Consider the following 72,089-nt stretch of genomic DNA (forward strand, 5'->3'; position numbering starts at 1 on the left):
CGCAAATGCCCAGCGCACTATAGACCAATCTCCCTACTAGACTCGCTGGTTAAGGTGGTTGGCTGTATTCTCTTAGCTAGACTACAAAGCTGGGTGGATTGTAACAATAAGATCTCTGACAATATGTAGTCCGTCAGGGTAATGGGACCAAGGAGCAAGCTGTCAACTTGAATTAGTTACTGGGCAAATATGCGTATATTTAAAGTGGCAACCTGTATATGGTTTTCGTTGATTTATCATCAGCTTTCGATTGTGTATCCCATGACAAGCTTTGGTTTATAATGAGTTTGATAGTTATTGATTGCACTATTATTAACTTTTACTTTGACACTTATACTCAAACAGTTACGCAAGGGTACGTTTTGGTATAAAAGGTGAGTGTACACGCCCCTTCTAATATTGAGAAAGGGCTCCGCCAAGGGTGCGTACTTGCCCCTTTTTTATTCAACTTGTATATTAATAATTTGGGTAACACTCGCAAGTATGTGCACGGACCAGCCATAAGTTGAGCACCGGCCAAAACCTGTTCTGCTATATGTGGATTACGCTGTATTTATGGCACACACTAATCTGGCATTGCAGCAGCTCCTTGACAGTTTTGTCTTTTTTATGGAAAATCTGGGATTACGAATTAACATAAGTAAGACATTTGTTATGAAAATGGGCCATAAGGCAACAAACTGTTGAAATGTTTGTATAGGAAAAGATACTTTACCATTTACCCCGAACTTCTCCTATTTGGGAATTCTATTTGACTGTGAAGGGAATTGGAAAAGTGCCATTAGTTCAAAAAGGTTGCAATTTGTTGGATCTATCATTGCTCTTCGCACTTTTGCAAGGAAATTGGGGAGTAGTCAGCTGAAAGATATGTTAACTATATAATATGCAAAATGCTGAACTATTGCAATGTATGGTTCTGGAAAATGGGGCCACGCCAATGCTGAATCACTTCAGGTGGTGAAAAATGAATTTTTTTAAAAACCTCTTAGAACCATCTTCTAGTTGTTCAAACTTTGTATGTCACTCTGAACTAGGAGCTAACTATTTATTAGATTTGATTAAGATTCAGCCAGTCCTGTTTTGGCACAAAATATGGACCTCGGATTATATGGACTTGAACCGTGCCATAAAAAAGGACTGTTGTGACTCAGAGTTTGCTTTAAAAACCCCCTGGCTAAGGTATATAAAGAATTTCATGACAGATATTGGACGTCCTGAATTTTATGATCAACCTGAATCTTTGACAAACATTTCGAGAAAAGTATTAAAGACAGAATGTTTAAATCTATTGGAGGATCTCAGATTGTGTGTGGAACTGGCCACACCTACTGTTCAACATAACCAAATGGGTTTAACCACCTCTACAATGCAAACATACCGTTTTAATGCTCTTAAAGCCCAGCATAGATTTGTTTTAACGCGTTTCGGGCTAGATATATATTCCACCGCCTGATAAGTTTCCCAAATGTGAACAACTATACAAATAGTGTTCTTTTGTAAATGTTATATAGACCAGATAAGAGCTTTTAATTTTAAACAATGTAAGCCAGCATTTTTACATTTGCAGCTCCTTCCAAATCTTTATACATGTGTGGTACTTGCAAGGTTTCTTATGGCAACTCAAAGGAGAAGAAAGTCTCTACCTGTGGCATACTAAAGTGTAACCTGTATTTTACTGTGTTTGTTTTATTGTACCATATCTGTTTTTAATGAACTGCTGTCTTTTTATGTATTCATTTATGATACACCTTGGGTGATCGAATAAAGATGAAATTGAAATTGAAATTGAAAAAACAAGATGAAATGTCTTTAAATAACAACATGTGTCAATATACATTTGTGGTATAATGCTAGTATTTATCAGTGGATGTATTGTTATGTAATATTTGGCAGCTTAAATAGCTCAAACATGACAGACATCAAAGAATGAGCTGCGTCAATCAGTTAAATAAATATGTTTTACAACTTCATTTATATGCAAAACTCCAAAATAAATATGGATAAACACAGATAAAATGGCTAAAATATAATTATAGATATATACAGATGGATATGTTAAAAAAATAAATACCATAAAACCGGGAGCCCTAATTGTAATTCACCAAATTTATAATTACATAAACTAATTAAGACAGAAATATTTTATGCAATACCTGAGGTAATACTCTTCTCCACCCAATACCTCTAGATCAATTAAATCCCATTCCTTAAAAAATATTTTTCACATTCTAAATTTATATGCATTGTAATCTAAATAATTTTAAATAAATTAAAAAATATATTACACAATAATTTAAAGTATTGATACACTTACCCATTCATTACCCCTAGATTCCTTATATCCCACCCCTAGAAAAATATTTTTTATATTTCATACAAATATGCATTGTAATTAAAAAATTTATATTTTCAAAACTATTAAACTAACTTAAATAGAAATGAATGTGCTCCTAATTTTTACACAATAATACAATGGTATAAACTTACCTGTACTTAGCACTACCCAGGTTTATAAGTGGTAAGGTCATGTGTAGTGAAGGCTTGCATGATAGAGGCATGCATGGTAAAGACCGTGTTAGAAAGACAATTTGTGGTAAAGACTGGGTGGTAAGTCTGTTTCTACACTGTTGCTAAATATGGGAATGTTTCAAAACTTTTCATACTTTCACTTGTAATATCCCTTTATAGGAACTGCTTTTCTTCCTGTCATTGGAGATCATTACCTTACTTTTGCACATTGATCTTAAAGCTTCATTGCATGGCTATACATTCTAATCAAATGTTATTGAAAGTTAATTAGCTACAGGTCAAACAGAATCAGATCATCTGCGCACCTTAAAACATTGATGCTTTGTGATCCAATCGAGGGAAGAAAATAAATAAATTGAATGAAAACCCCTGGTAAGTGGTTAAAGTATATTGAGAAGGGTTGTGAAGCAAATAGGTACCCCTGCTTTGGACTATTTCGGGTTTCTAACCATATAGGCAACCACCTATTTGCTCACTTTAATACTTTTCACAACTTAGACGAGTGGAGTGCAATTATTGGTTTCAAAACTCCATAAGGGCCATAAAGACGATTTTGCCCATTACCTCTATTGTACCTCTGAAGTATAGCCTGTACTATAGCTAAGAGCATTCAACAAGTATGTTTAAATCCCAATTATTCACAGGGAATAATACCTTTCTCCAATAACCATGACTGAAGATGATCTAAAATCTTCTTTGTAAATATCTTCCCTTAGGGTCCAAGAATGATATTTGTAAATCATGCCGTAAGTAATCTGCCTGTCCTCTCTTCATTATGGCCCTGTGTTTGTTTGTTTCTATTTTAAAGTGCGTGTCAACCTAGCCATACTCTCATAAGAAATCAGATACTGTCTGTGAACCAGAGCATTTAATTGAGTTGAAAATAGGCAATTTATTTTATCTTCATGGATTGTTTTTTAGTTTTTGATGTAAAACATTGATACAGGATCTTAGATACCTGTATGTTTTTACGGTATTCAAATGTAAAAATCATAGCCCTTCTACTTTATGTAGCCACTCTAGACAAGATGGTAACAGTTCATATACTGGGCCCCATTGCGATGCCGATCAGACGTAAATTCGACCGGCATCATGTTGGAAATGGGACCACCTGACCAGGAGTTGGTGGTCCTGCTTACCCTATTATAATGTGACCGCCTTAACGGCAGTTGGACTGTATATCTATTCTATTGCAGCTTTTACTGTCAGCTGCAGTACAAGCCGCAATAGGAAAAATACATATTTTAAACATCCATGAACTCTGTGGCAGGCACCTTGCGGTGCCTGTCACATGATGCATGGATGTTATTACCCAAGGCCTCATAGTAGAGGCTACGGGTGTACAGGAGCCATGTTAGAAGCACTCACAGTCCACTTCCAACAGCCTTTCTTTGTCTGGGAAACATGCACCATAATCACCACGGCAGCAGATGAGCAGGCACTGCCTCCATTCTGGCGATCACGATCCATGCTCCACCCTGACTGTCTCCTTGAGCCTGTCAGAGGTGGAGTGGATTCCCCCACAGGCATCGGTGAGACTGCCTGTATCATAATAGGACTGTCGGACCAATGCTCAGATCTCAGGCGGGACACCACCGATGACCTGCCAGATGGCCTTCTACCTGACATCATAATGTGGCCCAAAGAAGTGATATTCTCAGATTTCTAGTAGATGCATCTACATGACATCTTATTACTACCTCATTGCAATTTACAATTGGCAAGCCCCTTTGTTTTAATCATTTCTACATGTAAACTGAGTGACCACTTAACATACTTACCAATATATGACCCTCATATAGTAGCTCAAACATGACAAAATAGCCAATAATTACTATGCCCTCATTGCCTTCAGTTTTGACAAGAGGATAGTGCCATGTTTATCTGTTTTACATTAGTATGCTAAGATTACTTCTGGAATAGACAAGGCTTTCTCCATATCAGAATCTCAGTGCAAGTCTAGTAGATAGCTAGACATTTTAGCATTAAAACTCTGTTAGTTATCAACATTTACAGTATTTTTACAACCAGGAGGACATTACGATGTCGTTCGCAAACTCTTCTGATCGTTTCTGACCGACTCGGGTTCTACGAGTCCTACCGACCGATTACAATGCTTCCGTACATCATTAGGTCGGACTTGCATTGACTTCAAAGGGAGCTTGTGTTCTGAACGAGAACACAGGCTCCCATTGAAAAACGGGGTAGTTGGGGAAAAACCATGCACCCTGTGAAGAGCACCCCATGGGGTCTTCCACACTGTGCATGGTTGGTAAGAGGGACCCCTTGGGTACCCCCACTGGTCCCAACCTGAGGCCTACGGATGAACGGAGGCCTGCATCGGGCCCCCAGAGTCAGATTCTGAGAGCTGTTTCATGTCAGGAAGACCGAATCGCAATGGCTGTCCAAATAGGCCATCGTAATCGCTCATTTGGAAACCGTGTCCATAGAGCTGTACGAAACGGCTCCAAACAACTCAGGCTGTCTGAGTGCCTTTCGGAACTGATTTGGGCAGCCTGAACAGTTTCCTTGCATCGTAATCGGTCATCCGGAAAGGTGTCCGATTAGGTCAGAAGCATAGGTTCCTTATCGGATTCACTAAATCCGAATCCCGTTTGGAGCCTTTCCGGACGGCATCGTAATTGGCCCCTTAATTGGAGGCAGGAGCATTCCTGACTTGAGAACAATTGTGAAAATCAAACCTTATGCCAAAAATTATAAAGATATGGTGCTAAAATAATTCATAGTACAAGAGATAATCCACAGAAAATAAGGTGGCAACCTCCCAACATACATGACCTTAATTGGAGGATGTGGCAGAGCTACTAGTATTTGTTTAAATAGAAATTGCTAATGTTTCCTGAATACAAATTACAGTTGATGTTGGGTTCATTAAAATATCTTACATACAGGCATCTGACAGCAGCCCTGCCAAATTCCAGAACAAGCTGATTGGCAGGGTATTTTAAAATAAACAGTTTAGTCTCACATAGTTTGATACAATAAAGGACTCCCACTAGTCAATTCCTGGAGTTCATTAGAAATATTTAAGAACTAGCTATCCCAATTGCTACAGAAAAAGGCCTCTCTGATTAGTGAAAGAAGAAATGCATAACTAGACTCTTTACATGGTATGACTTCTTTTTGGTTATTCTAGTATAATTATCCTGGTGCTTTTTTGCATGATTCAATATAGGGGTAACATCAGTTCCTCAACTCAGGAAAAATTCACTTTGTGTAAATCTATTAAGAGCTCCAACTTGGAGGCAAATGTCAACCTCAGTTTCAGGTATCTCACATATGAGAAAGATTTTTTTTTAAATCGATTGCTTCAATAATGGTCTAGCTTCACAAAATTTGTTAATGAATTTCATTTTTTTAAGGAGAATGTCTCAGTGGATGAATGTATTTGATTAAACAGATCAATTTTATCCAGGTCATCTTCGGATTGAATGAGTTTTTATAGCCCTGACATCCTGCAGCTACGGTACTTATGTTCCAGGACTTTCCACCCTCTAAATGCAAGTTACAGTAAATGACTAAGGTGGAGTAGGTTGAGAATTGCGGAAGGTAATACAGAGTAAATAAAAATCTTACAAAGTAGTTGACATAGATAATGAGTTATTATCCTCTGATAATGCTGGTGATGTTTGGAGCCAGATAAACAACTATACTTACAGTTATATAGAGTCCAACTAGTTGCTAACGATGCTCAGTAGTAGTCCTAGTACCTGTTGTCTGCTTATTCAACTCACATTCCTCTTTATACACCGATGCTATGAGTGCTGCTCCAGCAATGAGCAACACCAGCTATGCTGTGCCAACCATTGCCTCCTCATGCAATTTTCTTGCCAGAGAATCCTCAACATGCACAGTGTCAACATACTCCTTAAGCTCCTCCCTTTACCAGCCATGCACTTACTTCACTCTGATGGGCAGGCATGCACAGCAGCATACAACAGGGCAGGATAAGTACCACCAGCAATTATCCAATGAGCAGCAAGACAGGGGAGAGTGCATTCACTTGTGCATAATAAGGAGATGAGCACAGTTAGCAACAATAGCAGCTATAGTGTTAAGAAGAGGCAATAAAAGGACCGATAAAATCAGCCAATAAATTGTCAAATTCATCTACTCCATTTTACAGGTACAATTAATTGTGAGAAAATGCCAATTTTGGAATAATCATCCCCATTTTTGCTGAATTGTAGTGCAGAGTTTTAGACTGCAAACTGGGGCACTGCCACCCAGTGCCTGGTGTATGTGTTCTGACACATAAAACATACAAATTTCCTAATCTCTGATTGGCATATTTAACTTTCCTGGAAGGCTATAGTATATAGAGTAGAAACTACAACAATGGCATGGACAGTTAAGTGTTACCAGTAGACTGTTGCATTTATTTTGCCTACCAGTATTGTGACAAGGAAAACATGGCATCAGGCCTAACAATGTAGCCTGACTATTGCACTTTACACCTGCAGTCAAGCCTGTCAAAATAATCCTTTTGAGAAGGGAAAAACCTTTCTTTTAAATAATAGTAAGTCAATCCTAAGTAGTACTTGTATCTCACAAGGTAGGTCGGGTGCCTCATATTCAAATGTGGAACATGTCGAAAATTAATTTTGGCTTGTACATACAGAGACAAGCCCCTATTTCTAGTGTGAAAGGTTTTAGCTGTCCTATGAGGAAAACTAAAGTGCAGATTAATCTATTAGTTCAGTGATCTCGAGTTTGGGGCAAGTTAGAAAAATGTCTCAACCACTAGTTTTAGTATTTAACAAAATACAGCTCAATTATGAAGTTAGATGTTTGAAAATTATTTAGGGAAAGTAACTTGCTTCCCCTGCCAGTGCTTGACCTTAATATGCTATGAAAATTGTTCCTTGACCAGAGACAATAGCTTAGGCTTGTTGGGCAGTATCGGTCAGGAGGGAGATATGTGACACTTATCCGCCCAGGAAGAGCAACTCAGAGAGTAGAGGACGTTTATTTAATTCAATGTGAAAAGGGTGAGGCCAGTCTATTTATGATTAAGTTTAAAGGAGAGAGGAAGGCCTGTGTTCTTTATGCCTCTGTAACCACTTGGGCACTAGCCCAGAGGGAGAGGACGCTGGTTCAAGGACAAGTTTGATGTAGCTGTGGAGGAGGTAATTGCTAACTTCCCGCACTCAGGCTCCTTTCATGGTCAGAAGTCCTGCACCATCTTGGATTTTCCATTCAATGGTGAAATGTAAAATAGTTAGCGGAAAAGCAAACAGAATGTGTTGCAAAAGTGGGAAGGTTTTCCTGGGAACATTTTCCCCATTGGCTAGGGAGTATCCAGGAGTCACCCCCACATAATGGCTAGTAAATCTGATAAAAGTGCCACCTCACCCACAGCTCAGAAAAACACTTTTTGGACCTGCTGAAGAAGAGAAGAGAAGTCAAGCTGCTACCTGAAACCTGTAGGAGGCATGAATGGCTGGGTCTGCTCCCACTTGTAATTAGGACAAAGACGTAGACTCCAAGGCTCTGTTGGCTGACCTCCTGTGTGGATATAGGGATAATAAAAGCTGTGAGAGGCTGTTTGTTTTGGAGTGACTAGTTGCAACAGGAAGAGGACTAGACCCTGTTGGTTGTCCTTGCTGGAATTAATCCTGACACCTAAGTTCTGTCTCTGAGGTCCTGGCAACCTAGTGGCATCCAGATGGACTTATTATGAAACCTCTGACAAATCTGGACAAAGACAAATTGGGGACTTGCATATCTGCAGAGGACCAGGACCAGCCACCCATGTGAATCTGTCCAAGATGTGACGGAGCTAGGCAAGAAAATTGTGCTGGCCCCATTTGGAGTTTATTTTTAGTTGGAAATTCAGTTCAAGCATTTCCAACTTCAGTGCAACCTTTCCGTATACAGCCTGCTGTCTTGCCCCGCTAGAGGAAACAGAGTTCCAAAAAATAATACTATGTCTAATGTTAGAATCCTAGACCAGGTAAAAGTCTCTAAAGTATCTGGCTAATGAGAGGACTACCCTGGGTGTGACATGGGACTTTTTCTGCTCATAGCTTTTCCAGCATGAACTCACTCAACATCTATTTGACATTGAAGGGACTTTGCCAGATATAGCCAGCTGCCTTGCCCTGCTGGAGGAGTTTAATGCAGAGACTACGTAACAAGTAGAAACTTTGACTGGGATGAACTTGCACGGCGTATCTGACCCACGCTTCATTGCAATCAGCTTAAAACCACTACTAGGTCTCGGGCACACACAAACAATAATTGTTTTTGTCACTTGACATTTTTTAGTAACTTTATTACTTGAATATTTAAACATTAATATCTCTGATTCCTCTGATTCATTTTTGTTAATTTGGTGGCATTTTGTTTTTAGATTTTTCTACATTTTCATAAATTGAAATGGGATTTTTTATTTTGGTGTGTATTTGGCTTTTTAACAATTTTAGTTCTAAATGCTTTACATAATCCTCCAAGTTAAGTCTATTTGCTCCATGCCATAACTGCCAAAGGCTGAGCTCAAGTTTGAATTAGTAAATCTTTGTGTTGGAACAAACAAGTTAGTGACATTACTATCATCAATGTCAATTAATAAATCACTTTCTTACAGTAACTAACATTTAGTTAGTCTATGTTATATAGTTTCCCTAACATTATCTGATATTTTCTATTCAATGCTACACTCCAATTTTCTCAAGAGAACTCCCATTAAATATTATGTATGTTGAATTGTAGGTATTCTTTAATAAATTGTACTGATTATATTGTATTTGTGTTTTAGATGATAGGTAGGATTGCATAAGCAGATATCTATTCTTGTGTTTTTTTCTAAATCTGTTTATATACAGCTTAATACAAAAACATACAAAACTTAATTGTGGAATGACATTTCATTCAGTTGCATGAGCATCTCAGTATCCAACATCCTGTGCACTACGATGACTACACAAATGGACTTGATAGCATCTCACATCCCTGGCCTCCATATTTCATCCTCTCAGCCAACACACACCAGTCCATGTTTCGTTTCCAGTTCCCCAGCTCCAATGCCTGCTCTGCCCCCCAATTTCACAATGTTACGTTTGACAAATTACAATCTTAAGGTAAACCATATTTGTTCCATTCGATTCAAGTCCGTTGTGCTTCAGATATTTAGGAGACTCTATTTCACAGAGGCGGTCATAGGGCTGCCAGTCTCTTCACACATACACCCTACACAGAAATTTTGAATTGCCGGCATTCCCACACAATGTGGCAGAATGTACCAACCTGTCCACACCCACGCTGACAACACTCCATCATCACCTTACCCATCTTGACCTGTGCAGTTGAGGCGTAATAGGCTTGATGTAGTATTTTTTAATTGACTAAACAGAAACTCGCCTGTATTGCCACTTCTCTCTGGGGCACAAGAGCCTTTACCAATTCATCATTCTCTAGTTCCTCTGTTTTGAATTTCTAAGGTTTTTTAAATGCTAATTTCTATCTATAACGTGCCTGAAACCTATTGTTTTTCAGTGAATTTCAATGTTTTTTTAATGTCAACTATTAATTATAATATTCATTTAACCTATAGTTTTTTTGACACCCAAGAAGGACACAACACCCACTTCCACAACCCTCAGGACCTCCCCTGTACCACCCCTCTCCCTACTACCACCAAGGCAGTGCAGAACAGGACTGCGAACCCTCCAAAAACGGCATGGTCCCTCAGCCATATAATAACTCAATGCTGGGAAATGTGGCAATCGTTTTTTCAGTAAATTTGAATGTTTTGTTTAAATGCTAATTTCTAACTTTAATGTTCCTGAAACCTATGTTTTTTTGTGAATTTCAAAGGTTATTTAAATACTAATTTCTAATTATAATGTTTTTCTCAATAATTTTGAAAAAAAAGTGATATTTTGTAACCTTAATATCCTATAAAAACTATATAATGCCTTACCCATCTTGACCTGTGCAGTTGAGGCGTAATAGGCTTGATGTAGTATTTTTTAATTGACTGAACAGAAACCCGCCTGTATGGCCACTTCTCTCTGGGGCACAAGAGCCTTTACCAATTCATCATTCTCTAGTTCTTCTGTTTTGAACTTCTAAGGTTTTTTAAATGCTAATTTCTATGTATAACGTGCCTGAAACCTATGGTTTTTCAGTGAATTTCAATGGTTTTTAATGCCAACTTCTAATTATAATATTCATTTAACCTATAGTTTTTTTTTACACCAAAGAAGGACACAACACCCACTGCCACAACCCTCAGGACCTCCCCCTGTACCACCCCTCTCTCTACTACCACCAAGGCAGTGCAGAACAGGACAGCGAACCCTCCAAAAACGGCATGGTCCCTCAGCCATATAATAGCTCAATGCTGGGAAATGTGGCAATCGTTTTTTCAGTAAATTTGAATGTTTTGTTTAAAAGCTAATTTCTAACTTTAATGTTCATGAAACCTATGTTTTTTTGTGAATTTCAAAGGTTATTTAAATACTAATTTCTAATTATAATGTTTTTCTCAATAAGTTTGAAAAAAAAGTGATATTTTGTAACTTTAATATCCTATAAAAACTATATAATGTCTTCTTGTTTTTTAATTAATAAACAACTACATACAGCATGAAAGGGAGCCCAGCCCAGAGCCACATGTGAAGACCAACACATGTCATAGACCTACTGATCAAGCAGCTCCGACACCCAAGAACGACCACAACACCCACCACCACCCCCAGGACCCCCCCTACAACTGAGGCAGCGCAGAACAAGACAGCAAACTTTCCGAAAACGGCATGGCCCCTCATCCACACAATAGCTGAATATTGGGACAGGTGTGAACAAACTATATGTGAAGGAAGCAATTCACCCATGAATAACAATGCACACAATGCAAAGTGTAGCAGTGATGTGCTGGACACATCTCAGTATGCAGAACACACACCTCTCCATGTGCACAAATATTACTGGTGCTTGTAGTGTTGTGGACAGTGGACCCAACCATGTTACGTCAAACACTAGGGAAGATCTCAATTATGTAGCTGTGTCGTTCCCACCTGTAAGCATAAGCGTCACCGGAGTGGGCTGGTCTGACGTACGCCAGTTCAGCGTAGGAGTGTGAATAAATAGACCGGAGCTCTGGGCGTGGTTCACTAGTGGGAAGGCCAAAGTGTCTGCCAGGGTGGAGCCCCTAAGCCTGCCACAAGGCCGTCGTTGTGACCACCAGCCTCTTCAGTCGATCGCTGGCTTCTGCCACACAGGCCCCCAGCGGTACAGCACCGCAGACTTATGTCTGTACAAACTACTGCCTTCGATATACACTGAAGACAGCAAGGTTCACAATTCAGATCGAGTTTCGATTGCAGATGACGCAGTCCAGTAGGCAACAGACATTGCTCAAGTCAACAATACGTGGCTCTGGGCCCTTCCTGACCGCTGCCTCTGGCCTACACTGCAGTGAGTAGGGCCCACAATTCAGATTGAGTCGTGATTCAAGATGACGCAGTCCAGTAGGCAACAGACATTGCTTAAGTCAACACCATGTGGCTGTGTGCCCTTCCTGAACGCTGTCTCCGGCCTACACTGCGGTGAGTAGGGCTCACAATTCAGATTGAGTCGCAATTCAAGATGATGCAGTCCAGTAGGCAACAGACATTGATCAAGTCAACGCCACATGCCTGTGGGCCCTTCCTGACCGCTGCCTCTGGCCTACACTGCGGTGAGTAGGGCTCACAATTCAGATCGAGTCCCAAATGCAGATGACGCAGTCCAGTAGACAACCGACATTGCTCAAGTCAACGCCACGTGCCTGTGTACCCTTCCTCACCGCTTCCTCCTGCCTCCACTGTGGTGAGTAGGGCTCACAATTCAGAGTGACTCCTGATTGCAGATGACGCAGTACAGTAGGCAACAGACATTATTACCAGTATGGCCTGCCTGGATGACGCATCATCGGCACAGTAGATCCCACATGCGGAACTGTGTCTTGAGTCCTGAATGGCAGTAACCTCAAATCCGTGGCAGCGCCACAGCACCAGACTCCCTTCGATCAGTGAGGCGTATTTCCATATGGAAGGCTGGCAACACGTGGTGCCACTAACCCTGTTCAACACAAGCCGATCCCACATGTGGAACTGTGTCCTGAGTCCTGAATGGCAGTGACCCCAAGTCTGTAGCAGCAACCACAGCACCAGACTCCCTTCGATCAGTGAGGCGTATTTCCATATGGAAGACTGGCGACATGTGGTGCCACTAATCCTGTTCAACACAAGCCGGCGACACGTGGTGCTATTAACCCTGTACAACGCAAGCCGCAAGACATGGTGCCACTAACCCTGTTCAACACAAGCCGGTGACACGTGGTGCCACTAACCCTGTTCAACACTAGCCGCAACACGTGGTGCCACTAACCCTGTTCAACAGAAGCTGGTGACACGTGGTGCCACTAACCCTATTCAACACAAGCCGATCCCACATGTGGAACTGTGTCCTGAGTCCTGAATGGCAGTGACCCCAAGTCTGTGGCAGCGACCACATCACCAGACTCTCTTTGATCAGCAAGGCATATTTCCATAAGCAAGGCCGGCAACACGTGGTGCCACTAACCCTGTTCAAGACAAGCTGATCCCATATGGGGAACTGTGTCCTGAGTTCTGAATGGCAATGACCCCAAATTTGTGGCAGCGACCACAGCACCAGACTCCCTTCGATTAGTGAGGCGTATTTGCATATGGAAGGCCGGCGACACGTGGTGCCACTGAACCTGAACTACGCAGGCCGGTGGGGCCACCAACCTATGCACGTGGCTGTGGGCCCTTGCTCACCGCTACCTGTGGCCTACACTGTGGTCAGCAAGGCTCACAATTCAGATAGAGTTGTGATTGCAGATGACACAGTCCAGTAGACAAGAGACATTGCTCCAGTGCCCCCCCTGTCCGCACCAAGCATCATCATAGGCTCATACACTCTCAATGCTTCTGGTGCCACTAACTGTGCACCTCAACTCAACGCCACGTGGCAATGGGCCCTTGCTGACCGCTACCTCTGGCCTACACTGCGGTCATCAGGGCTCACAATTCAGATCGAGTCCCAAATGCAGATGACGCAGTCCAGTAGACAACCGACATTGCTCAAGTCAACGCCACGTGCCTGTGGGCCCTTCCTCACCGCTTCCTCCTGCCTCCACTGTGGTGAGTAGGGCTCACAATTCAGAGTGACTCCTGATTGCAGATGACGCAGTACAGTAGGCAACAGACATTATTACCAGTATGGCCTGCCTGGATGACGCATCATCGGCACAGTAGATCCCACATGCGGAACTGTGTCTTGAGTCCTGAATGGCAGTAACCTCAAATCTGTGGCAGCGCCACAGCACCAGACTCCCTTCGATGAGTGAGGCGTATTTCCATATGGAAGGCTGGCAACACGTGGTGCCACTAACCCTGTTCAACACAAGCCGATCCCACATGTGGAACTGTGTCCTGAGTCCTGAATGGCAGTGACCCCAAGTCCGTAGCAGCAACCACAGCACCAGACTCCCTTCGATCAGTGAGGCGTATTTCCATATGGAAGACTGGCGACACGTGGTGCCACTAATCCTGTGCAACACAAGCCGGCGACACGTGGTGCTATTAACCCTGTACAACGCAAGCCGCAAGACATGGTGCCACTAACCCTGTTCAACACAAGCCGGTGACACGTGGTGCCACTAACCCTGTTCAACACTAGCCGCAACACGTGGTGCCACTAACCCTGTTCAACAGAAGCCGGTGACACGTGGTGCCACTAACCTTATTCAACACAAGCCAATCCCACATGTGGAACTGTGTCCTGAGTTCTGAATGGCAGTGACCCCAAGTCTGTGGCAGCGACCACATCACCAGACTCTCTTTGATCAGCAAGGCATATTTCCATAAGCAAGGCCGGCAACACGTGGTGCCACTAACCCTGTTCAAGACAAGCTGATCCCATATGGGGAACTGTGTCCTGAGTCCTGAATGGCAATGACCCCAAATTTGTGGCAGCGACCACAGCACCAGACTCCCTTCGATTAGTGAGGCGTATTTGCATATGGAAGGCCGGCGACACGTGGTGCCACTGAACCTGAACTACGCAGGCCGGTGGGGCCACCAACCTATGCACGTGGCTGTGGGCCCTTGCTCACCGCTACCTGTGGCCTACACTGTGGTCAGCAAGGCTCACAATTCAGATAGAGTTGTGATTGCAGATGACACAGTCCAGTAGACAAGAGACATTGCTCCAGTGCCCCCCCTGTCCGCACCAAGCATCATCATAGGCTCATACACTCTCAATGCTTCTGGTGCCACTAACTGTGCACCTCAACTCAACGCCACGTGGCAATGGACCCTTGCTGACCGCTACCTCTGGCCTACACTGCGGTCATCAGGGCTCACAATTAAAATTAAGTCTTGATTCATTAATTACAGAGTCCAGTAGTGAAGTAACTATCACAGTCCTAAACCCTACATAATATCCTTTTAGTATCCTTGCTTCAAGATTTTTTTTTATATCAGTTATAGCTTTAGTACACTGACCAAATTCATCTTCAAGTGCAAACGAACACTCAATACCAGTCTACACTGCGGGCAGCAGAGCTTGCAATTTTAATTTTAAGTGCTAATTTCTAACAATAAGATTGTACTCAGAAAATACAACACTTCAACAGTGTATTCTATACATATTTCATCTTTTCATGATACGCCTACACTGCGGTCAGTAGGGCTCCCAATTAAAATTAAGTCTTGATTCATTAATTACAGAGTCCACTAGGCAAGTAACTATCACAGGCGTAAAACCTACATAATATCCTTTTAGTATCCTTGCTTCAAGAACTTTTTTTTATATCAGTTATAGCTTTAGTACAATAAACAATTTCATTCTCAAATGCAAGTGAACACTCAGTAGCAGTCTATTCTGCGGGCAGCAGAGCTCGCAAATTCGAATGGCAGTGACCCCAAGTCCGTGGCAGCGACCACAGCACCAGACTCCCTTCGATCAGTGAGGCATATTTCCATATGCAAGGCCGGCGACACATGGTGCCACTAATCCTGTACAATACAAGGCGCGACACGTGGTGCCACTAACCCTGTTCAACACAAGCCGTTCCCACATGTGGAACAGTGTCCTGGGTCCTGAAAGGCAGTGACCCGAACTTCGATTAGTGAGGCCTATTTGCATATCGAAGGGCGGTGACACATGGTGCCACTGAACCTGAACTACGCTGGTCGGTGGGGCCACCAACCTATGCACGTGGCTGTGGGCCCTTGCTCACGGCTACCTCTGGCGTACACTGCGATCAGCAGGGCTCACAATTCAGACTTCTTTCCGCAGCAGCGGGCAGTCACCTCTGGGCAGTGGGAGTGGATAGTGTGCAGCAGTCTGCGCACACAAGAGCACACACACACCTCCAAGCAGTGGTAGTGGATGGGGTGCACCACCCTTATTGCGCATTACCGAAAAATAGAATTACGCATGTGCAGTTGTGTGTACGCTGCAATTACTAATTCAATACTATCTTTCAGATCACTAAACGTGAGGGCTACACTATCTCCCAGCACGTGGTTGGAGACATACTGGTGGCACAAAGGCGAGCTGCAAAGATTTTCTCCATTCTCAACACTCCCTCTCCATCTCTTCCTTTCTTTCTCTCACACTTTCTCTTTTCTCTTTTCTCTGTCTCATTCTTTCTTTCTCTCTTCCTCTCTCTCACTCTTTATCTCTCTCTTCCTCTCTCTCACACTGTTTCTCTCTTTATCTCTCTCTTCCTGTCTCTCACACTGTTTCTCTTGTCTTCCTCTCTGTCTCACTCTTTCTCTCTTTGGCTGGCTTCCTCTCTCTCACACTTTCTCTCTTCCTCTCTCACTCTTTCTCTCTCTCCCTCTCTCACACTCTTTTTCTCTCTCTTCCTCTCTGTCACTCTTTTGCTCTTCCTCTCTCACTCTTCCTCTCTCTCTCTCTCTTCCTCTCTCTCACTCTTTCCCTCTCTCTTCCTCGCTCTCACTCTTTCACTCTATTCCTCTCTCACCCTGATTCTCTCTTTCTCTCTTCCTCGTATCTCACTCTTTCTTTCCCTGTCTTCCACACTCTCACACTGTTTCTCTCTTCCTTGTAGCTCTCTCTTTCTCTCTTCCTCTCTCTCACTCTTCCTCTCTCTGTCTTCCTCTCTCTCACACTGTTTCTCTTTCTCTCTTCCTTCTATCTTACTCTTGCTCTCTCTCACTCTTTCTCTCTTTATCTATCAGATCACTAAACTTGAGGTCTGCACTATCTCCCAGCACATGGTTGGAGACAAACCGGTGGCACAAAGGTGAGCTGCAAAGATTTTGCCAGTCTCAACACTACCTCTCCATCTGTTCCTTTCTCTCACACACACTTTCTCTTTTTCTCTGTCTCATTCTTTCTTTCTCTCCTCCTCTCTCTCATTCATTATCTCTCTCTCTTCCTCTCCCTCACACTGTTTAACTCTTTATCTCTCTCTCTTCCTTTCTCTCAGACTGATTCTCTCATTGTCTTCCTCTCTGTCTCACTTTTTCTCTCTTTGGCTGGTTTCTTCTCTCTCACTCTTTCTCTCTTCCTCTCTCACACTTTCTCTCTCTTCCTCTCTCTCACTCTTTCTCTCTTTCTTCCTCTCTCTTACACTGATTCTCTCTTTCTCTCTTCCTCGTATCTCATTCTTTCTCTCTTTCTCTCACTCGCACTGTTTCTCTCTTCCTTGTAGCTCACTCCTTCTCTCTTCTTCTCTTTCACTCTTTCTCTCTCTGTGTTACTCTCTCTCACACTGTTTCTCTTCCTCTCCCTCTCCCTCTCTCTCTCTCTCTCTCTCTCTCTCTATCTCCTTTGCTGGACGCATGACGCACCATCTTATCTTTCTTTTTGTCTTGCAGGCTGTGAATCACAAATGGACCAGCCATGACACGCCACAGCTGTACATAGTTGTATTTGTAGTTGTTTTGGTTAAATAAAATGTGTTATATGTAAATCTATACATGACTAAGATTCTTGTTTGTCCAACCACATAGGGACACTTCCGGGCCCAAGAAGGTTGTTGGGGGTATGTTGGTAAAGTGGGAAGAGGGTGCGTTACCTGCTGATGTGGCGAGAGGCAGCGTGAAAGGGGCATCTCTCATTGAAAGAACTCCAGTATGTTTGCAGAAATGCCTCGGACAGATGCCAGCTGATGGACTGAATCACAAAATGGCTTTTCAATGCTTATGTAGTGTGACTTATGAACAGTTCGCACCCAGGCTCGCAGAGGGGCAACTGCGGCCCGTCCGCTCAACTCACAGATGCAGAACTATGAGCCGTCCTCTCCCAAAGGAACAGCAGCATAGTAGCTTGCAGAGGTACAGGCACAGCAGTGTACTAGCTCGCAAAGTTCTAGAGCTGCGAGCCGACGGACTGGCTTCTAACAGCATAAATGCAAAGTGGTGATGTTGGGCACAAGAAGCGTAAAATGGTTATCTTCCTACTGCTGTCTTGGAGTGGAAGTCGTACTGCCTGGCGCTCACCTGTTTCTCCTTTATTGTTAATAAATCTTAAACCTTAACTGCGTCCAAATCATCATTACACATAGCTCCACTATATTAAATGGCTCCGGAACCTTTCTTTTATATTTTCACTCGATGTGAGGCACAAGATGGCTGCTAATACTTCCTGCCAATCAGACGCAAGCTCATGCTCAGCAGTTAGGCACTGACCAGATACATATATTTTTTCCTTTAATATCTCAAAACACTACTGAACGGATTTATACAAAAGCACGCTTTTGGGACCAAGACCTTTCCCCCTGCCAAATTTGGCGTAAATCTGTTCAGCAGTTTCACCTGTAGCCTTTTCTAAACTTTCAAAGGGAAAATGCATTGAGAAAACATGTTTTGGGAGCCCCCTTTTTTCTCAACTCCCCCTTGACCAATCACCCCTAAACTTTCAAGATAGGAGCTGATCAAAACAGAGAAACTTTTTGGAAAATTTCGTAAACATTCGTCAAACGACGCCAAAGTTATAAGCACATGGAGGGCTCCAGGAGAGGGCCTGCGCAACACCCCTCCCACAATGAGTAAAGCCCCGAGTCTGAGGGGACTCCAGCGGGCCCCAGCAGCCCCAGCGAGCACCCGCAATTGTTTCTTTAAAAATTCCCCCGAGACCTAGCCCACCCCGGGATCTCATGAAAATAAAACGCAGGAACATGCGAAAAGTTATAAGCACATGAAGGGCTCCAGGAGAAGAGCCACGCAACACCCCTTCCAACATGAGTAAAGCCCCGGGACTTAGGGACGCCAGCGAGACCCGGGACTGCACAGACCCCAGCGGGCCCCCGCAGCCCAAGCAAACCACCGCTATTTTTTCAAAAAAATTCCCCCGAGACCTTGCCCACCCCGGGGTCTCATTAAAATAAAACGCAGGAAACAGCGACCCCAGCGCGAATTGCGCTAATTTCTTTTTTAAAAAATGTTTTTTGTGCCCTTGGGGTCCTTCTGGGACCCCCTGAGCAGGCCTAAGGGAAAAGGGTATTTCTACCCTGCCCCCTTCTCTTATTTTCTACCTTTGTTTCTCTGTGTAAAATCACATACATATCTATGGGCGCGGTGGATTTGCGCACCCTGAGCGCGCCCTGCATGCACCCTCCCGATCACGAGCTGCATGTTAATTGGCTCTCAACTTGCTGTCAACACTCCAAACCAGGAAGTGTTGGCAGCCATTTTGTGCCTTGGTAGAACCGAGGCAAAGAAGTCCTTGAAAAAAGTGCGCAAAACGCAAAAAGGGGCGGGGTAGAAACACCCTGACCCCCTAGGCCCTTGGCCCCACCAATTTCTTTTTTTTAAACGGGAAATGCGCGCAGGGTGCGCGGATTCTGCCGATTAAAAAAAAAAAAAAAACGCGTTTCATTGGTAATTAGCCCCCGGGGGGCCAAGTCCCGGTGGATATATTATTATGTGAATGGGGGGCCCAGAGGGGCCCCCAGCCCCGGGGACCTGCCAGCCCCAGGGGATTTATAAAATTATGTATGGGGCTCACAGCCCCTTCCATCCCCGGGGACCGCCACCCCCAGGGGCTTCAATATTCATGGGTGCGGGGCTCAAAGGCCCCACCAAGCCCCGGGGACCGCCACCCGTGTAAAGTGTAATGCTATAGTGTGGCAGGTGTGTGCAGGTGTCAATGACCAGTATATGTGTGTTGCATCCGTCTAATAGTCACACTAATGTGGTCCGACGCGGGTGACAATGCGTACGCATTGAACGGGTCATGTTCGATCCGTGCGTACGCATTGTCATTGAATGCAATGCGGTCCAATGCGGGTGACAATGCGTACGCATTGCACGGGTCATGTCCGAGCCATGCGTAGGCCTTGTCATTGAATGCAATGAGGTCCGACGCGGGTGACAATGCGTACGCATTGCACGGGTCATGTTCGAGCCGTGTGTACTAGGGGTGGGCGGAATTTGTGAAAGCGACTTTCGCAAATTATCGCGAAAATGTTTAAAATCTCCGCAAACACGCGGAAAAATCGCGAAGATGCAGAAGTTTTTTTCCTGCCCGTTCGCGGTATTTTCTGCGTGTTCGCGGCTCGCCAACTTACCCATGCGGTTGCTTGCGGGCGCGGCCATCTTGTTTTCACTCTTCTCGCGGCGCATGATCGCGAGAAGAAAGACGTGATCGCGCGACGCATGACGTTACTGCGCAAATGGCTACCAACAATCCAACATCTCGTGGAGAACGCGACCGGATCGGGAAAACTTGTCGGCGAACGCGGGGATTCAGGTAAGGCAATCGCGCGCGCGCCAGAATGTATTATTTTACAGCGCGAGCAAGAACCAAATTATCGCCAAGCTGCGGAATGCGGAAATTTTGACATTTTCGTGCTCTCCGCTGAACGCGAAAATGTCAAATGGGAAATTTAGCCCAGGCCTAGTGTGTAAGCATTGTCATTGAATGCAATGAGGTCCGACGCGGGTGACAATGCATACGCATTGCACGGGTCATGTCCGAGCCGTGCGTACGCCTTGGCCATTGAATTGTATGGAGACGGGTACATTCAAAATACGCGTTGTACATTCAGTTGAACAAGCCGGGCGCACCCATTGGCTCAGGACTGTCATGGAGACGGATGCGGATTCAAAACTTGTACGAGTTGTGCACTGGAAATTCAGTTGGATGCCTACAACAATGTTGCAATTTCAAGTGTTCCATGAAGGTGAAGATTTGAACGATGCGGAAGGCGTGTACGAGTCGTACTTTTAAATGGATTGGCCAGATTCATAGAATGCAACCGTGTTGGACCTATCACTTTGGACACATGGCACAGAGTCTGCCTCTGCAGCACAGATATAAGACTGGCTGGACCCCAGGGAGCTCACTTGCCGGCACTAAATGCTATGGACCACATCCCTGCTACCACTGCTGCTGTCTCTGCATCCTCTGGCTCCTGCTATGGCACGTACACTGGAGAGGGCCCCAGCCTTCACTGAGGAGAACCAGGCCCTGCCGGACGGGCTCCTTCCAGAGTACAGAAAGCTCTATGGGACACCAGGGGTGCAGGTGAGTGTGCTGTCCACTGCCTTCCTAATTCAGCATGTTGTCTGACTAGCAGTGTGTACAGCAGTGGCAAGCATTATCACTGACTACTTTCATCCCCCAAAGTGTGTAGGGACATAAACTGAATATTTTTCCTGCTGCTAAAGTGCATTTTTGCCAGCTTAGACTATCCATGCATTGTTAACATGTCCGACATGCATGTGAGTTTTCATTCCCCATGGTTGCACTATCTGTGTAATTATTTTCTGATGATGACATGTATATCTCATTGTGAGCTGCACAAATCTTGGGCATGTGTGTTAATGTACATTTCACTTTGTCCTCCTCACAGGTTGATGCCCACCTGAAGCAGGAGATATGGCTGACCATCGCCCGGGCTGTTCGTTCTGTGGGGGTCTACAAGCGCCGCATCCACAACTGCCAGAAGAGGTGGCAGGACCTTCGTGGCTGGACCCGGAGGATAGCTAGAGTCCAGCTGAAGCTGTCACCTCCACGCAGGAGGGGCGGACACCGGACCCTGACTCCCCACATGCTCCGGATACTGGCGGTGGTCTTCCCGGACCTGGATAGGCAGCTGAAGGCCAGACAGCAGCAGGAAGGGGGTAAGTCCATGCCTGATCTGTGTACTATGTCTGACATGCACATAGCAGTCTTTTGTCCGGGTCACACTTCCACATTACGTAGGTCTTGTAGTCCCCAAATCAGGTCTCTCATCTGTGTGATACACCCTCCTCATCTGTTCCACAGGTGTGGCCCCTACAGTCTTTGGATTGTGTCACTAGGGCACTGTGTCCCTGCAGTCAGCTATGTATCAGGTACCAGTCAGCATCAGTTCCCGTTACTCTGTTGTGTGTGTCATGGGTGGATCAATTGTTTACACAATGCCTGAGATCTGACATGTGAACTGTGTGTGCCCTTGAGATGTTTTCCAATTGCTGGTCTGACTCGCAACATGTTTCTGGTGTATTCAATACAAAACCATGCAGCAGGGTACTCCAATTTTTGGGCATCAGGAGTAGGTATGGCAAGTATGCCACAATTGCTTAGCCTCCTGACTACTGTCCGGGGCAAAACACTGTTTCACTTAGTCCACCCAGTCCTGCCCCCTCAAGGACATTCAGAAACACTCTGTAATCCCACTCCTGTGTGTGAAATTGCAGGTTGTGCTTCGTGACATGTGCCCTCAGGTGTGTGCCTCTGTGTCATTAGGGTGTGGCTTGTTGCTACGTACAACTGGGGTGTCCATGATTCCGAGGGTCAGCATGACATCTGCGATGTGACTGTGGGAGACAAGACCTGTGTGACATATAGGTGTGTGAGCATCTGACAGCGCACAATGGTGTATGCAACTCTGTCCCTCATGCAGCTGGGTTATATGCGTGGCAGACTGTGATGTGTTAATGTACATGGAGTCGTGTTTGCTTAGACTCATATGTCTGATTTTCATGATGTGGGGTCTTCTAGGTCCTGGATATGTTGTTTGCATGGGATGGGCAAGTGTGTCGGTCATCTGCAGAGTCAGATTTGCCCCTGAGCTAGGATTGTGAGTCAGTGCATATTGTTGTTGTCTGGATGCCCTGCCCCTGTGACAGGAGACAGTGTTGACTGACTTACAGGCCATCCCTTTCCATGGCATTGAACTTGCTATGAGTGAGCCTGCATTGTGTTCAAGTGTGCACCATGCACCCCATTGTGGCCTTGCCCATCAGGACATGAGTACATCATAGTGTGTGTTGCTGGCATGCATCCCAAGCATGTGAAATGAGTCTCTGCACATCCTTTTATCCGGACACCTGTGCTGAGTCAGTCGCAAGAGATGTGCTGTGTGTATAGTGAAATACTCCTACATGTTCACTTGCATTTACAACTAATGTGTGGGTGGTGCATGTTGGCACATTGGGGTATTAGCATCCAACATGCAACAGACATATGTGTGCAAATCAAGGAGGGATATGTGTGCCATGGTTGATATTGGAAATGACAATTGTCTTATTCTAAACAGTGTTGGCACTTGAGCTGTGTTCAGCTGATGATGCCAGGGCTTGCCCTGTGATGTGATGTACTCACTGTGGTGTGTGCAGTCAGTGCAGGTGACTGATGTTGTTCTGTTACTTCCTATTCCTATCCAGATACATCCACGGCCTCAGGAGGGGACAGCTCCACGGAACAGGAGGAGCCACAGAGCCTTACAGGGACAGAAGGAGAGGAGTCAGGTGGACCCAGTGGCACGGAGGGCGATTTCAGCCACACAGAGGAGTCGTCAGCACCATCCCCCCAGCTGAAAGCCACAGCAGCTCTGAGGATGACTCCCCTGTGGAGGCGGGTGTCAGCAGCCACCAAACCTCAGCTAGTGAGGCAGTCTCCGCCACCACCACCACCACCACACCACCACCACCACCCCCCTCCCATCGGCTCCCATTCCAGAGGTCCCTGTGGGCTCCCGTGTTCGTGAGCATGTCTCCTTTGTGCCAGGCACCGCACCCCCTGCCCCTGTGTTCCCTGCTGCCCTGAGTGGGGAGTCTGTGGACTTACTTAGAAAGATCCATGTAGGGCAGATGTCGATGCTGAAGGTCCTCCATGCACTCACAGGTCTGTTGACACAACTGGTGTCATTTCCTCTGTCCTGTCTGCCCTACAGAGGACCAACCAGTCCGTGGCCTCCTCCCTGATGGCAGCAATGTCCCTCCTCCAACAGTCCCACACCCCTCCTACCCCTGCAGCACCCACAATTCCTAGCACACTATCTGTCCAAAGCCCCGAAACCCCCCAAACCAAGGTCTAGATGTGCACACAAGCAAGCACAGGGGACTGATTCCACACTCACAGGGGCTGGTTTACTGACACACACACAGTCATCCACAACCACGCCACAGTCGTCCGAGACCTCTTCCTCCCAGCCCCCTTCCCTTGCCTTACCTGTAACCCCATCCCCCAGAAGCTCTTCCTCTTTGACCTTGGCCTCTTCCCCACCAACCCAGCAGATCCTGATTACAAGGGTAAGAGGAAGTCCCCACACACAGAAGGGAGTGCCCCTCACACCCAGACACCCTCCCCCAGGTGCACTCAGGCGCACTCAGACCGAGATGCCCACCCGCAAGTCCCCCGATCGCAAGAAGAGCAAGACCCCCCCGCCAGCATGCAGCTCCAAGGCAAAGTCTCCGTCCTCCATCCCCCAGGCTACCACTCCAGAGGTTCCCCCACCACTCCCTGTCCCGGGTTCTCCCACACACAGATACACCATCCCTAAAATGCTAAGGCCATCCCCCCCTAGCACTTGCTCCTCCACACCTGGTCAGACAGTTGCTGCCACTGATGTGGGGACTGTGTCACCACCCCCTGCCCTGCAGACCTCACCTATCCCCCATTGTGCTCCCATGGATGTAGGCAATGCTTTGGAGTCCACGCCCACCCCGTCTGACTTGGGCACTGCAGTGGTGAGCCAATCCACTCCATCTGACCTGCCCACTGGAGTTGTGCCGGCATCCACCCCATCTGACTTGTGCCCCACAGTTGTGACAGCACCCACCACTTCAGTCATCTCCACTGCAGTTGCAAGTGTCTCGCCTGCATCCCCCACCTCTTCACTGCCTCCTTACTTTTAAATACTTTAAGTTATTTTAAAATGAGGGCGGGCGACGCGTAGTGGGGCTATGCGGAGTTCGCAAGTGTGCGTAGATTTGGCCACACTACGCGATGCTCCACGTAGCCCCACTGCACCCACTACGCCCAGGGTTAGTATGAACTGGGGTGGTGGAGTGAGCTAAAGAATGATGATGGATTAAACCCAGATCAGTTGACTGGGGGTGAGTGCTTGCAATGTTCAACACTCGTCCATCATCCCCTTTGGTTTTTCTGGATTTGCGACCCCAGCGCGAATTTGGCCAATTGGTTTTTTTTAATGCTTTTTTTGGCCCTGGGGGTCCTTGTGGAACCCCCTGAGCAGGTGTAGGTGGTCAGGGTGTTTTTATCCTGCCCCCTTTTCTTGGTTTTCACCTTTTTACCTTTCACATTTCACCTTTTTATTTACTCTTTTCTTGTGACTCGGTTATCGAAATATAAGATGGGGAAAATGCATTTTGGGACCCCCCTTTTTTCTCGGCCCCCACTTGACGAATCACCCCGAAATTTCAAGACTGGAGCTGACCGGAGCGCCCCATTATCCGAGCCCAAATCCGTAAAGCGTTTCTAAATTTTATTTCATATGGCAAAAAATGCCCGACGTGTTTTGGAGTAGCCGCTCCTTTCTCACAGGTCAAGTAACGTTTGCAATTACACAGTACATGGAGTGTTCTGATCAAAAAACAAAAATAAATGTAGGAATACTACATCACATCTGAGGCTATGTAAAAACAGCATCCATTTTAGAGTTGTGACATATTATATATTGCACAATCTAATTGCTTGCCTACAGTGAAACCAAAACATTTCAATAAGCTCAAGTGCATATGTTATTTCGGGGTCAATAATACATTAATACTGGACCAGATGATTTAATCAGCAAACTCATATCTTGTCATACTGAATTTCCCATACAGCCCCAGAGGGCTTAATCGAAGTACATTTCGAATGGAAATATGTGCGCGGCATGAGCAGAAATTCATAAAATTAGTGTTGAATAAAGCATAATTGTGGCAATTATTACAATGGACGTACTCTGTGCAAGTGATGTATAATTGGCAATCCTGCCCCAGTAGGACTTTTACATAAATATCACAAATACTTTGAGCTCTTTTGCGTTCCTCCACATCATATGATGATGAGATCACCGTCTCCTACAAACTAAAAACAAGTGCATGATCAATAATCCACCTATCACCAATTAAAAGTACAAACTTCACCAAGAAGCATACAATTCTTTTAAACAGTAAAATAAACCTCATTCTATCACAATTCTACCCTCAACCCAAATGGACAGATAGTTCCTCATCCTTATTTAAGCCTAGAGGGTGCAAAGATTCATATTTGATCATTTTCAATTCTAAACGTCTGAGTTCTCTAAATCTATCCCCTCCCCTTTTCAGAGATTGGAATTCTGTCCAAAACACAGTATCTTAAAAGATTGACATTTTTATCATGAGCCTCCTTAAAATGCCTTGATGTTGGATACTGCGTGTCCTCATTGACAATGGCTCTCATATGTTCCAGGATACGTTTTTTTCCCGGTGAATAGTACTTCCGATGTAAATTAACAGGCATGGACAGCTCAGCACATATACAAAATAGTCAGACTTACATGTCAAGTGCTTATTATTACAAATGGTTTCTGATTTTTAGATAACTCAATTTGCTTACGATTAACACTATGCTTGCACGCTTTGCATGATCTGCACTTAAAAAAGCCTTGTATCTGATGACTCTCCGTAGCTGTTTGCACAGAGCTACTGCATAGCATGAGACTTAAAGTTGTGCATTTTCTAAAGGTGATCTTATGATTATCTACCACATGTTTTTTAAGGGTTTCATCTGTGCATAGAACATTTCCAAATTTCTTAAGGCACCTTCTGACTTCCCATGCTTGGTTACTGTAAGTTGTTTTAAATTTTATGGGTTATTTTTTATTGTCATTTCTATTTTTAACTTTCAACAAGTCTACTCTATTGACTATTTTGACTTTCTCGCATGCCTAATTTATTATTTTGCTAGGGTATCCTCTTTCACTAAAACCTACTCCCATTTCTGGATTAAAGTCTGTATCTGAGCTACAATTTCTTCTGGCTCTTAGTAACTCACCATATGGTATGCTGTTGATGAGATTTCTCGGGTGGCAGCTGCCTGCATGCAGCAGACTGTTGCCAGCAGTATTTTTCCGAAACAATCTACTCTCCAGTCTATTATTATTCACCTTCAACTGAACATCTAAAAACTCAATTTTATCCATGTGAATAGTACAAGCAAACTTCAGATTGAAGTTATTGTCACTGCTGGTTTCCACATATCGTGTTGCTTCAGTTTTTGATCCCCTCCAGATACAGAATACATCATCCATATATCTGGCCCAGAGGAAGAGGTGTTGGGAAAAGACTTTGATCTTACCAGCCACCTGCTCCTCCCACCAGCCCAGGTAGAGACCTGCATAGTTGGGGGCGAAGCAGGTCCCCATCGCAGGTCCCTGGGTCTGGTGATAGATCAAATGGTTGAATATAAAGAAGTTGTTGGTTAAACATGCATCCATCATGGTCAAAAGCATTTCAGTATGCATAAAATATGACAAATCACGTGTTTTCAAAAAATTATGGCTAGCCTCTATACCTAACTTAAGTGGTATGCAAGTGTATAGACTGTTGACATCCAATGTCATAAACAACACGTCTTTTTCCCAAATAAAATTTTCTACCAGTCTAAGAAAATCTCCAGTGTCACGTACATACAATGGAAGGGATTGTACATAAGTTCTCAGAAAATATATATATATACTTCGAAGTATTTTCATATAGGCCCCCCATGGAAGATACAATTGGTCTTCCTGGTGGTTTGAGGTTATCCTTATGGAGTTTTGGTAACATATACATTACCGACAGTTTGGGATGCTCACAGTATAGGTACTTAAATTCTTCATTGGTTAAAAGTTGCTAATTTCTCCACTTAACCAAATTCATTCTATATTGTTTGTTACTTTTTTCATAACACAATCTATTTCTTGTCACATAATTATGCACATTGTCCAATTGTCTCGTCCCCTCTTCCAAATACATTTGTAACAGCCAAACAACAATATTCCCACCCTTATCGGATTTCTTAATCACTATAGACTTATTGTCTTGTAATTCCTTAATCGCTTCCTGTTGTTTAAGAGTGAGCTTGCCTAGTTTACAAGATTTACTTTTCTCAAGCTCTTTCAAATCATTTTTTACCCCCTTCTCAAATATCTCAATGGCATCATTGTGTATTGAGGTACAAATATGGATTTTGGTTTAAAACTACTATCACTTATACTGTCCATAATCGTTTGTTCCTCAACCAAAGTTTCTTGTGGATTCTCACTCCACCCTCCACCACCCGGGGCTTCTTTAGAATATATGCGGGGGGCTCGTGGCCCCCCACAGCCCCAGGGACCGCCACCCCCCAGGTTTTTTCACGCGTAAAGTAATACGTATGTGTCCCGTATGCGCCTGGAGTCACGTACCGGTCGCATAGTGATCGCGCACTGAAATACGCATCCCTCGCTCATCCTACACAACAATATTAAAATGGCGGCTAGGTTCCATGCAGTGATCAAGAAAGGTACGCTTTGGGTGCGCGACTCCCAAAATAAATGTGAAAAAAAAACAATAAAGAAAATAATATAAATATATAAAAAAATATAAAACAAAAAAAAATTTGTTTTTCAATTTAAAAAAAAACAAAATCCATTTATATCAAAAATATATCATGTAATTTAAAAAATAATATATGTAAAAATAGTTAAAGAAACGTAGAAAATCTGTATCAAAAAAATAAATATAACTATTATTACATTTAAAAATTGTCATATAAGAAATCTTGGAAATTCACTGAAAAAACCATAGGTTACAGACATGTTATAGTTAGCAATTAGCATTTAAAAACCTTTGAAATTCACTGAAAAAACCATAGGTTTCAGACATGTTATAGTTAGGAATTAGCATTTAAAAAACCTTAGAAATTCACTGAAAAAACCATAGGTTTCAGGGGTATTATAGTTAGCTGGACATTTCACTCGTACAAAACCATTGAAATTCCTCCGTTATAGTTAATTCTAATAACTATAACTCGCGCAGCCGCAATCCACTTCTGATGATGTCACATATTACATCATTCATGACATGGTCAGTGACATCACTGATGACATCTTAAATGACACTATGACCTCTGTGAAGAACAAGTTTGAGAAACAGGAGTTGTGACCATAGAGTCCAAATGAGTTGTTTTTTTAACCAGTAAACTCTGTGAGTCACACTGCAAATTATCAGAGGGAACTAACATGGCTTCAAAAGAGTGATTAACAGACTTACTAGTAAAATCCACATTAGGACACACAATGTGAGAGCATACTTCACCTGACTCGCTACTGGTTCCATAAATTATAGGATCGTCATCTAAAGGACTATGACATTTAAAATAAATGTCTTTCTGTGTATCAGAAACAGAGATAAGATTGTTCTTATTCCACCAACCCCTCCCTTGTAAATGAACAGAACGTTTGCCAACCTGATCAATTTTATAAAGCGAAAAGTAAACAGACTCTCCTTTCCTGAACTTTGTAGATTGTTTGAAGAGAACCCAAGATCCTGCAAGAAATTCTCTGTCAGAATCATATTTTGCAGAATAAAAATAGAGCTTCTGCTGTACTTGTTTCAACAAAACATTTTTAACAGAGGGTGCTGATGGAGTTTCATGTGTTTTTGAACCAGTTTAAAGGTCAAGCCATGTAGGTAAAATATTGGTTCTCTTTTTCCTTCCGCTTAACAAATCAAAAGGGGTGAAACCTGTGGTTGCATGAGGAATAGTATGATAAGCATTGATTTTATTCCTTAGGAAACTGCACACATCAAAACTTGAGGCAAGAGCCGAATGAATACCACCTTTCATAAAACGGTTACCTCCTTCCACTAATACATTAGTTGAGGGACTATATAGGGAAACTTGGAGATGTTTAATGTCAGATTTATTGTCGACATTTTTCATGAGTGTAGAACAAAAATGTGTACCATTGTCAGTCACAATTTCTCATGGAGTGCCTTCAAGGGAAAAGAAATGTTTGAGGAAGTGTAACACAGACTGGGTGGAAGCTAATTCAACAAAAGAGAAATACATCCATTTAGAAAAATAGTCAATAAGGACTAAAAGTAATCTATTGCAAGAAGGAAGAAGAGTGAATGGACCAGCAAACTCCAAGGCTACTTTCATCCAAGGTCCATCAGGTAAGCATACAGGATGCAACGGCTTATGTACGATTTTCCAGTGCTTGTAAGAAATAATACACTGAGAACACAAAATAACAAAAGAGGTAACTTGTGCATTCATAGCAGGCCACCAAAAATGCTCCCTTAATTTCTTGCAAGTGGCAGTGATTACTAAGTGTCCTTCAAGTGCTATTTTAAGTAAACATGACCTGCGAGAAAGGGATAAATAAACTTTCCACTTCTGGTGCATACCTGATTTTCAGTAGATAACTCAGAAAAAAACTTGAGCAAAGGTCTCAATTAATCAGAAAGGTTATTGCAAAGGAGGCCAGCCATTCCTAATTCACTCAATGACTCCCTTAAGGACATCATCCTGGGATACAGCTTCCAACCAAGCATTTCCAGAGATAACATCGCAGCAAGGGGACACAGCATCCAGGGCAGCAATCACACATTTGTAAACCTCATTGATGTCATCATCAACAGGTAGGGGTAGGTGTGAAAGGCAGTCAGCATGAACATTCCTCCCACCGTGAATGTAGGTTATTACAAAATTGAATTCCTTTAGTTTTGATAGGAAATGTTCTAGGCGAGATGACACATTACCTAGTCCATTGCCTTGTAGCAGAAACACAAGTGGTTTGTGATCAGTTAAAATGTCAAATGAATTGCCCCACACATACATTTTCATTTTTGGACAGTCCAGATATGAGCTAAAGATTCTCTTTCTATGGTGCTCTAGTGTGATGCAGCCTCTGAGAGAGATTTAGATGAAAAGGTTACAGTGATTTCCTTAGCATTGACTCTTTGTTCAAAAACAGCACAAATGCCCTTCATGCTGGCATCCACAGAGATTATACATTTTTGGCCTGCATCAAAAGGACTGAGGAGCAGTCACTACCAATTGTTTGAGATTATCAAAATATGAATTTGTTTCATCAGTCCACAGAATCTTGACACCTTTTTTTGAGGAGATATCTCAAAGGTTGCACATCACATGCATAATATGGAACAAAATGTGTATATTATTCACAAAGACCAAGAAATTATCTTAATGCATCCTTGTCAACAGGTACAGGAGATTTCACAATGGCTTCAATGTTGCATAACCTTGGTTTTATGCCATCAGGTGTGCTACTGTGATCCAGGCAAAAGGAACAGTGGAGGGACAAAATGCAGAACAATGTCATACATTCACCCCAGTACAGAGATCTGGACTTTAATCCATCGTTTTTTTGCTCACCATGCCATTCCAGTTTGGACCCAGCCATATGCAAATCAGTATTGACCCTGCACCCAATGGGAACAGTCCAGGCCGAACTGCCAAGCCAGGTCCTCCCTGGACTGGAAACAAGCATTCTACGATCGGTTTCGGGCTTTCACGGTGATGATTCAAGTCTCTGAGAGGAGTGCTCGCAGGGACAAAGGAAATAGTCTTGAGGAGCGTATTGGCATGTGGAAGTAGACACAGGGATGCATGCGCATGGAGACAGGGTACGCACGGTCTTGAGGAGCACACTGGCACACTACAGAAGGATGAGCAGGATTCCAGAGCTCCGTTGAGCGCGTGCAGCTAACGATATGAAGGCATTATTGTGTAAACAACAAAATAAAGTCATTCACCTTAGATTTGGAACAAAGCAGCTGCAAGGCCCCTTATTAAAAAGGGAATCATCTCCTGGAATCAGGAACAGTGAGAGTGGACAGGGATTCAGTGAGGAAAGAGTAGATCAGCTAGTGGGTCTAAAATGCGACGCAAACCAAGTGGATATTTACCTGTAACCCAACTCTTGGTACCAGATGTAGTATTGGGATGGCAAACAAACAAAGCGGTAGCTAAGGATTAAAGATTCAAACAATATTTATTCTTGAAGCAGATTACAAAGTGAAGGACCCACAGCTATCGCCAATTTCTCAGGAGAAAGTCCAGAGTGTTCTGACCTTTCTAGACACCTAGAGATATGTTCCAGAATGGAACATAAGTACATCATTAGCAAACATGAACAGAGAAGAAATACATGGCACAGTAAAGTGATACATAAATATGATTTAGAAATAAAACATAGCACAATACATCAATTTAGACCAAAAAATGTATTACAAATTTAAACCCCAAAAATCCACATTTACTAAAAGTACTAGAAAAAGTAGGGAACACGTTTAACTTTGGAAGGATTACATTTGCTAATCCCACTCCAGTCTGTGCAATAGTAAGAAAAGCATTCGACTTCAGAGGGGTTAAATATACTATTCTCACTCCAGGTTGTACAACAGCAGGGAACGTGTTGGACTTAAGGAGGGGTAAGATTTGCTATTCCCACTCCACTCTGTGCTACAGTAGGGAAAGTGTTGGACTTTGGAGGGGTTACATTTACCATTCCCACTCCAATCTGTGCAAAATAGGAAAAGCATTGGACTCCAGAGGGGTAAAATGTACTATTCCCACTCCAGTCTGTGCAACAGGAGGAAAAGGGTGGGACTCTGGAGTGATAACATTTACTATTCTCACTCCAGTATGTATAGCATTAGGGAAAAGCATCCAACTTCGGAGGGGTAAAATTTACGATGCCCACTCCAGTCTGTGTAACAGTAGGGAAATCGTTGGATTTTAGAGAAGAGAAGATTTACTATTCTCACTCCAGTCTGTGCAACAGTATGGAAAGCATTGGACTTCAGAGGGGTTAAATATACTATTCTCACTTCAGTCTGTACAACAGCAGGGAAAGTGTAGGACAACTGAGGGGTAAGATTTACTATTTTCACTCCAGAGTGTGCTACAGAAGGGAAAGTGTTGGACTTTGGAGGGGTTACATTTTGCTTTCGCACTCCAGTCTGTGCAACAATAAGGAAAGCATTGGATTTCAGAGGGGGAAGATTTACTATACACCCTCCAGTCTGTACAACAGTAGGAAAAGAGTTGGAGTTCGGAGGGGTAAAATTTACGTTTACTTCTCCAGTCTGTGCAATAGTACAGAAATTGTTGGAATTTGGAGGAGGGAACATTTACTATTCATGCTCCAGTCTGTGCAACAGTAGGGAAATCGTTGTACTTCAGAGGGGTTACATATACTATTCTCACTCCAGTCTGTACAACAGCAGGGAAAGCGTTGGACTTTGGAGGGGTAAGATTTGCCATTCCCACTCCAGTCTGAGCTACAGTAGGGAAAGTGTTGGACATTGGAGGGGTAACATTTACTATTCCCGCAGTAGGTTGTACTACACTTCAAACACAGTTCATATTTAAATAACCTCAAAAATGTATATACAAAATATATATAACTTTTGATATAAACAATATTGTTTTGCATAAAAATATATATTACAAAAATAAAAATCAATTAAATAAATTACATGATTAATAAGCAATTGAATAATCAGTTATCATAAAAAAATTACTTAATTAACTTCCCACCCTATACCCCAACAAACCTAGCAGCTCACACCTAAACTATAATTGAAACAAATAAGTATAACACAATGTACATCATGTATAATCAATTAATTAATTAATTAACAATTAATATTTATTGCTAATTATTTATATTTAATCAATGTCCCACCCTGTTCCCCTACAAACTTAGCAGCCCACACCTAGAATATTACTAAAATACATAATTATTACACAGTATACATAATTAATATTCAATTAAAATATTAATAACATTATTAACTAACTTCATTTAATTATAAAACTAACTTTCGTCCTTATACCCCTACAAACCTAGCAACCTGCCCCTAAAATAAAACTAAAATAAGTCAATATGCCATAATGTACAACATTAATATCAATCGCATTCTTACTTAAAAATTATTCATTAATTAACTTCCCACCCTCTCCCCCTGCAAACTGAAACAGCTGCTATGACACTATAAATTACTATTACCAATTACGTTAACAAATCTAAATCACACAAAATTAATTATACAAAGTATCATAACATATAAAATTAATATATGCTCTAAAACACATTCAAATAATCAAAATATTTTTTTACAACTATATTATTGAAAACTATATTTTTAACAACAATATTTGCCTAAAAATATGATATTCTTCACATCAGTATTTCTGCATCACAATATTTTTGTATCACAATATTTTTTTCCTTTATTTTTATCTCCCAATACTAAAAACTCAACCGTCTTTCCAAAAACTGATGGCTTTTTTGATAGACATACAGGCAAAATCTTCAATCCTGTTATTCTTCCAAGCACCACCTTATTTTCGCAAAGCTTGACTGGTGAAGAGGGGGAGCAACACAAACCACCGACACCGTATTTGTGTGAAAAAAGGCTCCTATATTAAAACAGGTACACATCACATAAAAACCCTGAGTCTTTCGCAATACAAAACTAAAACCTCAATATACAAAGACGGTCACCTGCATAAAGTAACCCCACCCCTAAATGTCTCTCCCCCCACAAAACTTAATTCTGTAAGTCTCTACTTCCTCCTGTGTGGATCTACCGCAATTGAGTCCTTTAAACTCCCCTCCAGCTTTCCTGCATCTATTAATCTCTAACTATCTTAACTTCCTAATGCACCGTTAACTTCCTGCCTCATCCAGTCTTGAACTTGCCTACTCATTCCCTTTCAGCCTGGATTGCTGCGGTCAGCAGCTGTACACTTCGCTAACCCATGCCAACTCTTCAGCCAATCACCACCCAGAAAAATGGCCTAGCTTGACTTTTTCTAAACCCCCACCCACCTCTCATGGCCGAATATTCAATGCCTTAGCCAAAACTTCTCTCAACTGCAATAAATGCAACTCCATGCCATAGTTCGACAAGTGGACCCTGTCCCCATGGAAAAACTAAACAATATTGTACCCTAAATTGGTATGCTCAATTCTGCTAATTCCAAAGATCCCACAAAAAGCCTGCATCTCCTTGTTGATTTTCCTTCTAGCCTTATCTATTGCTGCCGGTTTGATGGCCCCAAGCCATATCCTCTTGAGAATGAACTGCGTCCACATAATGTGGCACTTTACTAACTAACACTGTTCCTCCTTTAAATTCTCCTTCATGACTCTCATCAATGGCAAACCTTTCTCTACGACCAGGTTGTTCCCACCTAAATGCAATAGTAATAATCAGGGCACCTCCCGCCTGCCAACAGCTTATTCAAACAGGGCAGAGGCTCCTTCCAACGCATGTCCCCCTTGCCATGCCAGTGCATGTCGAACATGTTGGGGTCGAGACCCAGATTTGTGCCATGGCTGATCTGCCTTTCTGCCACCTTAATGACCAACAATGCATAAGGACAATCCTGAGGCCTTCAGGCCAGGCCCAGGAGCCGAGACTGAAAAATAACAACAATTGAAAACAGGCAATGGTTTGACATTACCCCTCTCCCTCCCTGATAATACAAGTGGAAACATTCGGAAGACCATCTAACCAAACCCTTGAGGTTTTCCAGACTTTAGCCTCTCCTACCTGCTTCCGTCGCCATCCCTATAAGGAATTAATGAGTTCCATACCCTCTGCATTAACTACTGCATGTGCCACAGCTTGGTGCAATACTGCCAACAGCTGGAAGGCCATTACCCGCCTGCCGCCTCCATGCTGGAAAACTCTTCCCACCGCAAAGTGAGTCTCTGCCTGAAGGGAGGTACCCCATGTAACTGGACAAAACCTGTCCACTAGATAGTCCTGAAGCAAGATGGTCTTACCTTGCCCCCTCTGATTAGACTTTGACCTGTATAACTAAACTTGGAGACCCACCTCACACTGGCGTACTGCTTCCCAGAGTACCCCTGATTCCAGCTATACCCTAAGAGCTCCAACAACCGAAATGCGCCAAAGAACATCCATGTCATCAAGGTAGTGAACAATACCAACTCATCCTCCCCCCCAGCAGATCCCGGGCAAACTTCTAATCACCTCACAAAACAAACTTCAAGTCAGTGGCCTCCTCTTCAGCCCCTTGTGACCAGCCTCTCTAGCCCAACCTTCTATCATCCTGCTCCCCTTTTCCCCAACGTACACCCAAAGTAGTTTTAACATAAAAGCTATGCCTGTCAGCTTTCCTCAGATCGTGACTCTTGACTGTCTTTCTCACTTAACGGCAACATGAATGAATGAATGAATACATGAATGAATGAATGAATCAATCAATCAATCAATCAATCAATCAGGATTTGTGAAGCACTGCTTCTCACCCATGAGGGTCTCAAGACACCAGGGGTGGGGAGGTGGCTCCATTGGGTGCTTGGATTATCTGAAGAGCCAGGTCTTGAGGTCCTTCCTGAACTCGAGCAGTGTAGGGCATTGCTGGAGGTGGAAGGGGAGGTCATTCCAGGCGTTGGCTCTGAAGTAGGAGAAGGACTTTTCAACCGTTCTGGTTTTGTAGATGTATGGGATGGTAGCCAGGGAGAGATCCATTGATCGGAGGTTTCTCTTGTGGGCGTGGAAGGCGAAGCGGTTGTTTGGGTATGCCCGTCCAATGTTGTGTAGGGTCTTGTATGCATCCCTGAGGAGCTTGAAGGTTATTCTTCTTTCAATGGGGAGTCAGTGGAGATCACAAAGGTGCTGGGTGATGGGGATGTGACGGGGATGTCTAGGATTAGTCTGGCTGCAATGTTCTGGATGCTCTGGAGCTTGCAGAGGAGTTTTTTGTTGATTCCGGCATAGAGGGCGTTGACATAGTCCAGCCTGCTAGTGATGATGAGGGCGTGCATGACCGTTTTTCTGGATTTGGAGGGGATCCATTTGAATGTTTTTCAGAGTTTGCGGAGGTTGTTGAAGCCGGACAAGGATACGGCATTGCTATGGTGGCCCATAGTGAGCGATGAGTCCAGTGTGATGCTGAAGTTTTGTGCATGGGCTGTCGGGTTGGGGGGTTTCTGTGGGTGCGGGGTCACCAGGTGTCATCCCACACTGAGGGGGTGGAGCGTAGGATGAGGATTTCTGTTTTCTCTGAGTTGAATTTCAGGCATCTCATCTTCATCCAGGTTGCAATGGATTTCATCCCTTCTTGGAAGTTGTGCCTAGTGATGTTGGGCTTCTTGGTGAGGAACAGGATGACCTGGGTGTCATCAGCATAGGGCACGATGGTGAGTCCGTGGTTTCTGATGATGGTTGCGAGGGTGGCCATTAAGATTTGAAGAGGGTGAGGCTGAGGGAGGATCCCCAGGGTACTCCACATCTGGTCTTTGTCGGTTCTGACAGGTAGGGCAGGAGCCTGGCTTGCTGCATTCTGCTTGTGAGAAATGAGTGTGTTCAGTCTAGGGTTTTTCCTTGGATCCCGGCATTGTGGAGTCTGGTTGCTAGTGTGCGGTGAGATACGGAGTCGATGGCACATGTCGATGTCGATGAGAGGTCCAAGAGGATGAGGGCTGCCATTTGGTCCTGTTCAAGGAAGCCGCTGATGTCATCGGTGGCAGAGAGAATGGCAGTCTTGCTGCTGTGGTTGCTGCGGAATCCAGATTGGAAGATGTTAAAACCCTCGGCATAAAACTCAACCTTCGGCATAAAACTCAACTCTCAACTCACCCTTCACTCCCAGGTTAGCTCTGTGGTTTCTTCCTCTTTCCTTTCACTGCGCACTATACGCAGGGTGTCCCGTTTCTCCACCTTCTCAGCTCTCAAACTCATCACCTTAGCCATGGTGGTGTCCCGCCTGGACTACGGCAACGCCCTATATGCAGGTATCCCTGCATATAGTTTACGACGTTTGCAGCAGATACAAAACCAGGCGGCCCGCCTGGTCTTCAATCTTCCCAAATTTCACCGTTCCTCCCCCCTCTTGAAATCCCTGCACTGGCTCCCTGTGCGAGCCCGAATCCAATTCAAGCTCGCCTCCATCACCTTCTTGGCCCGACTGGACCTGGCTCCAGCATTTATCTCCTCAGAGATCACCCCCTATGTACCCACTAGGGAACTCCGCTCGTCCTCCCAGTCCCTCCTCACTATCCCACGCTACCGGACAAAGAAGTGGGGAGGTTCGAAATTTGCTACCCTTGCCCCGATCCTCTGGAACTCCCTTCCCCTGGATCTGCGATCCATCACCCTGTACCTGCTATTTCGCAAACTTCTCAAGGCCCATTTGTTCACAAAATCCTTTGATTAAATCCCAAGCAGTCTCCCCCGTTTTTTAGCCCTGGATCTGGTTAACAGTAGCGCCAAGAAACCGCAGGTGTACGAGCGCTTTACAAGTATTTTAAAACTCAAACTCAAACTCAAACTCATGTCCAGGACGTTGTTAGCTTCAATGAAGTTTGCTAGCTTGGTGTTTATGGCCTTTTCAATTACCTTGGCTGCAAATGGAAGCAGTGATATGGGCCTGAAGTTCTTGAGGTCAGTCGGATCTACATAGGGTTTCTCCAGGAGGGGATTGACTTTGGGCATTCTTCCAGTCATCAGGGAATGTGGCGGTCTCAAGGGAGCAGTTGATCATCCGGCGTAGTTTGGGTGCAATGGCTGGGGTGGCCCTGTGGAAGATGTGGGGGACAGAGGTCTGAGGGTGCTCCAGAGTGGATGGTCTTCTTGGTTTTTAAGGTGTCTTTTGTCATGAGCGGGGTCCAGGTGAGTAGGGTCTGTTGGGTGGTGTCACTGGGGGTGTGAGCTGGGGCAGTGCAGAGGTCTTAGTTGTCAAATTTTTCATAGAGCCTCTTAATCTTGAGGTGAACGAAGGACCTTAGTCTGTTGCAGAGGTCTTGGGAGGGTGGAATGTCTGTAGTTTCACTGCTGGGTTTGGAAAATTCCTGTATGATGGAGAAGAGTTCCTTGAAGTTGTGGGTGTTGGAGGATTCTGTCTTGGAGGTAGTTCTTTGCTGATTTGAAGAGTTGGTGGTGTGCTATGGTGGCTGTACTGTAGGCGGTACATGTTTCAGAGGTTTTGCTGTTTCTCCATGTCTTTACAAGTCGTTTGCAATAGCGCTTGGATTCTTGGAGTTCAGGGGTGGAGGCTGCTTGCCATGGTGTTGGCATCTGGCATAGCTGGAGGTGAATTGTTGGTGAGAGCGGAGATGTGCTGTTCTTTTCTGACTTTGTTCCAGTTTCTGCGTGGGAGGCGGAGCGCATGCTTGTGTACAGTGGATTTTCTACAGGAGAAATGGATGCAGTGGTGGTCCGTCCAGAGAAGTTCTGTGGTGTGGCTGTAGGAGATGATGTTTCCTCTTGCGAAGAAGGGGTCGAGTGTGTGTCCTGCTTTGTGCATTAGAGCAGTGACAATTTGCTTCAGTTCTATGTTGGCAAGGTAATCTAGGAGAGCAGTGGTGTTGGGGTCATCGTGGTTGTCCAGGTGGAATATTAGGCCTCCGAGTAGGATGCAGTCTGTGGAGGTGAGGCAGTGGGGTGTGATCAGGTCGGCAATGGTGTTGGTGAAAAGGAGCACGGGGCGTGTAGATGAGGGTTCCACAGAGAGTCGTTTTGGGGTTGGACGTGGAGATGTTCCATGGGGGTCATGGAGACGCCCACGACGGTGGTTGTCATGCGGAGGGAGCTTTTTTGAACTATGGTGATGTCTCCTTCTGGGTGGGTGGGGCAGTCTTTTCCTATGATCTTGTATCTGTCGGGAATGGTGGTTGCAGTGTCGGGCGCGGAGTTGGCATTTGTCCAAGGCTCTGTGAGGAAGGCAAAGTTGTTTAGGAGATCCCAAATTTCTATGGTATGCCTTTGTAGCAAACGCATGTTGAGGAGGATGCAGTTCAGTGGTTTGTTTGTGGTGGCGTCCAGAAGGCTGGGGGCAGTTGCTGGGGTCGGTGGGGGCAGGTGCAGCGGCTATATCGGCAGGAGATCAGCCATTGGGTGTTGCTCGGCATCTAGAGCTGGCAGTTGTTGGTGAGTCCATGGTTGAGAGCGCGGAGGGTGCTGGAGTCGTAGCAGAGGTGAGTCGGGAGACCAGGGTCTCTGGTGCTGGTTGTGGTCAAGTCATGGATGGGCATAGACGGACTTGCCTTTGGTGTGCCGAAGGCGCACCAGCAGCGTGGCCACACAGCGGCTGCTAATAAGTGGGGTTGTGGAAGGGCAGTCAGCTGGGAAGCGGGAAGGACTTGCTGGAAGAGGGACGGGACATGGTTGGAAGCAGTGGTAGGGTGTGGGACTGAGAGCAAAAAGAGAAAAAAGATTCAAAATAGAAAAAAGGGCAAAAAAAGAAAAAAGGGAGAGCAAAAAGAGAAAACGGAGAGCAAAAAGAGAGAGAGCAAAAGGAAAAAAAGGAAACAGAGGGCACAGAAACGAGCGGACCAGCAGAAGAGCAGAGTGCTCTCCCACTAGACCACCAGTGATGAGGCGCCGGCGGTGGACGAGGGCTTCGAACACCTACCTAGCATGGAGGTTCCAGGTTCAGACAACAATACCTCAATGGTGGAGCTGCGCGGGGTGAGAGCAGTCACACTGACCAGGACAGGGGTCATGCTCTTCTTGCCGTGCAGCAGCTGCTATTAAGTGGACGTTGGAAGAACGGTGGTCAGCTGGCAGGCGGGAGCGGGAAGAACACGCTGGAAGGGCCACGGGGGCAGCAGCGGTGGGGAGCGCAAGAGAAAAAGAGCAAACAGAGAAAAAAGGATCAAAATAGAAAGAGGGGGCAAAAAGAGAAAAGGGAGTGGAAAAAGAGAGAGAGCAAAAAGAGAAAAAAGGAGAGCAAAAAGAGAGAGAGAAAAAAGAGAACAAAAGGCAAAGAGGGCACAGAACCGAGCGGACATGCAGAAGAGCAGAGTGCTCTCCAACTGTACCATCAGGGATGAGGAGTAGGCAGGAGTCTGTGGGTAGAGGTGGGCTTGAACACCTACCTGGCACGGGGCTCAGGGCTTCAAGGGATGCACCTCAGTGGTGGGCTGCATGGGGAGAATAGTCATACTGACCATGTCAATGGTCTTGCTCCACAATTGCACTACATCTTTTGTTCTGGCACAACCCTCCTGTCTCCTTTGTGCTCCACTATCTAGGAAATCCAACTAGGATTGACTATAGACCCTTCTCGTAGACATGGCAAGTGACTCTAGCACCAACTGAAGCATTCTCTGTCGCCTACTGCCCAAAGCTTCTATGGCATCCTCGTCCTAACTTTGCCCGCCTCAGTGGCCAGCCCCAGGAATCTCTCCCTCTGTAAATGAGACAAACCATCCGCAACGTCATTGTCCACTCCAGGAACATGTTGCACTCTAATCAAAATGACATACTTCAAACAACTCAGCACAAAAACCTGCAGCAGTTTCCACACCTGAACGTCTCTGGACGACTGATAGTTTACCATCTGCACCAGTGCTATATTATCAATCCAAAACATGACCTTCTTGTGTGCCAACTGTTCCTCGCACAATGTCACCGCTACCACCAGGAGAATAACTACCAATCGGGTAGCCATTCCACCACACACCATCTGCCTTGTCGATACTGATCAATCCCTCCCGCAGCATTGGAGTAGATCTCTGCATCCCATTCCACCTGTCTTAAAACCACCAGTGGCACTCCTTTGAAAGATCCCAGGAAGAAGCGCCACATACATAAGTCCTCCCTAAACCCTGCCACAAATCGCATGTGGTGATGTGGCAATGGGAAGCCAGACAGGGACATCCCCAGCTGCCTACAGAATGACCTCCCTGTTCTCACAACCCTACAAGCTGAGTTCCAATGTCCCAGAAGCACATGCATTTCCATTCCCTTGAAAGGGCTGGTCTACTATAAGTAGCCCACTTGCCGTAAAGATAGTCTTCCAAAATTTGGATGACCCCATCGTATGTTGCCATAGGTCCTGGTCAATCTCCCCCCATTGTGAATCAGGATTCAGGTGAATGCGGGCATGAAACTAGCCATTATTTTGGACCCAAGTACACCCCGCATAATTAATCTGTGCCTTTTGTATAACATTCATATATTTGAAAAGCACTACACTCCTCTCTAGATATTTTTCACAATACACTCTGGCATAAATTAGAAGTGCCGCCATTCAGTTTTCTGTGGTAAATGGCACCTTTGGCCACTTGGATAGTTCATATTCTTCCTCCTTGGAACCCTACTTAGCTATCAACTTTCTATGTTGTAATTTTTGCATTTCCTCATGCACCCCTTTGCACATTTTCCACTTGGTCGCTAGCATGAGATGTGCACCCAAAAGCTTGGACACCCCCATGGCATCCAGAAGCAATTGTACCATGAGATTTTATTCCCTGGAAGGGAGGCTTCGATTGTCTGTGAATCAATTTCAAATCCCATGAAGGACCATACCGTACTGGGTCCCACTGTCTTCTCCAGTTCCAGGGGCAACGCCAGGCCCCCCCCATGAGCTCCTGAAAACTTACTACTAGCTGCTGGTAGTCTGCAGAACTGGGTTTACCCTAAAAAAAGAAGTAATTGAGATAGTGTGCGGTGTGTTTGTTACCCTACCATTGGCCTTCAAACTGAGTGTCCAACAGCTGAAAATCTTCTGGGCATGCTTGCAGCAAACTGAAAGCCAACTTGATGTCTCTGTTACCCATTTGTGCCCCTTGTCCTAAACTCTCAACAAATGAGAGAGCCACGTCCACTAAAGAATACTTCACTGATACCTGATGAAAACAGAGGTGCCTTTAGGTGCTGTATCAACCTGAATTGCCCCTTTTCTTTTTTTGGAACCACTCTGGTAGGGGACAAAATAAAGTTCTCCATGGGCCAATAATGAAACGGGCCTGCCATTCTGCCTTCCTGTATCTCTTTTAACAATTTATCCTTCAGCACTTGCAGTTAAAAACCCTCCTGCAACAGCCTGGCATACTCCTTGTGATTGTGATGTGATACAGAGAAAGCGAGCCGCTTTATGTTCATTGGTGTATGAACCCTCACCCCCGGTCCTTGAATGCCCTGTCCTGCCCTGAAACCTGGCATCTGACCATGATATTGTGCACCTGTGGGCCCTTGTTGCTGTAGCCACTGCTCAGAGTAGAAATGTGTGTGTCCATCTGCCCCATAGCTATGGGTAAGGACATGTCTGCTGGCACATTTTGAACATTTGTGCCGGAACCTGCAATACTCCCTGGTGCACAGGCCCTTGTTAAAATCCCAGCGTACTCATGACTCACTACTCTGTTGCTGCCGCCACCCCTCGCCGGGAGGGGTGCCCTTACAAGGGCCGGTCTACTATAGGTAGCCCACTTGCCGTAAAGATAGTCTTCCAAAATTTGGATGGCCCCATCGTATGTTGCCATAGTCCCGAATCAACCCCCCCCCCATTGTGCATCAGGATTCAGGTGAATGCGAGCATGAAACTAGTCATCATATTGGACCCAAGTACACCCTGCATAATTATCTGCACCTTTCGTATAACATCCTTATATTTGAAAAGCACTACATTCCTCTCTAGATATTTTTCACAATACACTCTGGCATAAATTAGAAGTGCCACCATTCAGTTTTCTGTGGTCAATGGCACCTTTGGCAACTTGGATAGTTCATATTCTTCCTCCTTGGAACCCTACTTAGCTATCAACTTTCTATGATGTAATTTTTGCATTTCCTCATGCACCCCTTTCTATATTTTCCCCTTGGCCGCTAGCATGAGATGTGCACCCAAAAGCTTGGACATTCCCATGTAAGGCAGGTTTTTAATCTTCAGCTCCTTTCTCTCTGGGCCATTTGACTTTCCTTCTGCTTTCTCCTCCTGGGATCCCCCTGCACTCTTATCCGCCTCTTTGTTGTGCGACCCCTGTTGCCCCAAATCTTTCCCTTTCAATCCATCTGCAGGCATAGAGATACCTGTCTTTTTGTCCCCTTGACCTGCCACTGTGTCTACTTTCTCAGCTGTGTCTTGATCTTCTGTGCCTACTCCCGTATCTGTCATATATAATCCCTTCCTCAATTGAGTCGCCCCACTTTCCTGGGACTCCCTCACATCCACACCAATTGATACCTTTCTGGCAGCATTTTGTTTGCCTCACACACCCTTATCTGGCACCAATGTCGGTGCCTGCTCTGGAGCCTGCCACCACACTAGATGTCTCCTATTTCTGGCACTCCATGTCCTCCTAATTGCTGATGATCATCGCCTGAACTCTGTAAGACACTATGTATAGACTGGTTAACATGCTCCGCCCTGTTCTCTACCTGCTCCTTTTTGCCAACATCTTGTTTCCACGACTTGTGGCATGTCATCCTCCAACAATTCACCCTCTTAAAAACTCTCCTCATCATTGTTGCCTCTAATATTTACATTCCCTTTGCCCTAGTGACATCTTTTGTTAAAAAAAACTCTTGATTGGTAGTGATGGTTTGAACAGCCGCACATCCAAATCCTATAGTAAACAGTATGCACTATTGAGTCAATTTATGGTGCCTCTCAGGGTAGACTAACATCCCACTACCAGAGATGTGAAATAAGCAGAAATTCTCCTAGGAGAGAGTCTGTTCTAAACATGTTTTAGCATATAGCTATACCCCGGCACTCCAAAGTTTTTGTGATGGTAAAAAGTATATATCACAGATTTGTCATAGAAAATTCAACAATTCTTTAGTGAAAATGGGTGCTATTCTGTTGTCAGAAATTAAGACCACAATATGTAATGTCCTTATTTCAAAAGGAAGAACATCATACGGAGATTCTTTTTTTTTTACAAAATTTAATCTCATATGTGACATGAGAATTTCATGTGGTGTACTTAACGTTACAAGGTATGAATAAACAAGTCAAGTCCATACAAAACATTTCAGAATTGGATGAATGTTCTATATTCTTTGTTCTTATTTCAGAAAGATCATACTCCGATGTGAAAGTCCAAATGATGAAGTTGGTTTCTTTCTCCCAAAGACAGCCGACACGTGTTTCGTTACTACAAGTAACTTTATCAAGGCTGTAAGCAGAATTTGGAGAAGATAGAAGGTCAAAAGAACAAAAGATTTGTTTGATATCACAATTTGCTTTCATATCAGCGAAAAAATTCCTCATTCAGTGTAGAATTAGTTCATTATTATCTTTCTGCAAGTACAGAAGATGGATGCATGATGTTCTTACCCAAAACACAAATACTAAGTGGTTTTCGTGAATTGGTTTAATAAAGTTAAAAGATAAACTGAAAAGAGAGAACAGAAAGCCCAAAGAGATCCTTGAAGTGTTCTAAGAATCAGATGCTACTTAAGAAGTGCACAGACCACAAGTTCAGCAGCCCGGAGAGACACCGTGATTGAGTAGAGCGAGTGACAGTATGCGAAAGAGATTTCCACGTGCGCCAAATAAGTGTGAGAGAAGAAGAAAAAATACCTTAGATGTCTTTTGCGTTAGTGTTGAAGTGCACCGAGGGCACAGTGTTGCCCGAGGAATCAGTGAAAGGTCCGTTACTATTGAACCAATCCTAAGGAAAAAGAATGAAAGTAAAAAAAAAAAATTATTATGAACATATTTGTGTTCACTATGAGTACTTGAAGTTTCCTTATTGGTACAAGGTACCTCTAGTCATATCCAATTCTGACCTTGGTTGGTCCTATCCTGTGTGCTGATGTTAACAAACACCATAGACACCGGTTGGTCTTAGAAACGACTGAGTTTGATCCGTTTAGTGCTGGATCAGTCCTGAAATTGTTTCAAAAAGTGCACATTTAGAACGTATGACCATGACGATCATTGTGACAGAGCATTATAAGTTCCATCATAAATCATTATCTTAATAGTTGATAACTACTGACCTTATTTATGATCCCTTTTATGTTAGTACATAGACTGAATTTCAATTGGAGTTGCTTGATAAAAACATCTATGGAAAATAAAAAGTTTAGCGTAATCTAGTGTTCTATTTTACTTAGACAAAGACATGTTTAAAATGAGCAGACATATATTGGAAAAACATTCCATTTAGCTAATGCTATAACACAGTCTGTTCCTCGTATATAAAATTCATCCCACCGTTGGGTGGTTGATAATCTGTCCACAAACAAGCCAAACTGTGTCAGAAAGAAGTACGTATGAACGCACCTCCGCGTTTAAATATACGGCCCCAATTTCGGCCTTACATATTGTGGTCTTAATTTCTGACAACAGAATAGCACCCATTTTCACTAAAGAATTGTTGAATTTTCTATGACAAATCTGTGATATATACTTTTTACCATCACAAAAACTTTGGAGTGCCGGGGTGTAGCTATATGCTATGACATCTTTTGTTGCCCAACACTGTGACAGTAGTCTTGCTTTACAAATGCACTCCAGTTCAAGTTGTGCTGAGGGGGCGTAAAATACCCTCTCAACCTCTCTGACGATGGGAGACGCTGCATTCTGTGCCTCATGCCATCGGGGGTTGTATTGCACCCTCCCACTAGTTGAGCGGCAGAAGCTGCTCTGGGCCTTCTGGGGCAGTGATTGTGCCATCCAACGCCGCTGTCTGGCTGGACACACCACGCCCGACTTCTCGTTTCATCGGGTAGTGGGGCCACACTGTGCTCCCCCATGATCACCTAGTTGATGAACTGTTCCCTCTGTGAAAAAGGGAATAGGCCAGGTGTGCTGGTAACTAATTCACATGAAGCCTGGGTTGCCCTTACTTCAGCAACCAATACCAACTTCCTTGTCCTGTGACTTGCCCTGCTTGAGCCCCCATCTGCCCTCCCTGTACCCCCAATAAGCAATACCGCTGATCCCCTGGAGACACTCTGCCAGCTCTCCAACCCGCCCTAGTATTTACTAAGGGTGGGCGTAGTGCTCCGCTCCGCCCACGGAGTGTACGTAGTGCTGCCTGCTTCGTGGTCCACGAAGTAGGCGTAGCAGGCAGCACTACGCACACGGTGCGGCGGTGCAGAGCTGCCCGCCACCCGCCTCCCACCCGCCCTCATTTTAAAATAATTTAAAGTATTTTAAAGTAAGAAAATGCCTTACCTGAGGTGCGGCGTCCCGGGGCTCCCTCTTCCTGGTTCAGCGGCAACGTCTTCCTCACAAATGCACGGGACGCCCGCGCATGCGCATTTCTCGTGAGAAATGCGCATGCGCTGGCATCCGCGCATGCGCATTTGTGAGGAAGAAGTGGCGGTTGAACCATGAAGAGGGAGCCCCGGGACGCCGCACCTCAGGTAAGGCATTTTCTTACTTTAAAATACTTTAAATTATTTTAAAATGAGGGCGGGCGGCGCGTAGCGGGGCTACGCGGAGTGCATGAGTGTGCGTAGATTTGGCCACACTACGCGATGCTCCACGTAGCCCCACGTAGCCCACTACGCCCAGGGTTAGTATTTACTCTCAGTGGCTTCCCACCATCCTCACCCGATGATCTAGTACTGTCGCATTTCATTTGTTCTTCTGCCTCTCTTCATCCCCGTCACTCCATTCCAACAATGCTGCTACTATCCCTGAGGCCTGGCCCTTAGGGGCCCTCTGTATAGTGGCAAGTGCCACCTTCACTCCTGCTCCTCACTTTGCACCACCTCCCATATACCCTAAGGTTGCATTTCTTCTGTACCCAGAGATGTCAAGCTCCAACTGTTCCCTTGCCCCTGCTGTCACCTTCTCTAACTGATACTTGCTCTCCAATGATACTGGTGTCTAGCAGCCCCCCACTCCCACCCTTCCCCAGCCTCTGCTTCTTCACAACTTCGCATTGGCCTATCCCAGGTGCTCCAAAGGGCCCAATGATTCCTCACCTTTAACCCATTTTTGATTTATCTCCAGCCCTCTCCTTGCCTCCTAGCTTGCATCTGCTGTCAAGTGCAGAACCTCCACCCCAGCTATCTGCACTCACCACTATCTTCAGGGGTATGTTTGGATTGCAGCCTTTTCTGGATGCTCCTTCATTCCCCCTCCCCTTACCGGCCAATGTGTGTGCATTCAGCACAGCCCCTCCCACCGCCCCTGCACTCAAGGACTCAATTGGCCTTATAGACTAATCACTCACCCAGTAAGGAGACCCGGCCCCCTCTACTTCCCTCTGGGACTCATACTTGTGCATTTGCACAATAAGTCTATCAGCCGACTGGGCTCATCTGCCACGCTACTGTCTGACTGCTGCATTTTTAGTGCTGCTCTGCTCCCCCTAGAGGGGCCACATTCTCTCACCTTGCTCACATTAAAAGCAGTGGTCCGGGCCGTGGTGAGCACACGATCACCATGGCTGTGACCCTGTCCGATGCCTGACGTATTGGTCAGTCTCAACTTGGCACACTTGAAGGCAGGAGGTCAAGACGCCCCACTTCCTCAACCAGTCGTAGCGCTTGCATGACTTTGTCCACAGCCGACATTATGATAATGACCACTATTTAAATGCCTGTAACTGAAGCATTCGCAATCTAACACTTAAAACAAACATAACAAATGCCACCAGGTCCTAATACCAGCCACTCTGTCACCTAGATAAAATGGTGGCTTTTCACAGCAATATCAGGTTCTCTAACCATGAGCTATATTATAGCCTATACCAGGGCGAAAAATGCAGCAGTCATCAGACTGTTCCAATTCCCTGATCTTCCAGGTGGGCAGACCTCCCAGTGGTCAGAAGCCCCAAAGACTCCGCTAGCATGGACACTTGGAGTAATTATATTTAGGCAAGGATGCTTCCTCTGTCCCTAAACAAGACAGCAGCTGTGAATGTGCATGTATACTTGGGAGCCATTTTGTAATGACCATCCTCTAATGACTTTTATGTGGTTTATGATAAACCATTACAAGATGGCAACTGTTCCTTTACGTACCCACTCGGTAGCAATTTTAAAAGGTATTAACCGTACTAGATGGCCTGAGGAAGCTTTGCCAATACTTTGGATGTAATTCAACAAACATTGGCAAAGACAGGCTAAATGAGTATGGTTGGAAGCAACAGAAGGTGATGATTAAGCTGTGAGGAGGCACACATACACCGTCAAGGGGCAGGGGAAGCAGAAGAGAGGATACCAAAGGACTCCTAATAGTACCTGGCAAAGCATGTAAATTAACTGAAGGGGGTCAACTAAATGCCCAGTCTCTGGGCCGTAAGTCTGTGTTTTATTGCGTTTATGTATAAGTGTACTGGTAACATGAGCTTTCCAACAGACAGGTACAGATGTCTGAAGACGAGATCTAAAATGTTCAGAGTGGCGAGTGGATGTTCATTAAATGTGGTTTTGTCAGTTTTTTAAATGGTTGGTAGACTTGAAGCCTTCGGGAGACTGGTGTTTGTTTTTATGTAATTTTTAAAAATGGTTTACCATGCTAGGTGAGGTGTTTTTAGGTTTCTGTGTGTAATTGTAAATTGCGAACTTCAATGATTGCAAAACAAAAGCAAAACCTGTGATTTGCAATGAGGCTTTAATCGCTTATGCATTCTAAGCTTGTAGTATGGTTTCATGCGTTTGTAACCTGGCCCGAAGTAGTGTCTAACGCATGCAAATGTATTTAGTCTTCAACTGTTATAATAGCTTCTTGTAAACTACATTGAATGCAATTGAATGCTGTAAAGGTAGCTTTCTCCTTATTTTACCCTGTTTTCGTGGATGGGAATTTGTTATCCGCCGCCATTCAAAAGTGAAAAAACTGAATAACATAAACAAACATTTCCTACGTGTCCTCAGAACAGACAGTGATTCACTCACGTAATAATACGTCCTGTTTTCTTTCCAACAAACCCTTTCTAATATACAGGGGCTTTGCAAAGATGACCTTTTGCTCTGGCAAGTTTACCAGGAAGAAATCTGCGTCCCTCCATCTAATCATAGCATAACCTTTTAAAATTGGTGTTGCACAGTTTCTGCACAAAAATGACAGCAAAACAAAAAGAAATGCGTCCAAAAACACCAACTAGGATGGAAAAACAAAGTGCTCGAAATTCTTCATTGAGAACAACATGCAGAAACACATTTTATATATATATATATTCACTGAAAAAAACATAGGTTTCAGGGGCGTTATAGATAGGAATTGGCATTTAAAAAACCTTAGAAATTCACTAAAAAAACCATAGGTTTCAGGGGCGTTATAGTTAGCTGGACATTTCCCTCGTACAAAACCCTAGAAATTCCCCTGTTATAGTTAGTTCAGCTAACTATAACTCGCGCCCCCGCAATGCACTGCTCATGACGTCACATATTACATCACTCATGACATGGTCAGTGACATCACTGATGACATCACTGATGGCATCTGAAATTACATCACTGATGATATCACTGATGACATCATCCAGTGAGTGTGTGTTTCCATAGATTTTAAATATGTTTAATACATATATAGGGAAGAACCTATAGAAGAATGAGTGGGTGTATAAGTGTGTGAATGGATGATTTAGTAGGTGCGTGACTGACTGTATAAGTGAGTCATTAAACGTATCTTACTGCAGACTAGTGACTAAACTGTGTGAATGTCTGTATCTATCTGTCTGTTGGTGTATAAGCGGCTGCATGGCTTTGTGAATAGCTATATGAATGTCTCTATGGGTTATTGATTGGTTTTCTGAGTATCTGTTTGGGTGCCTGAGTGTTTGTGTGGGTGGGGTGTGTGTGACTCTGTGCATACATGTGTGAGTGGGTGATTTTATGGGTGCGTGGTTTTAAGAGTGCATCTGTGATGGACTGCATGGTTGAGTGAGTGTATGTATGGGTGTGTTAGTGATTGAATGTATATCTCAGTGGTACATGTGTGAGTAACTACATATGTGAAAGGCAGTATATATGTGTGTAAGAGTATATAAGTGGGTATATGTGAGAGTGTGTGATTGTGAGAGTGGCTGTATGGATGAGTGTGTGCTTGTATCAGTGATTGTATAAGAGCGTAAGAATGTGGTACTATTTTTATGAGTAAGTGAACTTGTGTGTGTATAACTGCACAGGTGAGTAAATGGGAGTGTGATTAATTATTTGCATGACTGACTAGGTGTGAGAGTACCTCTATGGATGATTGGTGGTGTGTGAGTGTCTATGTAGGTGTATAAATGCATATGATAGTCCTGTACTGAGTGACTGTAAGTATGAGTGACTGTACAGGTGAGTGAGTGGATGTGTGTGTAGATCTAAGAGTCATTGAGTGGGTATGTAGTTATTGGTATTGGAGTATCTATGGTTTTGAGAATGGACGTCTAAAATTTTGATTGAGTATATCAAAGGGTGTGAGAAGATGCACTAATTTATCACATGGATGACGTCATCAGTGATGGCATCAGTGATGTCATTTCAGATGTCATCAGTGATGTCATCAGTGATGTCACTGACCATGTCATGAGTGATGTAATATGTGACATCATCAGCAGTGCATTGCGGGGGCGCGAGTTATAGTTAGCTGAACTAACTATAACAGGGGAATTTCTAGGGTTTTGTACGAGGGAAATGTCCAGCTAACTATAACACCCCTGAAACCTATGGTTTTTTCAGTGAATTTCTAAGGATTTTTAAACGCCAATTCCTAACTATAACGCCCCTGAAACCTATGTTTTTTTCAGTGAATTTCAAAGGTTTTTTAAATGCTAATTCCTAACTACATCAGGCCTGAAACCTATGGTTTTTTTCAGTGAATTTCAAAGGTTTTCTAAATGACAATTTTGAATGTATTAATTGTTATACTTATTTTTTTTATACTGATTTACTACGTTTTTTAAACTATTTATTTTTAGATATATTTTTTTTAATTACATTATAATTACATTATACATTACAATACAAAATATACTTTCTCAGAATGAATTACTTTAGTTTAAATACTTGGCAAATAGGCAACAGACTTTTAAGTACAGTAGTTACAGTTGTTGCAATGGGCAACAAAATTTCAAACACAAAGCAACATTGAGTTCAATGTGAATTTCTAGTTAAATGCAATTAGTTACTTTATGGATTACTTTTCTAACCACAAGACTGGATCCTAGATTCAGTCCTTGGACATCTCCTGTAAACAGTTGAGTAAAAGCGCTTTGGTTACAGTAGTGATTTTTAAGGAATATTATTGTATTTTAAAAGTTGACACTTAGAAACTTTTTCCCATAGAATCACCAATGTTATCCTACGGCAGAAAATTCACTTAGCAGGTAAGTAGTGTTATCGTTACTTTTTCTTACTCATTGGTGGATCCTGGATCCAGCACTGGCCAACCTCCTGTAAACAGTTGAAAGAATGTGTTTAAGTCATACAGACGATTTTTTAGGAATATTTTTAGTTTGTGAAAATATACACTTAGAAACTTTTTTGGTGAAAACCACACAATGGATTCCTATGGAAGGAAATACAAGTTACTGGTAAGTACGCTTAGAATTACTTTTCAGGGTCAGTGCTGAGCTAAATGATGCAGCCCTGGGTTCTCTCCTGGTAACAGGTGAGTAAATCAGAATTCGTAGTTAGGCTGATTTTAGAGGAATATTTGTACGTTTCAAAAATTGACACTTTGAAAATTTTCTGGTGAAAACCACACAATGGATTCCTATGGAAGGAAATACAAGTTACTGGTAAGTACGCTTAGAATTACTTTTCAGGGTCAGTGCTGGGCTAAAAGATACAGCCCTGGGTTCTCTCCTGATAACAGGTGAGTAAATCGGAATTTGTAGTTCGGCTGATTTTAGAGGAATATTTGTACAATGGTGAAGGAAGGGGGAGGGGCCTGAGGAGATCTGTGCAAACACGCCCTGTGGCGCGTTTTAAGTTGGGGAATTAATTCCTCTTCAATCCTGTGGTCCCATGGGGGACAACTAGCCCACCAGGTACCTCCAGTATGCGCCAGGGAGCTGTATTGCAGAGAGGTATTCAGAGGCCAAGCCCCTTTTTACAACACTGCAACACAGGTCCGTGTCGCTTACTGGAGGTACCTGGTGGGCTAGTTGGTCCCCAGGGACCCTCAGGATTGAAGAGGAATTAATTCCCCAACTTAAAACGCGCCACAGTGCGTGTTTGCACAGATCTCACCTCAGGCCCCGCCCCCTACCTTCACCACTGTACAAACGCACCCCGTGGGGTGTTTTAAGTTGGGGGATTAAGTCCCCTTGAATCCTGAGGTCTCCTGGCAGCCAACTAGCCCACCAGGTTCCTCCAGTATGTGCCAGGGAGATGTGTTGCAGAGAGGTGTTCAGAGGCCACACCTCTTTTTACAACACTCTGCAACGCAGCTCCGTAGCGCTTAGTGGAGGTACCTGATGGGCTAATTGTCCCCTAGGGGACCTCTGGATTGAAGAGGAATGAATAGCCCAACTTAAAACGCACCACAGGGCGTATTTGCACAGTATCACCTCAGGCCCCGCCCCCTACCTTCACCACTGTGCAAACGCGCCCCGTGGTGAGTTTTAAGTTGGGAGATTAAGTCCCCTTAAATCCTGATGTCCCCTGGCGGCCAACTAGCCCACCAGGTACCTCCAGTAAGCGCCAGGGAGCTGCGTTGCAGAGAGGTGTAAAAAGGGGCGTGCCCTCCTTACACCTCTCTGCAGCGCAGCCCCCTGGCGCATACTTGAGGTTCCTGGTGGGCTAGTTGGCCCCCAGTATTGAAGGGGAATTCGTTCCCCCATTGCAAACGCGCCATGGGGCGCATTTGCAGAGTGATGAAAGGAGGGGGCGTGGCCTCCTCCCGATCCCGTTTTTTTATTTTTCTCCCCTTCTTTTTCTTATTTTTTGGCCCTGGGGACCCCATCCTCCAGGGCCTGCCCCCAATTTGTTTTTTTTATTTTAAAAAAATAATAATAATCCGCGTGGCTCCCCTCCCAAGGCCATAATTTGCCCCGGGGACCCCATCCCCCGGGGCATGGCTCTTTTTATTTTTATTTTTTTTATGGAGGGGGGCTGCGTAGCCCCCTCCTGTTGCCCATTTTGGCCCCGGGGACCCGATCCTCCGGGGCCGTTTTTTTAAATGTTATTTTTTATTTAGTTTGGGGAGGGGGGCCGCGTGGACCCCTCCCGGGCCACTACTGGCCCCGGGGACCCCATCCCCCGGGGCCTGTCCTCCATTGGGGGCAGTGGGGGGTCCCCAATCCACCCACGGCCCCACCGGCTCCCCGCATCCTGCGGGAGCCGGCATTGCTTTTCCACACGGGGAGCAGCTAACATGCTGCTCCCCGTGTGGAAAAACAATCGTCTTTGGTATTTGGAAGACAGAGCAGGTTTCCTGCTCTCTCTTCCAAATACCAAAGCAGTTTGCTATGGCAGGATGGGAGCCGCGAGGCTCCCACCCTGCCATAGCAAACAGCAGTGTCCCGGGGGTGGGTACCCCGGGACACTGCAGGAGCCGGCCCTGGGGGGCGGCGGTCCCCAGGGCCACGACAAGGCACGAGGAGGGGGGCCGCGCGGCCCCTCTCCCACTTAATTTTAAGCCCCGGGGGGTGGTGGTCCCCGGGGCTTGGTGGGTCCGTAACGGACCCCCTATTTAAATATTTAGTGCCCCGGGAAGGTGGCGGTCCCCGGGGCGTGTGGGGGGGGCTCGAGCCCCCCACACTGGTATTCTTTTTAAAACAAGCCCCGGGGGTGGCGGTCCCCGGGGCTGTGGGGGGGCCATGAGCCCCCCGCATACATTCAGTTAAGCCCCGGGGGTGGCGGTCCCCGGGGCTGGGGGCCCCTCTGGGCCCCCCATTATGATAAACACATTGCCCCCGGGACATCCCGTGATTTTTTTTCAAAAACAAATTTTTTGGGGGGGCCTTAGGGGTCCTTGTGGGACCCCCTGAGCAGGCCTAGGGGGTCAGGGTGTTTCTACCCTGTCCCCTTGTCGCATTTTGCGTCTTTGTTTTTGTTGTGTCTTGTGCCTCGGTTCTACAGAGGCACAAGATGGCTGCCAACACTTCCTGAGTGTTGGCAGCCAATTAGCATTCAGCTCGTGCTCGGGAGGGTTCGGGGAGGGTGCGGGGAGGATCCGCGGATCCTCCCCGGCTATAGATATCACTAACTTTTAACTCTAATTTTCTCAGGAACTACTGAACGGATTAACACCATTTAAGCATAAGGTATGAGTCTGAACTGAGGACTACCTCTTTGCCAAATTTGGTGTAATTCCGTTCAGCTGTTCGGGCTGTAGCTGCGACAACAGATCCTATGGGAAATTGCATGGGAAAAACGTGTTTTGGGACCCCCTTTTTTCTCGGCCCCCGTTTGACGAATCACCACGAAACTTTCAGAGTAGGAGCGGAGCAGAGCAGAGCAAAAGTTTGGAAAAATTTGCGAAGATTCGTCAATCGGCGGCAACGTTATTCCAAATAGAATGTTGCGGATTTCCTATGGAAAGTAGGTCCTAACTATAACTATCTACTGGCGACCGCCAGTAGATAATATATATATATATATATATATATATATATATATATATATATATATATATATATATATATATAATATATATATATTACCTACTGGCGGTCGCCAGTAGGTAGTTATAGTTAGGACCACGTTTCCATAGGAAATCCGCAACATTCTATTTTGAATAACTTTGGCGCCGGTCGACGAATCCTCGCGAAGTTTTTAAAATAGGTGGGGCGCTACGCTCCGCTCCTACCCTGAAAGTCTCGGGGGGATTCGTCAAGCGGGGGCTGAGATAAAAGGGGGGTCCCAAAACGCGTTTTTCCCATGCATTTTTCCATAGGACTTTTAGACACAGCTACAGCCCGAACGGCTGAACAGAATTACTTGAAATTTGGCAGAGAGGTAGTCCTCAGGTCAAGGAAGTGCCTTTTGTAGGTTTGGTGTAAATCTGTTCAGTAGATTCAGAGAAAATAGCCTTTAAATCAATATATATATCTGAGCCAGCTTACGGTGCGCTTACGGTGCGCTTACCGTACGCGTACGGTGGCGTGCGCGAGCGCGATTTTGATTGGCTGTTAGATCTTAGTAAACATTCGAATCGGTCGAAACCAGGAAGCGGCGGCCGCCATTTTCTCTCTCGCTCTCTGAGTTGGGCAGCAAAAACGATGCCAAAAAATGTCTAAAGAGGCAGTTTCTTGAGATCCTAACCACCCAGCATTGATATAGGGGTCCCCAAACAACCCCCAAGCCCAAAAAAAAATTTTTTTTTTTTTCGGAAAATCGCCGATTACGCTTACCGTACGCGTACGGTAAAAATTTAAAAAAAAAAAAATTATCCACACCCTCCCCACCCCGTGTGCAAATGGTGCCCGAAGGGCACGATTTGTGCAAGGCTTATTACAGGTAAGAAATAAACAAAGAATAAATTTCACAAAGATGCGCATAATATGCCCCCCATGTGCGCACGGTGCGCGAAGCGCATCGCGCGTACATGGCCCATCCCGCATAACGTGGGCACGCAGTGTGCGCAGCGCACCACGTGACCACCGTGCGTGCACGGCACTAACTGCGTAAAGTGGGCGCGCGGTGCGCGAAGCGCACCGCGTGCTCACTGTGCGCGCACGGTGCGCAAAGCGCACCGTGCGCGCACGGAACAAACTGCGTTAACTGGGCGCGCACGCCACGAATGGCGTAAAGTAACTTAGCATTTAAAAAATCGTACAAATTCACTGAAAAAACCATAGGTTTCACACACGTTATAGTTAGGAATTAGCATTTAAAAAACCTTGCAAATTCACTGAAAAAACCATAGGTTTCACACATGTTATAGTTAGCTGGACATTTTATTGATAAGAAACCAATGAAATTCCCCCGTTACAGTTAGTGCAGGCAACTATAACTCACGCGACCGCAATCTTCTGCTGATGACATATGTGTCTTTATGAAAAAAAAATATTTGTAATATATGTATAGCAAAAATTTAATGGAAGAAGACATGGGCAAATAAGTGTCTAAATACAGTATTAGCATTAGCAGAGGATTGTGGTCGCGTGAGTTATAGTTGCCTGCACTAACTATAACGGGGGAATTTCATTGGTTTTTTATCAATAAAATGCCCAGCTAACTATAACATGTGTGAAACCTATGGTTTTTTCAGTGAATTTATATATATATATATATATATATATATATATATATATATATATATATATATATTCGTACTTTTTTCCACACAGGGCTTCCTCACGCAATCACGAATTATGAAGCAGTCTTGCAGCGATGAATGCAATTCATTTTTATTTCACATCAGCTTTGCCAGTTATACAACCCTACGCGTTTCGGTCTCTACGAAGACAGTCTTGTGAACAAGGGTTGTATAACTGGCAAAGCTGAAGTGAAATAAAAATGAATTGCATTCATCGCTGCAAGACTGCTTCATAATTCGTGAGTGCGCGAGGAAGCCCTGTGTGGGAAAAAGTACGAATAGTTTAGCGGCTTGGCTCTGCCGCACCTCTGACGCACCACCTCAGAGCGCCCAGGAGCCGAAAAGTGGGCCGTTTCGAAAGCATATATATATATATATATATATATATATATATATATATATATATATATAAGTATTCACTGAAAAAAAACATAGGTTTCAGGACAATTCACTCGTGCAGTACCATAGAAATTCCTCCGATATAATTAGTTCTTCTAACTATAACTCGCGCGTCCGCAATGCACTGCTGATGATGTCACATATTACATCATTCATGACATGGTCAGTGACATCACTGATGACATCACTGATGACATCTCAAAGTACATCATTGATGACATCACTGATGACATCATTCAGTGAATGTTGTTTTGTTTGAAACAATCAGTAAAGGCATTTTCCTCTTTCAATGTATGCTGTGCAATGCAGCATACATTGAAAGAGACAAAATGAGAAATGAAAACAATTCTCCTTGTTGTGCCTTGCTACACCAACTGGAGGATGGTGCAGCATTCACACACATCTCCAGATTTATGATTTATGATAATTCTGGAGATGTGTCTTGTTATATGAGTGTTGCGTGGAAACATCCATAGCAACGCCTTTTCAATGCAAATTGCTGTGTATGAAGAGGTCATATTTACAAGGAGAAGAAAAGCTACGCAGGGTGCCTTTTGCTCTACTTGTAAATATGAAGGAGTGTCTAGCGCCATCAGTGTGTTACAAAAAGTGACTTATTGTTGGTACAGGGTGCTTCTAAATATGCACCATAAGTGCTTAGGTATTGGCAGACTGATAAAATAAGAACATATTGCTGGTTGGTTGATTGAAGAATTTCATGAGAGTGACAAGAGGTAAGCACAGAGATATCTCTCCAAAGATGTTCCAACAACAATGATTGAAATGGTTGCACTCCTTCAATTAGGTACAATGGGAAATGTTATGAACCAATCAAATGTTTTTTTTTCAGGTCACATGGGTTCCTATGACAGAGGGATTCCAACACTACATAGGTATTAACTGTGTATTTTGAAGAGTGTATTTTTACTTTGTAGCTTGTTGCAGGTCTGCATGCATAGTATATAAAGAAATTCACTTGTACTAGGGTTAGTGGCTAGGCCAAACCTTAAGTATATAAGAAATAACTAGAATAATTTCAGCACTGCAAAGAGAGTGCAAGATACATTTCTAAATGGTTAGGTTTTGGCAAAGTGATAGGATACATACATAGTGCTGAATGAGTAAATGTACAAGTGCTCAGGACAGACAGAAGGTTTACTAGACTGCTTAGTTACTAACTGATTATTTAAATGAGTGTATCAATTCTATGTAAGTGATTAGAAGTCTGCATACATACTGCACAGAATATTGTAGCTGTACTAGTTTTTTTGTTTAAGGAATTGTTTTGCTACTTGACTAGTTAATAACATAATTTCACTGTTCTAAAGAGAATACATGCTTCCAGTAAGCACGACTGTGCTACGTTGCAGAGAGTTGGACTAAGCCGTGCCCCTTTTTAAATCTCTCTGCAACACAGCTCTGTGGCGCTAACTGGACATACTTAGTGGGCTAGTTGGACTCTAGGGACCCTCAGGATTCAAGGTGACTTAATCTCCCAACATAAAAGGGCTATAGGGCGTGTTTACACAGTTGTGAAGGGAGGGGATAGGGCCTGATGTGACATGTGCAAAAACCCTGTCACGTGTTTTAAGTTTAGGAATTTAGTCTCCTTTAATTCTGAAAGTCCCTGAGTTCTACTTGTCCATCATGTACCTCTAGTAAACACCACAGAGCTACGTTGCAGAGAGGTGGTCCGATGCCATGGCCCATTTTACAGCTCTCTGCAATGCAACTCTATGGCACTTACTGGACATACCCGGTGGGTTAGTTGGCCCCCAGGGACCCTCAAGATTGAAGGGGACTTCATCCCCTAACTTAAAACGCCCACAGAGTGTGTTTGCACACATGTCACCTCAGTCCCCCCTTTCTTCACCTGTGTGCAAATGCAGCCCATTGTGTGTTTTAATAGTTAGTTTTAATCCTTCTGTTTAATTTCACTGTTGTAAAGAAAATACATGCTGAATTTATGAGTGCTTAGGTTTTGGCAGACTGATAGCATACATAGATTGTGCTGGTTGGGTAATTGAAGAAATGCATGGGATAGACACAAGGATTCCTAGATTGCATAGGCACTACTTGACATAGTAGTTAGTTAGAGGTTTATACACATAGCTGGATGTAGTAGTGCATTGATAGTGTTTGCATTACTTAATCTTACCTTGATAGTAGTATATTTAAAAAAAATGCTTAACAATTTTTTAATTGTTTTTTATAATTTAAATTTCTGAAAATGTTGTACTTTACAATAAGAATCTGTGAAAGAGAAGAACAAATACAGTTAGAATATATAATATTATACTCTTTATAACACAACATGATTTTAACATTATATGAATTATTTTGCTGTTCTCAGAATATATTGAATTTCAATACAAACAGTGATTTCAATGTTACTCATCACATAACAGAGGGTAAAAAAAAAACCAACCAATAAGAATGTTTTTAAAAAAACAAATCTGTATGAAAAATATTATCAATATACTGAGCTATTTATCAAAATTCAATAAAAACAACATCCTAAATAACATACAATATAATACAAATAACACATATATAAAAATGCTTCTTTCTAAGAGAATTTTCTTACTACAATATGAAAGAACTGAAATAATAATTCAATGAAGAATTCTTTTTAATTTCCATATTCTTTAAATGATGTTCTTTAAAAATATATGATGTGAGAATGTCCAAGAAAAAGTCCTTATTTCAAATGTACACCTGTCCTCTAGGCCAAATGGTATTCCGGAAATCCTTTATACTGAAATTGTACAATAGTAATTTTATTTATACATTTTAAGATATTCCTAATAGGCTGACTTATGTTCTTAAAACTTTGGCTTTAAAAATATTAGGTAGGAATTTAGTAATTCGTTAGGCAAACGTTGTTTAAAAACCAATTGAGCATCATTACAATCTGTCCATCCTTTATTGCATTTTAAATAGACAGTGTAATGTCCAGATGTTGTAGAAGGACCATCATGGAAAATAATTGCTACTGCTACAAAAGTTCTGCCTGATATTGATAGTTGACTTGCTACAAAATGTTTAATTAAAGTTTCAATTTTTCTTCGATCAGCTGTACAACTTTGTATCATTAAAATTATATATTTTCCAAATCTTTGTATAAATAATGTTGATAACATTTCTGATTTGCATTGGCTACACTCCATGTTTTGGTTTGCTGCTTTAACTAGTTTGTTGAAAGACACTGTTTTTACAGTCTGGTAATGTCAAATATATAAATCTTTCAGTGTATATGTTAGTGCTACATGTAAACATACAATTTTCACATTGATGTTCCCATTTATAACAAAGGTCAAAAAGATTTTCAATTTCTATTCCTTCATTTTCCAATACTGCATTATAAATTCCTGAGCATCTTGTTGGACATTCTGCGTAAACTGTGTAGAACCAGAACATATATCCAAAAGATTACGGATATCAGTTCTCAATTTTTCATAAATAGAATGCAACAAGGAACAAAATCTTTTTTTATGATTCTCCATAATTTGCTGTTGCAAACTTTCTAGAACAAAAACAACATTGACCGCTACATTAGCATAGCAGTTGATACCTGAACTATTTTCTAACTGATACCCAACAATCTCTTCAATAGTGTCCTTTTTCTTTTTCCTTGCAATGTAAACATTATCTTTATTTTTTTCCTTCTCTATAACTTCACTACAGATATTCTCATATCTTTTTTTTCGACCTACTACACGCTTTTCAAATACAGGATATTCACCTAAATTGGGAGCATGCACTCTTCTTAACTGATTATACTCTTTTACACAGTATGCATCTGCAGTAATCTTTCCCTCATCAAAATCAATCAAATACAATCCAGATAAAGTTCTCACTCGGGACAAAGCAACATATGCCATACCCTCTTTAAATACGGTACTTCCAATGTTCACCAAAGCACTGTCTACACTTAAACCTTGAGATTTATGAATAGTCACTGCATATGCCAAAGAAAGAGCAGAACAGCAAGCAATTTGTTTTACTTCTTCAATCTGATCAAATTTGATTTTCAAACATTCTATTCCATCTTTTTTTTGATAATGAACAAAATCAACAACTTTTCCCATCGCTCCATTTACTAAACATTTTTCCACATCCAAATTACACCGTGAAATAACCTGAAAGTTTACACATACATAAAAATTATTTTCTAAACCTGCAGTTTTAGATAGAGATTTTTCTAAAGAATCCAATTTTGTTTTCAATTTTTCCGTCAAAATAATAGTGATTCCTTCATGCTCTATTTTATCAATGGCTTCCATTTTTATTATTTGTTCATTTTCTAGCTTCAAAAGTTCTTCATTGAAAATAGAACACTCGTGCACTATTGCATTAAGCAGATTATAGATTTATTTTCTGCAATTATTTATATATTTTTTCGGGAACTATATTTTCATTTGGAAACAAGTTTGTAAGTAGTCGACTTTGCAAAGCTTGTTTGTCATGTTCTGTCAGTACTCCAATTCTTATAACTTGAAGAATAGTTCCATAATCAGCATCATTTGCCTGTCGCATATTTTTAATGAGTTCTTTGTATTCATAATATGACCAAATGTTAACGTTTCCAACAATTCCCAAAGACTTTCTGGTGTCTTCATGCACAAGTGTTTTAAATACTAGTTGTCCTTTTACGGGAGTAAGTTGCAGTAGATCTCCAAAAACTATTACATGTTTTCCTCAAAATAAGGCATCGTACTCTGTTTTAAGATTTTGCTGCATTCTTAAATGCACAAAAGCAAGCATTAAGTTTGAGACCATACTTAACTCATCAATAATGAGAAATTTCATTTTCTTTAGCACTCTTGAAACTTCATAGCAAGCTTCTCCAGATAGTTTATTATATTCCAATTTATTTTCATGCTCTACAGGTAGCATAAGTAAATGATGTAATGTAATTCCTGTAATGTTGTGTGCTGACAACCCAGTTGGAGCAGTTACAACACAAGACAAATGTGAGTCAGTTATTTTCTGTAGATATCTGGTCAATACTTTAATTAAGAAACTTTTTCCTGTTCCAGTTTGACCACTGACATACATTCGGATAGGTTGAAATGATGTGCATATGCATTCTTTCTTTTCATGAAGAAATCCATGGTCAATCTCTTGTCTCACTTGCAGATATATTTCTTTCTGTTCAACATTAAGGGGCCGATTCTGATCCGGGTCGGGAAGCTCTCCGACCAGGCCGGATCCGGAGTGTTTTCTGACCGAGCCGGAGTCCTGCAGTCCGACCGAGCGAGTACAATGCGGCTGTATGCTGCCGGACTCGGTTCGGTCGGACTCCCATAGAAATCAATAGGAGCCGGTCGTACGACGCGTACATGGGCTCCCATTGACTGAATGGGTACGTCTCGCACAAGGGCGCCCCCTACAGTGGGTACGCGTCGGTGCCATCCGCACCGTACATGCCTGTGTTGGGGGGACCCTTGGGTCTCCCCTGTGTCCGAGTCATAGGGCTGCGGGTGACAGGGGGACCGACGCGGACCCCCAATGGCAACTTCCTGGACGTTTTGCGAGCCCAAAAGTCCGGCTTGCACCGGCTGCCCGACACGTGCATCGTACTGGCTCGGTCGTATCCATTGCACGCCCCGGGTTAGCTTACGGCTGAGATGTATGGAGTGGTTTGGACCCAGAAACGACTCAGTCGGTGAATTTCACGTAGCTCGCATCACACTTGCTCGCTCGTACAGCTGTACGAGTCGGGCGGAAAACAAGCGTGCGGCTCGTAGTTTTTTCCGGCTGGATCGCGTTCGGTGCCCTTCCAACCCGGATCGGAATCGGCCCTTTAGTTGTTCTTCCAAGTTTCCTAAGTCCATAATATCTTCTTGAGCTTGATGCATTGTTGTTTCCACTTCATTCATCGTGATTGCCGCTTCATTTTCAAGAATTGGATGTCCTAGTGGATCTTGCCTCAGTGGAGCAGAACTTTGACTGTCCTGAGAACTGTCTCTAGCAATCTCAGCTGCAATAATAGCTTCGTGATCAAATTCATCGTTCAACATTTTGAGATAATTTGGAAAAACTGTACATTCTATGGTATCTTTACAAACATTGAATGAATCTTCATAGATCTGAAATTCTGCAAGTAATTCCCAGTTCTGTACGCCACGGTTTGAAGAGTTGCAAAAGTGTTAAATAGTGAAATTCCCTTTTATCAGAAGTATCACAACTGAGTTTCCTGGGATTAATCAAATTTCCTTTCCATTGTTTCACCAAACATCCTTCAGAACCAATCACTGCATATTTTCCTTCTTATATGTTTTCTGTAGTATGCCTTTTAAAAGTGTAGTATTGCAGTACTTCATAGAGACAAATGTTATCAAGATGATGACTTCTATTTGGATAATATGTGTCCAACATGTTTGTTTTGACAATATCTGTACTTTTTCTGCTAAATATTCGATTTCTTGTACAGATTTAAGTACTCGATTTCGCATTACAGCAAGACCTAGACTCACCCAAATGATTCTTTGAGATTTTGAGTATAAACTTGCAGATGATAACCGATCTGAGCATTCATACGCTCCAATTTCACGATGGGATAACATCTTCAATCTGAAACTGTATAATTTCTTACTAAGACTCTTCTTGTGAGAAATTTCATCCCACATTTCTTTTAACTCTGTCTTTTCTGATTTTGTTATATAAGATGTCACATACCGGGCAACAGCAATGGAATTATCCGCAACATACTGAATATCCACATCAGCATTCCACATTGAGAGAATAACTGGATTATGATCATTGATATATTTTGATTCTTCACTTCTTCTCAAATTGTATGTATTTTTGGGAGATTTTCTAGTGATGGTATGTCTCACAGCTGACATAAAACTGTTTACTCTTCCTTTGGATATTACAGGACGTGGATATCCAAAACGACATTCGGTATAAAACTTCTCCTTAGACTTTTACTTTCGTCAACAGTATTTTCCACATCGATGACTTTGGAATTGTAAGACTTGTTGCCTTAAAGGGTTTTCATCTGTTCTTTTTGGTATAGCACATGTCGCATATTCTTCAATAAAAGACAAAACAGTGTCATCCGAATCAGTTCCGAATTTGGGTGCATCCTTGATCCATAACAGCATATGTATATGAGGAGCACCTCTTGCTTGATACTCCTTTCTCCCAAAAGAATCCACAACTTCTCCAAGAGGAGGATTCTATTTATTGCAGATAAAAGACATCATAGCTTCAAACCTATGATTGAAATATCTGCATACATTGACAAGATCCAAAGAGCACAATTCTCCAGCTGTCTTGTATTCAATATTTTTTAGATTTGAATTTGCCTCTCGAAGAAATTCAAGTAAATCATCCCAAGCGTATTCAGCACAGCTTAGGGTAATAAACCACGTAGGAGTTCCTAAGTTCCTTAGCATACATTTAAGTTCTCCATGACGACGGTATCAATACTCATTGGTACCACGCTGACATGCAATCAAATTAATCAGCTGAGATTCTAAATGATCGTCTCTCTGATGTACTTTATCCATAAATTCCTTGGCTGAAACATTTTGATGATGTACTCCTGTTTTTAATATGTGGTTAACTGTATATGAAAGTCCAAACAAGTCACTCTCAAACAAAAGATGAAATATATATGGGATACATTGTCGAAATCTTGAATCTTCTGCATACAATCTTGTTGTCCGATATTCTGATGCAGGAATCTGCACTGATCGTTCATCATATCGTCCACCTTTTCCAGTTGGGAACAGCTACGGAAAACAACGAGCTTCCAAACTTTTTCACATACACTCATGGAAGTACCCTTTGCTTTTTTCATTTGGAATAATTCAATAGTATTCCCCATCACTTCTTTCGAATGAAGTGGATGTACACTATAAAGTTCATAGATTTCTTCACTTTTGGACATATCCACTTTTTAAAATTTGACCAGTTGACGTTTCAGTATCATCTCCTAAAAGTATTTCTTCTTCTTCCACATAACCATTTTTGTAGTAATCATTGTTTTTTATCAGATATAATGTTGCCTTTTGTACTTTCCTAACATCCACTAATTCTTGCCAGATTTTCTTACTCTTAGTAGGAACTCCATTAACTAGAATAACTAGTGGATCACTTTCTACATTCTCTACACCAATAGTTTCAATATGTTTCTTTAAATCTAGAGTTAAATATACACCTCTTCCTTTTAATCCTCTCAGTAAATCTGTAGGAGGCAATTTACCTGTTTTTGGCTCCATATGAACAATAGCCTGAAATGGGTGCACACATTGAATCAGAATAGACTCGTAAGTATTTAAATCTATCAGTTCTGGAGGAATAGTTACCAACTCTAAATTATTATGGACAGCTTTAGCGGGCAGTTTATTCTTGTCTAATTTGTTAAAACAATATTTACAAATACACAGATAAGAACCCAAATCAAAACAATTCTCTACCAACAATTAAGTTGCAAACTCCTTCCACTTATCATTATTTTCTCTTTCACTTTTTAAATACAGATCAAGAGTCCTAGCCTGATTTTTATAGTGAGTTTGCTGGCAACAAATTCAAGAATAATTTCTCCTTTCACCTGAAATCACCTTAAACTTTGTAATTTGTTCTTCAAAATGTTTTGTACTAGTATGTTGCACATTCTCTTCAACATTTTCTTCTATTAATCTGTCAGTTTCTGCACTCTCTTGTTCAGGACCAAAGTAACGAAACTCAATTTCATCACAAACCTTCTTCACATCTGATACTGACCCATGCAAAAGAGCACTGTTCAACTCACTTAACATTAGTGCTGGACTTTTTGCATAATACAATCTTCTGACTAACTTCCTCATTTGAGAGTGATGTACTGCTAACATTCTGAAATGATAAAAAACACTTTCCTAGAAAGACAAGCCAGAGAATGACCTTGCAAACCAGTATTTTTTCTCCCTCTACAAGGATCTAGTCCTTGCAACATCTTAATCTTTTGTTTAACACTTTTTTTACTATATTCTCGTAAGAAATTGCGTAAAATATCAATAGATTCCTATTGTATACTGCAAATACTACTGCAATCCCAAGTATACACTGGGGCTTTAGGATGACTCCCTAGAACTTCATCAACTATTACTTCTTCTGCATTTCTGGGAACCATCTTCTCTTTCTCAATTGGACAACCATTTCTAACCTCATAAGCTCGACCACGGGTATCAACTAGGCCTGGGCCAAAATTCCGTTCCGTTCGCGGAAATTGCGATATTTTGGCATTTTCGCGTTCCGCGAAAGCACGAAAATGTCAAAATTTCCGCATTCCGCAGCTTAGCGATAATTTCTTTCTTGCTCGCGCTGTAAAATAATACATTCTCGCGCGCGCGCGATCGCCTTACCTGAATCCCTGCATTCTCCGACAAGTTTTCTTGACCCGGTCGCGTTCTCCACGAGATGTTGGATTTTGATAGCCATTTTGCGCTGTCTCGCGAGAGTTAGCGGCCGCATTAACGTCATTTTTCACGCGATCACGTCATTTGTCGCGCGATCACGTCTTTCTTCTCGCGATCATGCACCGCGCGAGTATGAGAAGATTGAGATCTCGAACATGTCATTCTACATCGGGAGCCAGAGGATGAGGACGCGGGCATGTGAAATCGAACGCGAACAGGAGAAAGAGACCGCGAACACGTCATATCCAACGCGACAGGGACAAAGAAGAGAACGCGATCATTACGTTTTCGACACGCCGGCGGAAGTAATGTGAAGCTCGAGAACTCAACAACATAAAATTTACAATTTGGAGAGGAATATCGGCTCTAGCAGCATGAAACCATCTGCAAATACTGATTTTGGATGAAAAGAACTCCTTACATTGGCATTTGGCTTTCCTTTTTTGTGCAAGGAGTCATTTTTTTACAAGGTGGAGAGAGGGAGGAAGTGACACAGAATCTCCAACTTCCTGTTCCTGTCCCGCAGGCTCCTCCCAGTGCTTTGTCCATCTCCTGCTCATTCTGCCTTTGGATTTGGAGCTGGAAAGATCACTCTTTTTGTCTGCTGCATCATTGCAATTGGATTTCAGGATTTTTGGAATAGGATATTTTACAAGTAAGTGGTTGTTGTGTTTGATTGTGGGCATTGCAGTTGTTGTGTAACTACAATTTATTTTTGATAATTAATTAATTATCATCATTCCTTTTTTTTTATTTTTTTTATTTTGTGGGTTGTAGTAGTAGGCCCGAGCTAGCCATGGGCATGGCCTCATGGGTGTGTGTGTGCATGATGAAGCAACTGTTCCTTTTGTTTTTTGAATATATTTCATTTTCAAGCACATTTAGGCCTTGCTGATGTTGTTGGGCCTGGCCATGTGGCACCTGGCCATGTGGCTGGTGGCCATTTTGAGGCCTAGGCCTGCAAGCTTGCCTGGCCTTGTCTGCCAACAGGCCTGCTTTCATCCACTAGGACCAGAGCAGGTAGCCACAACTTTAGTAATCTACTGTTTTCCGTGTGCTCTGTTGAATTTAGACATCATTTAGGGCATGGATGGCATTGGATTGAGTTGGGGAAGTGTGTTTTTGGGGTGGCCTTGCTGAGGTTGTTGGGCCTGGCCATGTGGCTGGTGGCCATTTTGAGGCCTAGGCCTGCAAGCTTGCCTGGCCTTGTCTGCCAACAGGCCTGCTTTCATCCACTAGGACCAGAGCAGGTAGCCACAGCTTTAGTAATCTACTGTTTTCTGTGTGCTCTGTTGAATTTAGACATCATTTAGGGCATGGATGGCATTGGATTGAGTTGGGGAAGTGTGTTTTTTGGGGTGGCCTTGCTGATGTTGTTGGGCCTGGCCATGTGGCTGGTGGCCATTTTGAGGCCTAGGCCTGCAAGCTTGCCTGGCCTTGTCTGCCAACAGGCCTGCTTTCATCCACTAGGACCAGAGCAGGTAGCCACAGCTTTAGTAATCTACTGTTTTCTGTGTGCTCTGTTGAATTTAGACATCATTTAGGGCATGGATGGCATTGGATTGAGTTGGTGAAGTGTGTTTTTTGGGGTGGCCTTGCTGATGTTGTTGGGCCTGGCCATGTGGCTGGTGGCCATTTTGAGGCTTAGGCCTGCAAGCTTGCCTGGCCTTGTCTGCCAACAGGCCTGCTTTCATCCACTAGGACCAGAGCAGGTAGCCACAGCTTTAGTAATCTACTGTTTTCTGTGTGCTCTGTTGAATTTAGACATCATTTAGGGCATGGATGGCATTGGATTGAGTTGGGGAAGTGTGTTTTTTGGGGTGGCCTTGCTGATGTTGTTGGGCCTGGCCATGTGGCTGGTGGCCATTTTGAGGCCTAGGCCTGCAAGCTTGCCTGGCCTTGTCTGCCAACAGGCCTGCTTTCATCCACTAGGACCAGAGCAGGTAGCCACAGCTTTAGTAATCTACTGTTTTCTGTGTGCTCTGTTGAATTTAGACATCATTTAGGGCATGGATGGCATTGGATTGAGTTGGGGAAGTGTGTTTTTTGGGGTGGCCTTGCTGATGTTGTTGGGCCTGGCCATGTGGCTGGTGGCCATTTTGAGGCCTAGGCCTGCAAGCTTGCCTGGCCTTGTCTGCCAACAGGCCTGCTTTCATCCACTAGGACCAGAGCAGGTAGCCACAGCTTTAGTAATCTACTGTTTTCTGTGTGCTCTGTTGAATTTAGACATCATTTAGGGCATGGATGGCATTGGATTGAGTTGGGGAAGTGTGTTTTTTGGGGTGGCCTTGCTGATGTTGTTGGGCCTGGCCATGTGGCTGGTGGCCATTTTGAGGCCTAGGCCTGCAAGCTTGCCTGGCCTTGTCTGCCAACAGGCCTGCTTTCATCCACTAGGACCAGAGCAGGTAGCCACAGCTTTAGTAATCTACTGTTTTCTGTGTGCTCTGTTGAATTTAGACATCATTTAGGGCATGGATGGCATTGGATTGAGTTGGGGAAGTGTGTTTTTTGGGGTGGCCTTGCTGATGTTGTTGGGCCTGGCCATGTGGCTGGTGGCCATTTTGAGGCCTAGGCCTGCAAGCTTGCCTGGCCTTGTCTGCCAACAGGCCTGCTTTCATCCACTAGGACCAGAGCAGGTAGCCACAGCTTTAGAAAATCTACTGTTTTCTGTGTGCTCTGTTGAATTTAGACATCAGTTAGGGCATGGATGGCATTGGATTGAGTTGGGGAAGTGTGTTTTTTGGGGTGGCCTTGCTGATGTTGTTGGGCCTGGCCATGTGGCTGGTGGCCATTTTGAGGCCTAGGCCTGCAAGCTTGCCTGGCCTTGTCTGCCAACAGGCCTGCTTTCATCCACTAGGACCAGAGCAGGTAGCCACAGCTTTATTAATCTACTGTTTTCTGTGTGCTCTGTTGAATTTAGACATCATTTAGGGCATGGATGGCATTGGATTGAGTTGGGGAAGTGTGTTTTTTGGGGTGGCCTTTCTGATGTTGTTGGGCCTGGCCATGTGGCTGGTGGCCATTTTGAGGCCTAGGCCTGCAAGCTTGCCTGGCCTTGTCTGCCAACAGGCCTGCTTTCATCCACTAGGACCAGAGCAGGTAGCCACAGCTTTAGTAATCTACTGTTTTCTGTGTGCTCTGTTGAATTTAGACATCATTTAGGGCATGGATGGCATTGGATTGAGTTGGGGAAGTGTGTTTTTTGGGGTGGCCTTGCTGATGTTGTTGGGCCTGGCCATGTGGCTGGTGGCCATTTTGAGGCCTAGGCCTGCAAGCTTGCCTGGCCTTGTCTGCCAACAGGCCTGCTTTCATCCACTAGGACCAAAGCAGGTAGCCACAGCTTTAGTAATCTACTGTTTTCTGTGTGCTCTGTTGAATTTAGACATCAGTTAGGGCATGGATGGCATTGGATTGAGTTGGGGAAGTGTGTTTTTTGGGGTGGCCTTGCTGATGTTGTTGGGCCTGTCCATGTGGCTGGTGGCCATTTTGAGGCCTAGGCCTGCAAGCTTGCCTGGCCTTGTCTGCCAACAGGCCTGCTTTCATCCACTAGGACCAGAGCAGGTAGCCACAGCTTTATTAATCTACTGTTTTCTGTGTGCTCTGTTGAATTTAGACATCATTTAGGGCATGGATGGCATTGGATTGAGTTGGGGAAGTGTGTTTTTTGGGGTGGCCTTGCTGATGTTGTTGGGCCTGGCCATGTGGCTGGTGGCCATTTTGAGGCCTAGGCCTGCAAGCTTGCCTGACCTTGTCTGCCAACAGGCCTGCTTTCATCCACTAGGACCAGAGCAGGTAGCCACAGCTTTAGTAATCTACTGTTTTCCGTGTGCTCTGTTGAATTTAGACATCATTTAGGGCATGGATGGCATTGGATTGAGTTGGGGAAGTGTGTTTTTGGGGTGGCCTTGCTGATGTTGTTGGGCCTGGCCATGTGGCTGGTGGCCATTTTGAGGCCTAGGCCTGCAAGCTTGCCTGGCCTTGTCTGCCAACAGGCCTGCTTTCATCCACTAGGACCAGAGCAGGTAGCCACAGCTTTAGTAATCTACTGTTTTCTGTGTGCTCTGTTGAATTTAGACATCATTTAGGGCATGGATGGCATTGGATTGAGTTGGGGAAGTGTGTTTTTTGGGGTGGCCTTGCTGATGTTGTTGGGTCTGGCCATGTGGCTGGTGGCCATTTTGAGGCCTGGGCCTGCAAGCTTGCCTGGCCTTGTCTGCCAACAGGCCTGCTTTCATCCACTAGGACCAGAGCAGGTAGCCACAGCTTTAGTAATCTACTGTTTTCTGTGTGCTCTGTTGAATTTAGACATCATTTAGGGTATGGATGCCATTGGATTGAGTTGGGGAAGTGTGTTTTTTGGGGTGGCCCTGCTGATGTTGTTGGGCCTGGCCATGTGGCTGGTGGCCATTTTGAGGCCTAGGCCTGCAAGCTTGCCTGGCCTTGTCTGCCAACAGGCCTGCTTTCATCCACTAGGACCAGAGCAGGTAGCCACATCTTTAGTAATCTATTGTTTTCTGTGTGCTCGGTTGAATTTAGACATCATTTAGGGCATGGATGGCATTGGATTGAGTTGGGGAAGTGTGTTTTTTGGGGCGGCCTTGCTGATGTTGTTGGGCCTGGCCATGTGGCTGGTGGCCATTTTGAGGCCTAGGCCTGCAAGCTTGCCTGGCCTTGTCTGCCAACAGGCATGCTTTCATCCACTAGACCAGAGCAGGTAGCCACAGCTTTAGTAATCTACTGTTTTCTGTGTGCTCTGTTGAATTTAGACATCATTTAGGGCATGAATGGCATTGGATTGAGTTGGGGAAGTGTGTTTTTTGGGGTGGCCTTGCTGATGTTGTTGGGCCTGGCCATGTAGCTGGTGGCCATTTTGAGGCCTAGGCCTGCAAGCTTGCCTGGCCTTGTCTGCCAACAGGCCTGCTTTCATCCACTAGGACCAGAGCAGGTAGCCACAGCTTTAGTAATCTACTGTTTTCTGTGTGCTCTGTTGAATTTAGACATCATTTAGGGCATGGATGGCATTGGATCGAGTTGGGGAAGTGTGTTTTTTGGGGTGGCCTTGCTGATATTGTTGGGCCTGGCCATGTGGCTGGTGGCCATTTTGAGGCCTGGGCCTGCAAGCTTGCCTGGCCTTGTCTGCCAACAGGCCTGCTTTCATCCACTAGGACCAGCGCAGGTAGCCACAGCTTTAGTAATCTACTGTTTTCTGTGTGCTCTGTTGAATTTAGACATCATTTAGGGCATGGATGGCATTGGATTGAGTTGGGGAAGTGTGTTTTTTGGGGTGGCCTTTCTGATGTTGTTGGGCCTGGCCATGTGGCTGGTGGCCATTTTGAGGCCTAGGCCTGCAAGCTTGCCTGGCCTTGTCTGCCAACAGGCCTGCTTTCATCCACTAGGACCAGAGCAGGTAGCCACATCTTTAGTAATCTACTGTTTTCTGTGTGCTCGGTTGAATTTAGACATCATTTAGGGCATGGATGGCATTGGATTGAGTTGGGGAAGTGTGTTTTTTGGGGCGGCCTTGCTGATGTTGTTGGGCCTGGCCATGTGGCTGGTGGCCATTTTGAGGCCTAGGCCTGCAAGCTTGCCTGGCCT

Source organism: Triturus cristatus, chromosome 5_1 (genome assembly GCF_964204655.1).
Source record: "Triturus cristatus chromosome 5_1, aTriCri1.1, whole genome shotgun sequence".
Classification (NCBI taxonomy): domain Eukaryota; kingdom Metazoa; phylum Chordata; class Amphibia; order Caudata; family Salamandridae; genus Triturus; species Triturus cristatus.